The 71,101-nt window shown below is 35.0% G+C and overlaps 5 protein-coding genes, 2 non-coding genes and 1 pseudogene across 9 annotated transcripts; 3 read left to right on the top strand and 5 right to left on the bottom strand.

Annotated features, from left to right (window-relative positions):
- The first annotated feature begins 7,683 nt into the window (after positions 1 to 7,683).
- On the top strand, positions 7,684 to 7,767 carry LOC122723595. Its single transcript, XR_006350582.1, has one exon. It is a non-coding gene; the product is annotated as a small nucleolar RNA R16 (small nucleolar RNA).
- Positions 7,768 to 7,926: 159 nt separating this feature from the next.
- LOC122723596 lies at positions 7,927 to 8,009 on the top strand. Its single transcript, XR_006350583.1, has one exon. It is a non-coding gene; the product is annotated as a small nucleolar RNA R16 (small nucleolar RNA).
- A 12,730-nt stretch (positions 8,010 to 20,739) lies between these two features.
- LOC110613365 (condensin complex subunit 2) lies at positions 20,740 to 26,450 on the top strand. Of its 2 annotated transcripts, none has more exons than XM_021754446.2 (13): positions 20,740 to 21,092; positions 21,262 to 21,363; positions 22,481 to 22,598; positions 22,972 to 23,042; positions 23,112 to 23,172; positions 23,252 to 23,452; positions 23,563 to 23,858; positions 23,950 to 24,094; positions 24,186 to 24,433; positions 24,524 to 24,554; positions 24,777 to 24,916; positions 25,497 to 25,607; positions 26,093 to 26,450. In XM_021754446.2, exons 1-13 carry the CDS (start codon positions 20,832 to 20,834, stop codon positions 26,309 to 26,311), a joined length of 2,004 nt encoding a protein of 667 aa, XP_021610138.1. In that variant the 5' UTR covers positions 20,740 to 20,831; the 3' UTR covers positions 26,312 to 26,450. The 2 variants fall into 2 exon arrangements, with proteins under 2 accessions (XP_021610138.1, XP_021610137.1); XM_021754445.2 differs by having other exon boundaries at positions 20,741 to 21,092; positions 24,180 to 24,433.
- Positions 26,451 to 27,133: 683 nt separating this feature from the next.
- Positions 27,134 to 29,918, bottom strand: LOC110613367. Of its 2 annotated transcripts, XM_021754448.2 has the most exons (3): positions 29,539 to 29,916; positions 28,336 to 28,359; positions 27,134 to 27,759 (listed from the first exon to the last, which is right to left on the bottom strand). In XM_021754448.2, the coding sequence occupies exons 1-3, from the start codon at positions 29,729 to 29,731 to the stop codon at positions 27,413 to 27,415; spliced, it is 564 nt and encodes a 187-aa protein (XP_021610140.1). In that variant the 5' UTR covers positions 29,732 to 29,916; the 3' UTR covers positions 27,134 to 27,412. The 2 variants fall into 2 exon arrangements, with proteins under 2 accessions (XP_021610140.1, XP_021610141.1); XM_021754449.2 differs by lacking the exon at positions 28,336 to 28,359 and having other exon boundaries at positions 29,539 to 29,918.
- Positions 29,919 to 31,195: 1,277 nt separating this feature from the next.
- On the bottom strand, positions 31,196 to 35,156 carry LOC110613363 (putative wall-associated receptor kinase-like 11). The gene is made up of 3 exons (XM_021754442.2): positions 34,264 to 35,156; positions 32,902 to 33,012; positions 31,196 to 32,386 (listed from the first exon to the last, which is right to left on the bottom strand). The coding sequence occupies exons 1-3, from the start codon at positions 35,087 to 35,089 to the stop codon at positions 31,218 to 31,220; spliced, it is 2,106 nt and encodes a 701-aa protein (XP_021610134.1). The 5' UTR covers positions 35,090 to 35,156; the 3' UTR covers positions 31,196 to 31,217.
- A 2,102-nt stretch (positions 35,157 to 37,258) lies between these two features.
- Positions 37,259 to 42,467, bottom strand: LOC110613359 (receptor-like protein kinase). Its single transcript, XM_021754438.2, has 2 exons — positions 39,016 to 42,467; positions 37,259 to 37,796 (listed from the first exon to the last, which is right to left on the bottom strand). The coding sequence occupies exons 1-2, from the start codon at positions 41,978 to 41,980 to the stop codon at positions 37,441 to 37,443; spliced, it is 3,321 nt and encodes a 1,106-aa protein (XP_021610130.1). The 5' UTR covers positions 41,981 to 42,467; the 3' UTR covers positions 37,259 to 37,440.
- An 820-nt stretch (positions 42,468 to 43,287) lies between these two features.
- On the bottom strand, positions 43,288 to 47,962 carry LOC110612635 (annotated as a pseudogene).
- A 10,204-nt stretch (positions 47,963 to 58,166) lies between these two features.
- On the bottom strand, positions 58,167 to 65,675 carry LOC110612634 (receptor-like protein kinase). The gene is made up of 3 exons (XM_043955553.1): positions 62,426 to 65,675; positions 61,254 to 61,603; positions 58,167 to 58,469 (listed from the first exon to the last, which is right to left on the bottom strand). The coding sequence occupies exons 1-3, from the start codon at positions 65,388 to 65,390 to the stop codon at positions 58,401 to 58,403; spliced, it is 3,384 nt and encodes a 1,127-aa protein (XP_043811488.1). The 5' UTR covers positions 65,391 to 65,675; the 3' UTR covers positions 58,167 to 58,400.
- Positions 65,676 to 71,101: the final 5,426 nt, after the last annotated feature.

Below are 71,101 nucleotides of genomic sequence, written 5' to 3'. Positions count from 1 at the left end.
TCCTTTGCGCCATCCAGCCGTTTCTTTAATCCTTGAAGGATAGCTCTGTTAGTGACTTCTGTTTGGCCATTAGTCTGAGGATGAGCCACGGAGGAGAATTTATGCCATATGCCCATGTTCGTCGTGAAGGCTCTGAAAGTGCTGCAGTCAAATTGTCTGCCGTTGTCTGAGATAAGTACTCTTGGTATGCCAAATCTGCAGATGATATGTCCCCATACGAAATCTATCATCTTGCGAGCTGTGATTGTGGCTATTGCTTCTGCCTCTGGCCATTTCGAGAAATATTCCACAGCCACCACTACGAATTTCCTTTGCCCCGTAGTCTTGGGGAAAGGTCCCAGGATGTCAATTCCCCATTGTGAGAAAGGCCATGGACTGGATATGCTTGCTTGAGGAGTGGCAGGGGTCCTGATGGCATTAGCAAATCTCTGACATACGTCACACCTCCGGACAAACTCTTCTGCTTCTTTTTTCACAGTGGGCCAGTAGTATCCTTGCCTGAATATTTTGTTAGCTAATGTCCCTGCTCCCTCATGAGCCCCACATAGGCCTCTATGTATTTCCTCCATTACCTTTGCAGCTTCTTCCGGACTCACACACCGGAGCCATGGGCTGGACTTCCCTTTTCTGTATAAAGTTTCCCTTATTACTTGGTAATTGGCAGCTCGAGCTGCTATCTTTTTGGCTTCAACTTTATCTTCGGGGAGTTCGCCCTTTTCCAAGTATCTCAGGTATGGAGTCATCCAAGTTGGGCTCTGTTCCACCTGCAGTACTGTGCTTGTCTTCTTGAAAGCAAGTGTGCTGACATGCTGTATGTATACTTCATCAGGGAGCTGCTCTAACTCTTCTTTGGTCAGTCGACTAAGCAGGTCTGCCTCCTCGTTTTCATCTCGAGGTATCCTCTAAAATCTGGTAATAACTCCTCGGCTCGTGAGGTCGGCTTCCACAGTTTTTACTTTATCGAGATAACTCTGCATGATGGGATCTCTGGCCTGATATACTCCCGTCACCTAGTTGATCACCAGCTGAGAGTCACTATTCACCTCGAGGTTGGTTACCCCTATTTCCAAAGCTACCAACATTCCGTTCACCAAGGCTTCATATTCGGCCACATTATTAGAAGCTTTGAATTCGAGCCGTAAGGCATAACATACTTTAAAGCCCTCCGGCCCCTTAAGTATTATCCCAGCGCCACTGCCCTCAGAGCCTGATGCTCCGTCTACATATAGTTTCCAGCTGGACTCTTGGGAAAGCTCTCCCTCTCCTTCTTTTCTTGGTATCTCCGAGGATGATCCTTCCTTCTCCTCGTTGAATGAGCATTCTGCTATGAAGTCAGCCAGCGCTTGAGATTTTATAGCTGTCCGAGGTCGGTACTCCAGACAGTAAGGGCTGATTTCCACGGACCATGCTAACATCCGTCCTGAAGTTTCCGGCCTACGTAGGATCTTCTTTAAAGGTTGGTCCGTCATCACAACTCCTTGGTGGCCTTCCAGATAAACTTTGAATTTCCGGACTGCTAACAACAAGGCATACGCCAATTTTTCTATGTTTGAATACCTGACTTCGGTATCTCTGAGCACCTTGCTGACGTAGAAGACAGGCTTCTGCTCTCCTTCTTCCACCCTTACTAGTACTGCGCTGACTGCTTGCTCTGAGGCTGCCAAGTATATCAGGAGTTCTTCCCCTTTTATGGGGCTGCTGAGCACGGGAGGCGAGCTGAGGTATTCCTTAAGCTCTGTGAAGGCTTTTTGGCAGTCTTCTGTCCATTCAAAATTCGGGACCTTCCTCAATTGTTTGAAGAATGGCAAACACTTTTCTGCCGACCTTGACATAAATCGGTGAAGCGCCACTACTCTCCCGGTTAATCTCTGGACGTCCCTTACACAGGTCGGCTCTGGCATATTCAATATGGCTTCCACCTTCTCCGGATTGGGCTCAATGCCTTTTCCACTCACCATGTATCCCAAGAACTTTCCTCCCCTGATGAAGAAAGCACACTTTGTTGGATTCAATTTCATCTTGTATTGATCTAACACCCCAAATATCTCCCTTAAATCCGTTATGTGTTGTTGAAAAGTTGAACTTTTAACCACCATGTCATCCACATACACTTCTACATTCCTGCCGATCTGGTTCTTAAAGATTTTATTCATTAATCGTTGGTAAGTTGCCCCGGCGTTTCTTAATCCGAAGGGCATAGCTCTGTAGCAGTAAGTCCCGTCTTCGGTTATAAATGAGGTCTTCTCCTCATCCGTCTTTTCCATTGGGATTTGGTGGTAACCAGACATAGCATCCAAAGAAGACATATAGTCAAAACCGGCCGTTGAGTCGACCATCTTATTAATATCGGGGAGGGGGTAACAATCTTTAGGGCAGGCCTTATTCAGGTCGGTAAAATCTATACACATCCTGTATTTGCCATTGGCTTTTTTGACTAACACAGGATTTGCCAACCACTGTGGGTACATAACCTCCCTAATAAAGCCTGCCTCTTCTAGCTTCTGCACTTCTTCCTGGGTAGCCTGCTGCTTCTCTCTTCCCACTACTCTCTTCTTTTGCTTTACTGGTCTGGCCTCGGGGAGGACATTCAATCGGTGTGTCATCACTTTGGGGTCAATTCCCGGCATGTCTGAGGGCTTCCATGCGAAGGTCGGCGCGTGACTTCGGATCAGGGCCATGGCTTCACCTTTTTGTTCTTTGGTGAGGCCGGCATTGAGACTGAAGACCTTACTCGCTTCTTCTTCTGATAGGGAGAAGGTCTCCAGCTCTCCAACGGGCTCTGTCCGGGCTTCCTTTGTCTCATCCCTGACCTCCAAAACTTCCGAATCAAGCGCTTCTCCGGTTGAGTTCGGTTCCGTCACTGTGGCCAAGTATACTGCCCTTGCTTCTTCCTGGCTGCCCCGGACCATTCCCACTCCTTCTTCCGTTGGGAACTTGAGTGCCAGATACCTGATGCTAGTGACAGCTTCAAAGTTGAACAACGCCGGCCTCCCCAAAATCGCATTGTAGCTCAGTGGGAGTTTGACCACCAAAAACACCTCATGATGGGTGCGAGCTCTGGGTGCTTCTCCCAAGGTAAGGGCCAGCTTCACCTTCCCTTCTACAAGTACCGGTGCTCCTCCGATCCCTTTGATGGGTGACTGGTCCCGAACCAGCTGTTCCTCTGGGATTCCCATCTGCTGGAAAACCCGATATGGCAATAAATTGACCTTACTCCCATCATCCACCAGAACCTTCTTCACCCGAAAATTATGAATGACTGCTTCAATGACAAGCGCGTCATCATGGGGCATCTGAATGCCCTGTGCATCCTCCGAAGAGAAAGCGATGGTCATGGGAGAGTGTTCAACGATCTGCATAACCTCGCCATTGCTGGTCTCCCCTTCCCGGTTTCTCTTCTTTCCTCGACGGTTCATCCGTCCTCCAGTTCCTCCAACAATCATATTAATAGTCCCACTGGACCCATCATTCACTGGTCCAGCTCCAGTTCTCCTGGGCATCTGGGCTGCCGGACCGGGTTGAGGCCTCTGCCCCTCCGGTTTCTTCACAAAATTTTTGAGATGCCCCCTTTTTATCAATCTTTCAATTTCCGCGATTAACTGAAAACAGTTATTTGTATCGTGGCCATGCGTCCGGTGGTACTGACAATACTTGTCAGGATTCCTCTGATCTGCTTCCGACTTCAAAGGTTTGGGCCACTGGAGGAACTCCTTATCCTGGACTGCCATGAGCACTTCGGCTCTGGAAGCGTTGAGGGGAGTAGGCTTCTCGGGAACCCAATGAGGGAGCACTCGTGGTTCATGAGCCCTGGGAGGAGGGGGAGGCCTTTGATCTCTTCTTTCCCAGGCCTGCTTGTATGGCTCAGGCCTCTTTCCACGCTTCTTCTCGTGTTTCTCCGGCCTCCCCTCCTCCAGGGCTTTCTCTTTTCCTGCCCCCCCTTTGGCAAATCTACTCGTTACTAAGGCGTCATCCTGCCTTATATACTTTTCCGCCCTCTTCATCAACTCGGCCAGTGAGGTCGGAGGTTTCCTGCTCAGAGAACCAAAGAACTCGGCAGAGGTTGTTCCCTTTTGCATGGCCTCTACCGCCCTTCCTTCGTCAAGCTCGGGAATCTGCAGAGCCTCCGTATTGAAACGGGCGACATACTCTCTGAGGGATTCACCAGCTTTTTGTCTCACTGTTTCCAGATAGCTCGTCTTCCTATCTGCCCGGCTACGAACCGGCTAATGAAGCGGGTGGCAAGATCTCCGAAACTTTTAATGCTTCCGGCCTCCAGGCTGTTGAACCATGCCCTCGCTGGTCCCGAGAGCGTTGTTGGGAACACCTTGCACATCAGAGCATCCGACAGAGTTTGCAACTCCATGAAGGTCTTATAGTTCATGACATGCTCTCTCGGGTTACCAGCCCCATTATAGGCCGCCATCGGCGGCATCATAAACTTTTTGGGAACTGTCTCCTGCTGCATTAACTTTGAGAAGGGAGAGGAAGTAGGCAAGGAGGTTTGACTCTGATCTTTCTTACCTAGCTCGGCTAGGAGCTGCTCCTTCAACCTTTTCAGCTTTTGGTTCATTTTCTCGTCTTCCGGGCTGGATCTTTTGCCCAAACTACATTCTTCCTCCTCTGTTTCAGTTCCCGTTTCCCTGGTTGTTTCAGCAGAATAGTCGTCCACCTCTTCATTTTCTATCAACTCTCTTACCCTTCTCCCATGGATTCGGGCCTCCGGTTCTTCCTCTTCTCCGGCATCGTGGTTGTTAGTTTGGAGGCGGGCAGAGGTAGGTTGGGGTTCATCGGTTCTGGGTTCCTCCACTACTGGGAGTGCGTTTACTGGGGTGCTAAGTCCCCTTTGTTGCATTATCTGCCCCAACCAGTGAGCAGTGGTTTGTAGCTGGAGAGCCATGGTTTGAATGTCTTGGTTAGACAGGGTCATGGTGGGAGTATTCCCTGCCAAGCTTGGCGAGAGATTAAGAGAAATAGGTGTTTGGTTATTCAACGTTGTAGGGCTAGAAAAGGAGAACTGCTGCCCCTCTTGGGCAGAGCTCAGGTCATTTGGAATATTAGGGTTACTTTCTTGGTGGTTTGCCATCGTGGATCTCAGTGGGTTTTGAAAGTGAAAACTCCGGTGATGAAAAGATCTCCTTCGTTTCCCACAGACGGCGTCAATTGATGATCTGAGATCAAATGGACTAGGGTTTTACAAGGGTTTTGTATTACTGAATAGGGGACTCCTCTTTTATACATTGTCTTGCTTGCTGGTGACGTGTAAAGGTCTCTCTAGGATTGGGCCACGCGTCTCTGCCATGCGGATTCGGAGATACTAGGGTATCAGCCGCCTGCTCCATGCGTAACGGCCTCTGATTCCCCTCGTGCGTACGTTCGAGCGGATCTGTCAGGCTGTCTGGTGAATATTTTTCTGGATCCTGGGCTGGGCCGAGAGTTGGGCCGGACGCTAAGCCTGAGTGGAGAGGATGGGTCGAGTCCGGCCTTAAGGGTTGGATGAGCCAGGCTTGTTATGTGTATCAGGTGTGTGGGCCTCTACGTCATGGGCCTTGGGCTGTGGTCAAGCCCCTGGCCCGGGGTGAAGGAATCCAGCGGTCATCAATAATCATACATCTAATTAAAACTATAAGTGTTAATATGATTCAGGTTATGGTCGGACCTTCTCAACTAAATTAACGAGCAGTCCTTTAATCCCTGATTAATCTCAATTGATTTTATGATTTATATATTATCAATATATTATAAAGAAATATATGTCCACATATAAATATTAATTTATTCAATTATAACATATTTATATTTTTATTAGAATATGTATGTAGAAAATTGATTTTTAATTTGAGTACTAATCATAATTTGATTAATATTAAAAAATATATAATTATATAAATAGTAAAATAATTTTTTTTTAAATAAAAATTAGAGATCAAAAAATAACATATGAGATTTTTTAAATTTATTTGGCTAAACTAAATCTATAAGAGTAATAGTAAAATAAAATTATATTAATGAGTTAACTTAAATATCGTTTATTCGTGTTCTTTTAGTGTATCCGTTTATAGGATGTGGTTTTTAAATAAAAAAATTTAATTACTTTTTATCATTTCTTTTGAAATTTTTTTATTGTCATTTAATTTATTATTAAAAAGTTATTATTTAATTTTTATAATATAATTAGGGATGAACATTCGGTCGGTTCGGTTCAAAAACGAACCGAACTGAATAAATCGAAAACCGAAATTTTTGTGTTTATGAAAACCGAACCGAACCAATTTTGGTCAGAAACCGAATCGAACCGAACCGGTCTGATTCGGTTCGGTTCGGTTCGATTTGATCGGTTTCGATTTTTAATAATTTTTTTATTTTTTACACTTTATTTTTAATATTTTAAAATTTAATTAAAATATTTTAATTTTAGTATGATTTAATATCTCTATGTTATTGAAAAAACATATTATTATCACTAATCGGTTCGGTTCGGTTTTTTCGGTTTTTTTCTGATCAAAACCGAACCGAACCGAAATAACTGAAATTTCTGAAATTAAAAACCGAACCGAACCGAAATGTATAAAAAACTGAATCAAAATTTTAAATCGATTCAGTTCGGTCGATTTTTTCGATTTGAACCGAATACTGCTCATCCCTAAATATAATATAATATAATTATTTTTTATTTTAAAAAAATATATTAAAATATTTTTAATATTTTAAACATTTATTAATTAACTTATCAAATAATTTTAACAGTTAAAAATTTTACTATTTAATATTTATAATTTAAAAAAATTAATTAATTAATCTCTTAAATTTTTTTTTAATATTTATAATTTAAAAAAATTAATTAATTAATCTCTTAAATTTTTTTAAAATATATTAATTAATTATATTAAGAGTATTTTAATTTTTTTATAATATTTAACGATTAAAATTAATAAAAAAATTAATTAATAAATTTTTAAAATATAAAAAATATTTTAATATATTTTTTAAAATATATAAATTAATTAATGAATTTTATTATATTATAAAAATTAAATAATTAATTTTTTTATTTTTAATTATTTAAAATTTAAATTTATTACTGTTTTACCAAATATTAGACGAACTGAATTAAAAATGAAAATGATGTACTAAATATTTTAAAAATGTTAAAAGTGGGTCAAATTATGCAAGGATACGAACCTTAGGGACCATAATGAACTTTATACAGAAATTCTGCCCGAGTTCTCGTAAACTCTACTACCCTAGTTTCTTTAAAACCCTATTTAACGCTATCCCCATGGCTCTCTTTACCATCTCGCCGTCGTTGCTCCATAGATTCTTAGCAGCTGTGGGCAATCTCTCTCTTTGAATAGAGATCCGCATGTTTGATTTCTTATTTCCATGGCAATTGCAATAGTTTTCTAATTTGTTCTATTCATTTCATAGAATTCGGGATTCATCGCATGAAAATTACTTGCATTTTTTATAGGAGAAATCTGTGAATTGAAACTTGCATCTGTTTACCCACTCCTCGTTCGGCAAATTTCAATGCTAGAGGAGTTATAACGGATGCAGAGAGCGAAAAGGTTAGCTTACCAGCCCATTGCTGCATCTTTGATATAGCCTTGGTGTCAAATGGACTTACCAAAATTATCTTCATTTTATTGTATTTTTTCTCCTATGACACCTATACTTGGATTTTGAAATGGCAAAGTGATGAATAAGTTCTTATCCTACACACTGAATCGTTGTGTTGATAAAAAACTCCGCTTATTGTCTGATGCCATTTAGTCTTGTGCGTTTGTTTTGATTGGCTGTTAGTTAATCATCCTTCATGTTTTTGTCTATTGATAGAAGAAATGCGGGATTTTGATACCATTTAGAATTTCTTGATTTTTATGGTTTGATTATGCATTTGTGAGAAAATGGTTGGGGAATCCCAAAGATGAAGGTAGATGATGAATAAGTTATTCTCTCACATGCTGAATTAACTGTGGACTTCAAATCTCCGCTTATTGTCTGATGCCTTCTCCATCTCTAACTAAATCTTTTTATAGTTTTTTTGTTGATTAAGAATTTTTAACTTGATATGTTTACAATGATGAGAAAAAGCAGACGGGCGGTCAGAAACTGATGCCGTGTTGATTGTCTGCAATATCCGCTCATGGATTGTCTCTGAGATTTATGTGCATTTTGATTTTTTTTTTCTTAATACCTATTATTTTACATCAACTTTTTAATTGATTTCCTGGACATCCCATTGGGTTTTCTCATACAATTGCAATGATGAAGTTGCTGAATTATGTCTGGACATATGAAACTTTTCAATGATTTTATGCAATCTTCTGAGCAGAAAAAATTGTGCACGGTTATCTTGTTTGTTTATTTTGGCCTAGAGGACAATATAGCTTGTAGATTTTATGGATTAGCAGTTGCATATGACCATTTTTAGGCATTCTCTTTCCCTGATTAATTTGCAGATCTATACTCGTTTATTTGTTCCATTTTACCTACAAATACAGGAAAGATTAGTATGGTGTTACTAAGCACAAGACATAAGAACCATGTAAATCAGGGAAATAAAATTGCTGCTGACAGCACTGTTAAAGTACAAAATTTGTCTGTGTATGAAAATTGTTGGTTTATAAAGTTTAGAGGCATATTTATATCATGCACGTGTGACTTACTTGATGGGAGTTTCTTAAGAGTTCTGCTTCAGATTAGAGGCTGAGGTACTTCTGCTAGAGAATCTTTGGTCATTTGATTGATCCCAATAGGGAGATGGACAAATTCATCAATTGACAAGTTCATTGACAAATTCCCAAGCAAGTCAATACACTCGATTGCCTTTCAAAATAAACAGATGGTTGTGTACATGAATTCTAACGATGTGTATGTTACAGACTTACCTTGATATCGCAGTGGGAATACATGGGTCCTCATCCTCATGGAATGGTGGAAAGGGAAAAAGATGAAGGTAGCTCTTCTGTTTTGGAGTTACTCTGGAAGATTAGGAGAGTATCCTACAGGCAATTTACATACAATTTGGTTCAATTTTTTCTGCTTCTTGTCTTAGAATTTTACTTCCCTTGGAGAACTTTTTACACTTTTAGGACAATACTGTTTCCTCAACTTATTTATCCCCAATCAAACAAGGCCTAAAATGATTGATTGCTATGTAAGAACTCTTAAAACAGGTTAATATAGAATATGTCTAACCATCATCCATGCCATAACCAAATTAAAATATTAGAAGATGGTTTGATCTAATAGAACCACCAGTAAGATAAAAGTAAATATATTGAAAACCATTCTCAAACATAATGTGAACAAATTTGAAAGAATAAGACAAATACAATCGTATAATATTTTAGATATTGTAATTTATATTGCAAGTGAACTCCTATCCAAGATCTTCTATTGTGAGAAAAAAAAAAAGGGAGTTTATGCCCAGAATGGCTTTAACTATCTTCTCAACAAAATCCCTCAGCTTCAAAGATGAGTGTTAATCTCCAATGGTAGTGGTGATTGTCACAACCATGATAATATAAGCACTAGGAAACCAATTAGGAGCTTTAGAATGGAGAAGGGGGTTTTGGATTTAGAATGGATTAAAACTGTAACAAGCAAAGAGGCTTGGATTTAGGAAGGATTAAGGCTGGAATGGAGCTTCGTTTTTGCTCCACCATCACCGTGAAGGACAAATTATTTAGCGAAATGAAAATATAGAGACTGATGATCGCTGGATTCCTTCACCCCGGGTCAGGGGTTTGACCACAGCCCAAGGCCCATGACGTAGAGGCCCACACACCTGATACACATAACAAGCCTGGCTCATCCAACCCTCAAGGCCGGACTCGACCCATCCTCTCCACTCAGGCTTAGTGTCCGGCCCAACTCTCGGCCCAGCCCAGGATCCAGAAAAATATTCACCAGACAGCCTGGCAGATCCGCTCGAACGTACGCACGAGGGGAATCAGAGGCCGTTACGCATGGAGCAGGCGGCTGATACCCTAGTACCTCCGAATCCGCATGGCAGAGACGCGTGGCCCAATCTTAGAGAGACCTTTACACGTCACCAGCAAGCAAGACAATATATAAAAGAGGAGTCCCCTCCTCAGAAAGCTAAGGCCTTATTCAGTAATATAAAACCCTTGTAAAACCCTAGTCCATTTGATCTCAGATCATCAGAGACTATAACATTTAATTTTAAAAATAAAAAATAAATGTATTAAAATTTTAATATAACTAACGAACTAAAAAAAATTATTCAAAAAAATTTACGCAGCCTGAAGTTTAAAATGCATTATTTTTTAACAATTTCGAGTTTTAACTTTAAATTTAAGATGTACTAAAATAAAACTTAAGATGTACTAAAATAAAACTTTAGATTAGGATAAATGGAATAAATAAATAAATAAAATTATAAAGATAAGAATTAAACTGGACGGAATTTTTTGAAAAATAAATTTTCATCTTAATAAAAAATAATTTACATTTGAGTTTTTGGTTATAGTATATGTAACAGATAAATTTTATATTTTAAAACTGAACACTTAAATCTCTTTACTTTTATTTTATCCAAATATATGATTTTTTATTCTTTCCACGATACCTTTATTGTATCATACATCATATAATTGAGCCGTAAGGCCTAAGGCGCTTACCACCAAACCAAAAGCTTAAGCTGTTAGTCGAGGCGCTACTTTAATCTTAGGACACTCCATTCATTCCCAAGGCAGGGAGAGACCAAGCGACGGCCATTCGCCTGGGGGCATTTGAAGTATATTAAATCCCTTCACCCCCATGGATCGAACCCGCGACCTGGCTCTGATACCAACAAAATGTAAGGACCGTTTACCAAATGATGTTTCAGATTTTAAGCTTTCGACAGTACGTGGCGTTGTAACCCAGGTTTCTTCTACGGCACAACAATTGCCGATTGAAGAGGTCTGGTTTTCCAGCCTATATACCACGAAAGTAACTAAATTTACCAAACAAATTTCTGATGTGGAAGATCAGCCTGAGCCGCAACCACAGAGCATACTTAAATAACAAAATTTAAAAATTTTTTTAAAGGTTTAGGCTCCTGCAACCTTAACCTGGGATCCCCAGAGTTAAGTCAGATTGTGGAGGGAGAAAAGAATGGTGCCGTCAACACGGACTTATAAAAGTAATATATAAAATAAAATAAGAGACTTACTATATTTAAAAATGAGAACTGATACAGAATTTTGAAACAGAAAATTTTACAGAGAAATGAGAAGATAGAGAAAATAGAAAGAGAGGGAGAGATTACAATTGTGCCTTCACAAGGGGAGAGGCTCTCTTTTTATAGAAGAATTCTTGGTTTTACTGTAGAGTCACAAGAAGCTTTACTGTTTATTCACGCGGCTAGCACTGTTCATGAACAGTGTTTTGTTTGCTCCTTTTTACTGTAGATGAATAGTTTGTCTGCCACCAGTCTTGTTTTACTCCGAATCTGATGATGAAGAGGATGAAGTGTCCTGCTTCTTTTTCTTTTTCTGTCCTTTCTTATCCTTCTTTGTTTTATCTTTCTTTTTCTTTATCTTGGTAGTTTTACTTTTGATTTTAATTGCTGGTAGGATGCCGTAACAGTCATCTTCATTGCTGTTGCCTGAAGAAACCAGATTTTTATCAGAGGATGACATTTCTGACGTTGTCGACTCTGAATCTGAGCTTGACTGCTTCTTTTTCCCTTTAGCTTTCTTCTTGGAGGTTTTAGCAGATGGTTTTCTTGAAGATTTTATGCTTGAGCTGGAACTGTCTGTTTTTGCCAATTCCTGTTTTACAGATTTTATTGATCCTTCAGAATCAAGCTGTTTACATATGCTTTCGCAAATGAGCTTGTACTCTTCTGGGGTTTTAGGTGCTGCAAGCAGGGCTTGGTATTGGGCTTTTTGGGCTCCAAAATTGGGCTGCTCTTGTAAAGTCAATTTACTACTATAAGAAATAGCAGGAAACTGGGCTTGTTTTAGAATAAGAGCTTTAACATGGGCTTCTGTGGTGGAATTTTTGAATGATCCCCACCACTTTATTTTATGTTTTTTAGCTATAATAGGTATATTTAGTTCAGTGATATAGGAAAAATCAAAGAACCACTGATATACCCAAGGAATAAAGAAACTCATACAAAAATATATTAGAGGAGGTATATATTTCTCACTCTGATGTGGTTTAAAATTTTGTTTAAAATACTGATATAATTGAGATACCTCTGAGGACAGAATATCATCAGATATACCTCTGAAAGTCCACCATTTAAAAAACCAATTTAGAATTCTTGTGGTGGTTTTAATGGTTTTATTATAAAAATAAATTAGCCATGAATGAGTACATGTTGGGTTTTGAATATTTAAAATGTTCTTCCATGCATCAATATAATCAAAATAATTATATGATGGGTAAAACCGATTTAAATTTTTTAATGCAATTGGTGTACTCAAACCTTTTACCGGCCAATCTGCAGGATGAAGAACTCTTTTTATTTTTAAGGAAGAATATAAAATTACATTTTTATTATTTCTATCAAAAGTATGTTTTACTTGAACTGAATCAGATTGTTCTAAAACATTCTGATAGTATTCTTGGGTTTTTAAAATATCCACTGGCCGGAAATACCAGTTTTCAGGATAATTTTTATGAATTACTTCCCATGGATTTACGTTTTCAAAACCTGTTCTAGTTCTATTTCAAACTCTGAATTTGTTTTTAAAAACCATTTATGAGTACCTCCATGGAAAGATGATTGGATTTTTGGCAAACCCACAGCCTTTAATGGATTTGATTTGTCTTTACTGTCTACCGTTTGAGACAGACTAGTTGTACCATGAACGGGTACAATCGCTTTAGAGTTTAGATTCATACCTGAGGCTTCTGAAGAGGAGGCCATTCTCTGCAGGGCTTTAATGACTTCTGGGGATTGGCTTAATTGCTCAATCCAATTTGTTAAATCTGTCTGGCTATGATCTTGGGGTTTTAATTGGGTTTTACTGATTTCATCTGAATGTTCAGACAAGGCTTTAGGAGTTGGGCTTGGGCTTCTCTCCTTATCTTTATTTTTGCTCTTCTTTCGAACCATTTTGCTTTAAAAATTCCCGTGTTAGAAAATCTAGAATATTGTTTTTAATGCCTTTAATAAATTCAATATCAAAATAAAAAATACTTAAAATTGCTTGCCATCTAGCAAAAATCTGTTTTGATGCAAGGTTTTTAACATCTTTCTTTAAAACATCTTTGGCAGCTTTACAATCAATTCTAACTAAAAATTTTTGGTTTAAAATATCAGATTGAAATTTATTTATGCAAATCACAATACTTAAAATTTCTTTTTTAATGGTAGAATAATTTGTTTGGGTAGAGTTCCAGTGCCCCGAAATAAACTGGATTATTCTTTCTTTACCATCTATTCTTTGTTTTAAAATTCCTCCATATCCTATATCCGAAGCATATGTTTCTACAATCTTAAAAGCTTCAGGGTTAGGAAGATATAGACATGGGATCTCTTTTATTAGTGTTTTTATGTGTCTTATAATATCTGTATGTTCTTGAGTCCATGATTTTGCATTTTTCTTTAATCTATCATGGAGGGGTTTTATTATTCTATTTAAATTTGGGTAAAAATCTATGACATAGTTTAAACATCCTAAAAACCTTTGTAATTGGACTTTATTAGTTATTTCATCTGGAAATTTGTTTCCAAAAACCATTGTTCTTTCAATAGGTTGGATTTTACCTTGTTCTATGTAATGGCCTAAAAACCTAATTTTAGTTTGAAACAGGTTCATTTTAGTTTTACTCAATGCTAATCAATTTCTTTTTATTATTCCACAAAACGTTTTTAAGTGTTTAAAATGTTCTTTAATATTTTGGCTAAAGATTAATACATCATCTATATAAACAATACAGAATCTTGAATAAGGATTAAAAATATCATTCATTATTCTCTGAAATTCTGAAGGTGCATTTTTTAATCCAAAAGGCATTACATTCCACTCATATTGTCCAAAAGGGACTGTGAATGCGGTTTTATATCTATCTTTAGGATGGATTTGAATCTGCCAATATCCTGATTTCATATCAAATTTACTGAAAATGTTTGCATTACATAGCCTATTTAAAAGATCTTTTTTATTTAGTATAGGATACCTAATCCATCTTAATGCTGTATTTAAAGGTTTATAATTTATAATTAATCTTGGTGTGCCCCTTTCTATTTCTGCACTTTTATTAACATAAAAAGCTGCACATGACCAAGGACTTCTTGATTTACTTATTAATTTTTTATCTTCTAATTCTTTTATTTCTTTTTTACAATGCTCTAATAATTCTGGTGCCATTTGAATTGGTCTGGCCTTAGTTGAGATTGATTTCTCATCAAATCCTTCTTCATATGGCAGATCTATAATGTTCTGTTTCCTATTCCAAAAAGTGTTAGGGTGATCTGCACATAACTCTTTTTCCATGTCATTTTTTAGATTTTCTATTTTCTTTTTTATGATTTCACTTTCTAATTGTTTTTTAATTCTAACTACGTGTACATTGCTTTTTAAATCTTTTAAATCTTCTTCTTTAGATTTTATTATTGAATTTATTTCCATTGTCCTAATGGAATGTGCTTTTATTAGATTTAAATTTTTTCTTTTTGGCTTTTCGGTAAAATCTATTTTAACCTTTTTATTTCTTATTTTAATTTCTATGCAATTTTCTTTAACTGTATAAGGTGTTATTAGGTTTATAAATGGGGTTCCTAATATCACCATATGACTTATTTGTTGTGATAATAAAAATATAGTTTTTATTTCTAAATTCTGATTTATTATTAATGCTTCTGTCTTTCCTAGTATATTTAGATTAGTTTTATTTGCAATTTTTAATCTTTCTTTTGTTTCTTGACAAAATTTTTTAGGTACTAAACTTGACTTTATAAAATTTAAATCTGCTCTTGTATCAAATAATGCTATAGTATTTATTTTAAAATCTTCTGATAGTTTAATTGTTAGTTTTACTAAATATTTTCTGGAAGTTATTTCTTGCAATAATAATATAAAATTATTATCTACTTCTTCATCTTTTAATTGGTTTATTTTACTAGGTTCTTCTTCTTCTTCTGCTTCCTCGGAAGAGGAAGATGGTTCAGAAACTAATTGATTTTCTAAAATTTTTATTTTTCTTGAATCTATCTGAAGTTGCTGCTTTAATTCTTTTAACTCAGCTTTTATTACATTGATTTCTCTTTGCAGTTCTTCTATAGTTATTTTTTCTTTAGGTTTTTTATTTTTACTTAATATCTTAGTTAAGTCATAAATTTGCTTTTCTATTTTAGGCATGATATTTTTAACCTCTTCTGATATATCAAAGCTTCTATTTAACCTTTTAAGAAATTTTTCTTTAGTATTACTATCCTCTATGCTATTTATTAATTCTAATAATGAATCTTGTTCTTTATTTAGAACATTTATGGATTGTTCTGATGAACTATTTCCTAATTCATCTATTTGATTTTCACTTTCAGTTATATCTGACTCCGAGGTTTCTGAACTTATGTATAATTCCTAGATTTTATTCGCTATTTTTTCGTCTAATTTTAACTCATTTAATTTTTTATTAAATTTACAAAATTTAGACGTATGACCTTTCTGTCCACAATTATAACATGTTAAATCTTTAAATGATTTTTTATTCTGTTTCCTATTTTCTGGGCTTTTCCTTCTATATTTTTTATGGGTTTTATAATTTTCTTTTTTATAATATTCTTCTTTACTTGGCTTTGTTATATATTTCTTTTTATAATACCTATCTTTCTTATAATATTTTCGTGGCTTAGATTTAGAGCACTGCCCATTACAACTTTTGTCTTGTATTATTCCGTAGTCAAATTGTTTATAAAAAAAATCCTAATTCTTGTTTAGTTTTATGCATTTCATATTTTAGAGTTCTTTGTAGTTTTAAATCCTGACATATCTGTAATCATTCTTTCTGAATTATACTTACTAATTGGCCATATGTTAATCTTTTATACGGTATTGGATTACCAAAATGTTGTTTTATATTATTCCTGACCTTTTCTCCTAAAAAATGAGAGAGTCCTGCTAAGAATTTTTCTTTCCAAAAATATTGGTTCGAATCTTCTCTTAGCATTAACCTTGTTAAAAATGTAGTTTTATAGTTTTGAAAATCACTTAACTTTTTACATTTTAGATTGCTTAGAAGTTCTGCATTTTTATCTTTTAAAAGGGAAGGGTCTCCTATAAAATGTAAAGAAATTGTTAGGATTAAAGTTGATATTGCATCTTGAATAGTGTCTCCAGACTCATTATATATGGGTTCTCCATCACTATCTACCTGGACAGAATTTAATATTTCTAATTGCTGCATATCTGTCAGATGATAATCCCACTATCCTTTTAGTTGTCCTGTAAAACCTGCTATAATTATTTCAGTTATTGCTCTATCTGAGGCAAAAGACTGGGTTTTATATGCATTAGCCGCCATAGTCATTTGTTGTAATAGACTTAAAATGTTATACTCAGACAATCCATCTATATTCCACTCATAAACTGTCGAAGCGTTATACTTAAACTGAGAAGTAGTATTGGGTTTCTCTATTAGTCTTAGGTCTGGTAACCTACTCACTATTTCTTTATGTGATATAGGATTTATTTCAAATCGTTTTATATCTTCTGAATCTGGCTGACTTTGCTCGATTTCTGATTCTTTATTTAATGCATTTATATTCCTAGATTGAGGGGTCTCTGGGATTACATTTTTACTAGACTCTGAGGCTTCTATTTTACTTAACTGGTCTTTTAGACTTTGCAAAAATTCATCCTTATTTGCTTTTAATTCTTTCTGGCTTGAATTAGATATTTGATATGGCTTAAAAATATGTGATTTTATTTCTTTTTTCTCTTCTATTTCTACCTCTTTTTCTTTTAAAATTTTTTCTATCTTTTTTAATTGGGTACCTATACATATTAGGCTTGCATTACTGAAGTTATTTTGTTCTATGACCTTTTTATCTGTATCATTTTCTTTAGCTATCTTGTAAGGTGCACAAATTATTTCATTTTCTCCATGTTTTATTTTACTAATTGTTTTAGGTGGAAAATCACTCTGTATTACCTTATCATTTACTATCCATTCTGGCCTTTTATCTCTTACAGTTATCAGATTTATACTTTTCTTTTTACTTAGCTTAAACCATTCAAAAAATCCTATTTCTTCTTTATTCTGACTAGTATAATTAAGGTATTCTTCTTTTAAGTTTTCAAACTTATGTTCTTTAACAATTTTATTTAACTTACTTAAATTATTTGTCTTTGTTATTTCTTTTAGAAATTTCTTTTCAATTATCTTTTTACTAAGAACATTTAATTCTCTGTTTATATTATTTATATTTTCTGTTATGGCAGATGCTGATGGTGACTCAGGCGATGAAGGTGCCATTTCAGCTTGTTGATTTAAATAGTTTTCTACTGGATTATAAACTGCTTGAGGAACTGAAGAGCTATAATCTACTCCTTTCATTCTAAGGTGCCTATCAGGAATATCTGATGTAGAAAATCTGGGTTTTACTATAGTCTGGATTACCGATTTAGGTTCATCTCTTTGTATGTAGCATGTATTACAGAAGGTAGGTTTGAAACTCTGCCTATATCTTCTGTTACTACTGAAGATGAAGATCCTGTATATCTACTACTTGCACTTCTATTAAATTTTAATGATATTTTACCGTCTTCAAACTGTTCAATTTTACTTAAACTTGTATTTGGCTTTACTTTTTCTGGTTTTGGTGGAGGAACTACTCCTTCTAATATCCATTCGTCTGGCAAGGTTATATCTTTCCATTGAATTGTTTTAGGAATTACCGTATTTGTTTTAGTCAAATCTGTCTGTAAAAATCTTGTTTCCCCTATCTTAGGCTGTAATTTATATTTAGTCCCAAAAGCCGAATTCATAGCTTTATAATGAATTTTATATATTAATGCTATAGGAATGGAACCTTGTTCCATTCTATAATTATGGGTTTTTATTTCTAACACTATGCTTTCTAAAATATTTAAATCATTTAATGAAATGGTCATATCAGGATATACTTCAAAGGATATGGGTCCTTCACTTAGACTTGTTTCTACGGATCCTAACAAAGAATCCTGAAAATTTAAAAATCTTGCGTCTCTGACTACCGCTAAAATACTAGTATTTAGTCCTTCTCTGGTTAAAGGTTTTATGCCTACTTGAATTAATCCTATATGTATATATTTATATTTTTTACTTCTATGATGGTTTAATGTTCTTGCTGATAAAAGGGTTATTTTTTCAAAAGGTTTACTTAACTGAAAATCCCTTTCTTCTGTTTTTATTACATAATCTGTTTTAAAGACATTGAACTTTGGAATTTTATAAATTTGTTCTTTATCTACTTTAGAAATTTCCCACTCATCTATTGCTTTTACAAAATCTTCTAATATTACTTCATTTTTATTTATTACTCTTTTAATTTCTGAGGATTTTGAATCATCTGATTTTACTGTACTAGCCGATTTACACATAAAATGATCCATTTTCAAATATCTTGAATTATGTTGCGGCCACTGCCTGTTATACCCTAATGACGCCTAACACTCTGGCTAAAACGGGTTCAGTTGGCATACCCAAAACATACTATTTCAAAATCTTATATATGTATTCCTTCCCAGTGTACTCAAACCTTTTACCGGCCAATCTGCAGGATGAAGAACTCTCTCTCTCTCTCTCTATATATATATATATATAATGAAATGTGTTAAGAAAGATTTTTATAAAATAAAAAATAGATAAAGAAAGTGAAGGAAAATTAAAAATTTATGTTAGGAAAGTTTGAGAGGATTGAATGTATATTAAGAAATTTTAAAATTTTACTTTTAATTTATATACTTTTACTGCTTGTTGTAGTAAAAATAGTATAATTATATGAAGTGTTTTTTTTTTCTTATTTAAATGTATGAAAGTGTTTATTTTTTAATTGGTGTTTTGGCTTAAAAAATAAGAGGAATAGAAAATGAAAATATGAGAAATCAATAGAATTTAATATTAGAGAATTATATATTTTAATAAATTAAATGTGAAGTATTTAAATATTTATAATTGGTTGAATTTTATATTTAAAAAATTAAAAAAAAAACAACAAATAAAAAATTATCAAATTATTTTATTTTTGTGTATAAAAAATGAAGGAGTTAAATATTACTCCATCCACCCTATAATTTTTATCGATTTTATTTTTTAACATATGATAAGAAATATAATTTTTTTTATTAATTTTGTAATTATATATAGGAAGATTTATAATTTAGTCCTTAATTATTATCATTATTAATAAGTCAGTTTCTGCATTTTCAGAAATCTATTAAAATATTTTTATTTTTTATCTATGTCAACAAAATAATCCTTCCGTCTATTTTTACCGTTAAAAATATAGCAAAAAATCAAATTACCTCTTCTTCTTCTTTTTATTTTTCTTTTTCTTCTTCTTTTTTTATTTTCTTTTTATTCTTCTTATTTGAGAAAGAAGATTCTTCTTCTTTTTTTTCTTCATCATCATCTTCTTTTTCTCATTTTTCTTCTTTTTTTTTTTTCTTTTTTTTTCTTCTCCTTCATCATCTTCTTGTTTTTGTTTTTTTTGTTTTTTAAGGAGGAGAAGTGACTATTTCATTAATGAAAAGAAATAATAAGGATAATGACGCTTTAATAAATATGAAAAAATATAAGAATATTTTAATAAATTTTTAAAAATGTAGGGACTGACTTATTAATAATAGTAATATCTAAAAAAAAATTTTATTTGAGAGAAAAAATAGATTTTAAAATTTTTTTTTCTCATTTTTTATTTATTTTCAATGAAAAATAAGATAGAAGGACTATTTTGTTAATAAAGAAAAAAATAAAAACGTTTTAATAGATTTCTAAAAATATAGAAATTAATTTATTAATAATAACAATACCCAAATGCTAAATTATAAATCTCTCAATATATATATATATTATAAACATATTAGATTTTAATGAATATTAAAAAATATTTTAAAATATTTTTTAAAAATAATAAAAAATTAAATAAAAATAACAATCAATTTATATATAATTATAGTCTAAAAAATAAAAGCGTACAATAATTTTAAAATAATAAAAAAATAAAAAATAAAAGCGTACAATAATTTTAAAATAATAAAAAAAATAAAAATAAAATTATGAAACCATTATATATTTAATTGTATTTTATACTAATAAAATATAAAAGGATAAAAAACTTGAGAAAAATTGTAAAATTTAATTTTAAATAAATGATATATAAAAATGAAAAAATTTAAATGTTAATAATTATTTAAATATTTAATTTTAAAATTTAAATTTTAAAATTTATAATTTAAAGAAGAGCAATATAAATATTTTCTCACTAATAATGAATTTTAAAATTTATAATTTAAAGAAGAGCAATATAAATATTTTCTCACTAATAATGGGACGAATGGATGGAAAAAATGTAGAAATCATCCGTTAATTATATCGTAGCTAAAAAACTCACGGAGGAATGGACTGAAAAATTTAGAAACTGATCTCTTAATTATATTATAACTAAAAAACTAAAGGATAATTTTCCAAATAACCGAAAATCATCGAACTCTAGTCAGCCGAAAAAGGTAACCATGTCTCAATGTGACACGTCAACCAAAATTCAAAACACTGGTTGGAGGGAACAAAAACCAAAAGAGAACTGGGTGGACGCCTAGTCTTACCTCCCCGCAGGAGAACCATCCCTCCCTCTCGATCTGTCTCTATTCCACGGGAAAATGGAGCAAATCCTAAGCCCTAACCCTTCTCTCAAGCAGAGGCTCCCCAGGATTCAATCCCCTACTACTCCTTTCTTCTTGGGCTCCAACGACGATAAGCTCGAGCGGGCTCAGGCCAGGGCCGCCCGCGCTGCCGCTATCCGCCGCAAGCCCATTTCCGCTCTTGCTTCTCCGCATCCTGGCCAAAATTCCGATCCCTGCCTCGACAAGCAGCAGATTCTCGACCTCTTCCAAAATTGTATAAAGCTTGCCAGCGAAAATGTCCGTTTAGCTCCTGTTCCCGGCTCCCTTCTACTCTTTTATGTTTCTGATAATCTCTTTGTACAAGCCTTCTTAGTGGTTTAGCAAGTTGGTTTGAGTCTCTTTAAATTCGTAGGTTATGTGATATGGGATTTGGTTTTGAATTTTTGTTATTTTGTTAATTGTGCAGAAAATAAATCAGAAGAACACATGGGAACTGAATTTGATAGACCATCTTTGCGAGATTATCAAGGTTGAAGAAGAGGAGGATGTGGAGACCAATTTTCAAAAGGTATTCATTTTTTTTCTATTATTCAATTTTTTTTTTTGCTACGGCTAATTTATTAGGGCTGACACTTACAGATTTGGAACTTGAACTTCCATTGTTATAAATTTTGAATGGAATCATTTTTGCATTTTGCGACTATTAATGTATATTAAAGACAGTCGAATGACATTTAGGTCTTGTTTTGATTGGGGGTAACTTAACGGGAAGTACCAAAATTTTGTTTGATTGGTTGTCAATATTTCCTTGACTTCGTGACCCAGTTAAGTTACTTACCGGAAGCCAGGAAGTAACCCTTTCGAACGAAGCCTTAGATTAGGAGTTTGGAGAATGGACCTACTAATAATTGTACTGTTTTTTTTTTATCGGAAAAAAATTGTACTGCTAAATTAACCTTATATGCGCTTTTGGCGTTCTGTCAAATTTCAAGTGATTGAATATATAGATAGTAAAATTATCTATGTCCTGAAGTGCTGACAACACTGCTTACTTCTAAAGAAGCTTGAAACTCCACACGATAACAGAGAACCCGTCAGTCTAAAAGTTTCACCTAATGTTGTGTGGCTTCAGCAGTTCTTGTCACAAGTTGGCTGAGACCAACTGTTGATGCTGATGTACTCATCCATGATTAATTGATTTTTTTTTTCATTTATCTAAAATGAAAAACAAAAATGCTGATGCACGTAATTAATTGAAATTGCGTGCTAGTTGTGTTTCAAGTCAGCTGTTTGGTGATGGCTATAAATGGCTTTTAACCTGACAAACTCCATTGTGGTAGCCAACCTCAAAAATAGTGTTATCCCCCTTTCTCTCCCCGAGTGAATAGTCCATTTTTTCCCTGCCATGCACAAATCTTCAATGAAGCATAACTTTTCATGGATACCTTCTAAATGGATTATTCTAATTATTTGCATGTCTGGAAGTCAATGATGGAGCATGCTTTATATTCATTGCAAGTAAAAGTTGCATGTTAATATATAATGTCAATTGCTAAACACTGAAGATATGATGAATACGTTTGCAAACATGTAATTTGAATTTCAATCTGTTCCTGTTATACCATGTGCATCCTTTCAGCTTTCACTAAATATGCATGAATATTACTTGCTTTGAATTTCTACAGGCCAGTTGCACCCTAGAAGCTGGAGTTAAAATTTACTCATTAAGGGTGGATTCAGTGCATTCAGAAGCTTACAAGGTCCTTGGTGGGATTAATAGAGCAGGTCAAGAAAATGAACAAGGTTAGGTTTATTAGCCTGTAAAACTTGGCTTTTATTTCTCTTTTCCTTTTTTTCCCTTTTGGATGGAGGTAGGGTTTTCTCAGCATCTTACAGGAAGTTAACTTTTGAGGAGAAACCGTTAGCTTGGCAGAATTGATGAATTTAGGAAAAAGGCATTTAATTTAGTTTCATATTAGTGGGCTGCATGAAATGTCACGATTTGTTGAAATTATTTATGCATTCATAAGTTTTCTTGTTTGAGTATTGTGGGTTTGTAAGTGTACTTTTCTGAAGTTTGTAAGCTATCTTTTAAGCTGCAAAAGCATAGCATCAAATTGCATTTGTTTTGTTCCCTTTCTATATTATATTTCTCAACGTCGTGTTGTCATATCAGATGCTACCACGGACACTAGCAACATTGATGATGCACAAGAAGGCCATTTCAAAAAAGAGATAGAAAGAAAGGTAAACTGTTTTGTGATTTATCAACTGCAGTCTGATAAAAATAAAAACTAACTGAAGTCATGCATGCAGATTTCACCTTTGTCAACACTGGAATCATCTTTTGAGGCTCTTAATGTGAAGAAGTTTGATGGTGATTGCATCATATGCCATCTCTGATTCTTATATGAAATTTAAATGCATTTAATAATGAAATTTGATTTGCTGTTCAGTGGCATTTGCTGTGGATCCACTGTATCATCAGACATCTGCACAATTTGATGAAGGTGGAGCTAAGGGTCTTCTATTGAATAATCTTGGAGTCTTTGGTGGGTGTCAAGTGCTCTTTGACTCACAGGAGATACCAGGGAAGTTCACACCATGTGAAAATCAACATGAAAGACAAGATACAATTGATATTTCCTTTGCTAGAGGTGTGACATATTTGCTCTTGTAATGCATAGAATTTCTGCTGCTGTTGCATTGTCTTATGTTCAAAATTTTAATTCAGATTCATTAACTGAGCCTCTTATTTTATTTCCAGATTTCATTGAACAGATGGTATTGAATATGCAAAGAAAGGATGAAATTTCTCCAACTCTGCGAAGCATAGTCAACCAATTTGATGAAGATAATAAAAGGCCATTGGACACTTTTCCTTCTCTCCATAAGTCGGGTCAGCAGGTTGAGAAAGATGAGGAAACTCATAATGAAGAAGTTGATTTTGATGATAATGCATTTGGGGGTTGCGATAACTGGGCTTTTGAACACAATGAGCAAAACAGTGTTGTTGATGATGACCATGTTGGTGCAGATGCATCTTTGCCAAGTTTTCATGAGGTTTATGCCATAGAATATACTTCTATAGTTTTCATGAATCATGAATAACTTGGTGAAGTTGCTGTTGACAATTTATGATCAAATCTTGCAGGAAAATGGACTTTTTTCCTTCCACAGCTCTGATACAGATGACAGATTCGAGGAAGTTGATGGATACTTGTTTCTTAGTTTGGGATTCACCTCAAAAAGAAATGCATGGGCAGGTCCTGATCATTGGAAGTATCAGAAAGCTAAAGGTAGGTTTAGGATAGTGCATCCCAAATGCTTCTGTTTTGAACCAGTAGACCGTTTTCAAGGAATTATTATGAAGCTGTTTTTTAGTTTCAGAGGATCATTCTACTATTGAAAAGGAATCATCAAACACGAAGAAATCCAAGACTAAGAAGCAAGCAGAACCTGATATTGACTTCACAAAAGCCATTGATGAAGAGATGCCTGATTTGTTTGCTCCTCCTAAAAATCCCAAGTCATTACTTTTGCCTGCAAATAGAGCACCTTGCAACACAACATTGCCCGAAGATTGCCACTATCAACCAGAGGACCTTGTTAAATTATTTCTTCTGCCTAATATAATGGTAATTGTAGCTAAACAATTATGGGATTGTTTGCCATTGACTTGGCATTTATTTATTTTATCATTAATAAAGGAATTGTTCTGGTTGTAGTGCCTTGGGAAGAGAGGGAAAAGGTGCCCTGGTAAGTTATTTGTTTATTCATTGTATTTTTTACCTGATAGAAAAGTTTTTCTTTAATATCTCAGTAGTCATGATTCTCATTAACATATAGCTATAATCAGCTATTGGCTGACAGCTATTTTTTGCAGTTTTAGTTTCTCATTAACATATAGCTATATATTCAGATGTCATGATTCATGAATGCCAATATCTATACATTAATTCATAGCGACTTAATTTTCAGATGAATTTAGACAGCAGTCAGATGACTATGGAGAGTTGCCATCCTGGGATGATGGAAATGTTTTTGGTGGCGAATATGATGATGGAAATGCTTATAGTGATGTGGAAGATCCCAACACACTTGTTTCTCAGCCTCGCCAGGTTGGTTTAATATTTAATTCTGTTCTGTCTCCAATTCTGTATTTGCATCCACCGATTTTGAAGTTAGAGGTTAGACGTATATTAATCAATATGACCTTGGATTCTGCCTTCAACTTGAAGAGACAGCTCAGACAGGGATTTGTATGGTTACCCTTTGTTTTGCTAAATATATATGCCTGGCTAACAATTTCTGTATTTTCTAACGTCCGTGTACTACACAGGAATTAATCTATAGGTAACATTTCCCTATTCAAAGAGACAAACCAATTTGCAATTGGTATTCAATGTTATAACCAAACGCCAAATAATGTTTTTTTTTTCTAAAGAAAACGTTCGATCAGAATTTTTTCTTTCTTGTCATTTGATGAGTTATATAATATAGATAGTTTTCCTTTGTTTAAATTTCAAGCCTCTGAAAATGGGTTGAAATTTTAGAGTCACTATTATACAAAAATACATCTTGTTTTTAAGCCACGTTTTACTCAATTAAAAAATTCAGGGGCTTGAAATTTAAGGTTTGTATTTCATAAACACGACATCTTGTATTTATGTTATGTTTTCCTCAATTAAAAAAATTCAGGTAAATAAAGTTGAAGTCCAGTATGACAAGGCTTCTAAGCAAGTCGATGTCCAGATACTGAAGGAAACTCTTTGGCACCATATGCAAGAGTCTCGCGAGAAGTCTACTCAGGTATTCTAATCATGTTTGTTTTTTGCTAACATCTTTTACTATAAACGCTAATCTTTTTGTAGTGATGATATAAGGTCAGCGACATGGGTATAATCTGATTAGATTTGGAAATTCAATAGAATCAAACTAATCCCTGCAAAAATCCAAAAAAGAAAAAAGAAAAAAGAAAAAAAAGAAAATGATTCTATTGCATTAACGCACAGTTTGGGTTAACATCATAATATACTTAACCAAAGAGTTGAAACTTAACACTTTTCTACCTATAGAATAATGATATGAACTCGATAATTAATTATTTTTATCACATTTGGGTTAATATGATAATACTAGGAGCATGATAAATCAAATCTAATATCCTGTAATAATTTTGGGGGCTGTGAAGGAAATTTGGGGGCTGAATTTTACATGTAATGATAATTTAATAATTTTTCATGTTTGCCATTGTGGAAAATAATTTGACTTGATAATTTTGCTTTTGTGAGAAGCATCAAGAAGAGGCAGTATCTTTCAGGAAAATCTTGTCTGTGTTTCCAAGTGACTGCAGAGCAGCAGCAAGTATCAGTGAAATTTCTCCTCATCTGTGCTTCATATGCCTATTACATTTGGCTAATGAGCATGGGTTGACCATCCATGGATGTGGCAGCTTGGATGATCTAAGGATACATTTTCCTACTAATGATTCACATGTTGATCAAGTGGTCTAAAGATTCAAGTGCTTTTACTCCTTTTTCTGCATTTATTTGGAAAAAGGAAAATGGTGATCGTTGCCTTGTTCAAGATTGTAAATCTCAAAAAGCTTGTCATTTTGTCATATCAGAGTTGCTATATTAACTGTGATTTTACTAGGTAAAACTTATTTTGTCAATAATTATCATTACATGAATGGTCAAAATCTAATCTAATGATAAAATAAATAAAAATTAAAAGTTAAAAATTTTGTAGAATTGATATTTTTAATAAATTCTTGTAAAATTAACAGTTTTAAATAAATTTAAATAATGCACTACCCTAACAGATTAAGAGGGTATAGCTTAGTTTATAAATATTAGCTTATAATTATTAAATGCTTATAAATTATTTAAAGGTGATAAGTATCTAAAATTTTAAATAATTATGTGTTTAGTTGCTAATAAGTAGTTGAATGTTTAGTAATAAGTAGCTTATTAATATACTTATTATCAAATTACTAAATATTTTTAAAAGGGTATATGGGGAATTTAAAAATTAAATGAGGGATATGGTAACTTGTTTGATCAAATTATTGAGTTTAGAGCTTATAAGTGCCAAAATAAAATGTTATATTAAGAGATTGAAAAACATGTTCACTTTACATGGATAAGAAAAAGAAAAACCTAGAACTTGATTTTCTAAAAGTTTTTTGAGATAAACATTTCCTTTCTTGTTCTTTTCAATACTGCCATCATCCAAATATTTCTATTTCTTTTTTTTTTTGGCTTCAACAATAATAAAAAGCAAAAGAAGGGTATTCCGTGTACAACTTCAGTACTTGTCTTGCAAGCATATCCTGTTTGTTCTGACTAAAATAAATCACTTTCTATTTCCAGAGTTTACACGAGGAACATCTGTAAAAATTTGTAGCAAATCACAGAAAATTTGGCCTTGTAACACAGTTCTTCAGAAGGCATCTAACAGCAAAGTGTCTTATCTTCAATGCTAAATTGAGAGGTAAATCAGATTTATATGATGCTGACTTCGTTAGGATATCTGTGAGCTTTCATCATAACTACCATTGTGTAGAACCATAGCCGCGTCATTACATTTTTGTATGGCACGTAATTAGTATACTACATGGACTCCACATTTCCCTGAGACTGAGCATGAGACCTGGCAGTCCCTTCTTTCCATCCTCTCTGACGAGCTCTTGACTCCCACATTGATGTCATTTTCTTTTGTGCAGCTAATGCAGTCTCAGCTTTCTCCCTAGCTTCTTCACAGGTTTCCATCCCTGAATTGCATTTGTCTGCTTCCTTTTGATACTGGGATGTCATCTTCTTAGCCTCAAGCAGAGCCATGTCAGCATGCCGCTGATTCTCTAAAGCTTCAGCTTCCCGTAGCTTCAGTTCCTCTGTCAGTAGCTCTGCAAAGTTCTTTTCTATATCCTTACTCACCTCTGGATCATGCTTTGCACAATCTGCACAACAGTGTCAACAGAATTATGAATCCTTGAATCTTGATTCCAGACTGCAACTGTGTTTATCCTTGATATCAAACCTTGAGATAAACACATTATGAAGTTTTGAAAGAGCAATTTGGAAAACATGATGTCAATATGAATTAATATTTGAAAGATTAAATCTACTAAAAATTGAATTGTTTAATCACAAAAAAGGATCATTAGGTGGCCTGGAATCTTAGTTCAACAAACTAAATTGAATATGTAGTGTTCAGATATTCCCATCCCAATTAGGGAGGGGAATATGCAAAATTATGTCCTTTGCGACCACCATGTAGCTATGACAAGGGATTCTAGCTGTAATTACAGAGTATACAAAGTTGCTCCATAAATTTATGCCTCAGTTTGAGAGAGACTAATGTAATTTTCCTCAGATAAAATGACTTGCAATAGTAACTGAGAACATGCTATTTACTGCAAAGAAAGGGTAATCGTGTTTCCTTATTTCTATTTTGATGCATGTGCATATAGGTTCAAAGAAAAGGTAAATACTTTCATTCAGTTTCCAGTCAAGCAAATGAAAAGAAAACTAACCAGCAAAGGAAGCATTTCTCAATCCTGCATTAGAACAAAGGAGAACTTTCAGCATATGCATGATTGACTATCAAACAAATTGAACATGCGTGCAAAGCTTAGAAATCAAGTAAACTGGTCAAGAAAGTAACATGCACAGTAAACATTCAAGTGTCAAGGACATTCAGTGAACAGGTTACACAGATGTAGCTCCCACAATACGAATTTACATTCAGAGCCTATTCAAAACAAGCATACATGCACCTTTATATACTCAAATAAGAATCCGTATTTCCAGCACCACAAGATCAGCATCAATAAGAAGACATTTTGTCTTCTTATATACAAAAACCAATTGGCTCAAAATGGGTGATTTCAAAGGTTCAATGCTTCACATATTATTACCAAAGAAGGAAGCACCATGGCATTCATGTACTCTACCAGGATATTACAGCTTAATGCAGACAAAACATTCAAAAAGACAGTAAAGCACATGAAGATGTGAATTATCATATCAATGTCTGAGGCATGCAGTTGATGAATACATCAATTGTTCAAAAATTTACTACATTCGCAACCCTCTCTATACTTAGAGCAAAATTTAAAGGGCATACACCATACTGAGATTCTTAGGAACTGTCAATGAAGGAATCAGAAAAGGCATCTACCAATTACCATGGACAAATAAACTATTTTAGCCATTTTCCAGGGCGCTTAAACCATTCATAGGAACTTCAGGAAACCACACAAGGAAACTTGCACCAAAACAGAAGATGGCAATGTCCTGCAGAAGTCTAACTATCGTTTCTACTGATAACAATTGCCAAACCACCCACTATATTCCAGAGCTTCAAATAGTTTGATCCCCCAAATCAAGCCATCATACACTACCAACTGCGCATGTATTTAACATATCTAGCAAGGATCTTGAATTCAACCAAGACACGGTGCCCATGTATCAACAATTCTCCTCAGCACCATATATATTCTAGACTTGTCTAAAAATCCTGATTTTCCATTTGCCATTTGGAATGGAAAATAATGAACGAATCCAACACTTGTAATTGCGAAGGGAAATCGGGACAACAATACAAGTAATTGCGAAATTTTATATGGTAATCAGATTAAATGAAAGAAGCAAAAAAGAAAACAGACAGGATCTAGGCAGATCTATAATGGAAAGAAACAAAACGATTAAGAATCAGTGTTTTATAAAGGAACGACCTTGAGGAATGGAGAGAAGAGGCTGAAAAGAGCAATCACAATCACAAGGAGAGCAAGTGAAGGAAGAGTGGCTGACGGCAGCTAAAGCCTCCTTGAAGTGCCAATAGAGAGGCGGACCCAGTATGTAGCCCGCCAAGCAAAGACCCACGATCCCCAGAGCCACCTTGACCACCGCCGCTTGGTTCATGGCCATAAACGAAGACGCTTGGTTTTTCACAGGAAACTTATATTTTCCTTTAAAAATCTTAAAGGAGTAGTGTGATACTGTAATGGAGCTTTAGCCTACACAGGAGAAGAAGGTAGAAGATGAAGATTTGGGTGTGCTGACAACCGGAGACGCGGATCACGGCCGTGGAATTTTTTAGCTTGAAAAGCATTTTAAAAATAAATAAAAATAAACTAACAAAAAGTGCCCAATCACGGTCCCACACACTCCTAGTAGTCGGTTCGGTTTTCATTTTAAAAAATTTCAGCTTTCAGTTAAAATTCGTTTTGTTCACTAATAAAATAAAATTGAATTAATTAATTAATAATATTATATTATTTTTATAATATAAAAATTAAATTAAAATATTTTAATTAAATTTTATAGTATATTATTTTCGAAAATACTTTTACAAATTTACTGAATTAAAATTTAAATTAAACAAATTAATAAATTTTGAATAATAGATAATATATATATAACAAATAGTACTTTCGATCCAAGTTTTATTATGTGATTCTTTTATAATTCGATATTTTATTATTTTTAAATCTAACACAATTTGCGTCAAGTCACTATCGATGAAAAAAAACATGTTGTACGTCCCTATTAAGAGCTCCAAGATATTCCAATCGTCACTTATGATTTTTGTATGGTAAAAATATTTTTCGCATACAATCCAATTAATTTTCAAAATATGCTGACCTATTTGGCAGATTTATGGCGGTAATTCTCGGACAGTTAATGTATTGAAAGATTTTGTTCCTAATTACAAGTTGAACATTTTATTTTTGATTGAAACAAAAATTTTTAGTTCTCGTATAAAATTTTTTTATAATTTTTTACATTTTGATGGTTGTTTATCCGTCAATAGATTGGAAGGAGGCTTTTCATTAACGTGAAAGAGTCGTGAGTCTGTTTCTGTGGTTGACGTTTCTTCAAATTTTATTGATTCGATTGTTTCGGAAAATAATATTCAATGGAGGTTTACTAGGTATTATGAGTTTTCAGAATCACAACGACGACGTTAATTTTGAAACCTTATTCGAGTTTTATCTCGTAGAAACTCTCTTTCGTGGTTTTATTCGGAAAACTTTAATAATTTATGCTCCAGATATGAGAAAGGAGGAGCAGGGGTTTAGACAGGCATCCTGAGGAGTATTTTTATCAAATTATTTTATACACGGATTTAAACAAGCACTTGAGGAGCATATTTGCCAAATTATCTTATAAATGGATTTGATTTTGAATGATTGTAAATCTTTGTTAGACTCTAATATTTCTGTTAGATGGATTCGTCATAATATTACTGCTTATATTTTGATTAGAGAATCTATTTAACATAATTGTCTCTCTATTTAGAATGATATCGTTTTTATTTAATAAAGCTTTATTAATACAATACATAGTTTCAATAAATAGTTTTGCATTAAGAGGTAAGAGTTGCAACAAGAAATGCAATCCATTCTTAATCTCACCAAGTTTGGTTACAAACCAACTCCTCCGTTTCCATGTCTATGGAAAAAACACCAAAACTACTACTGGAGCTACTGGATTGAATTGAAATTCTTTCTGTACTATTTTGTTGAACATTAAAACTCTTCTGAAAAATTCGAATCCCCTCTAACTCTAACGTCACTTCTTTCATTGTTGGCCGTTTCTTCCCATTCAAGTTCAAGCATCTTTTTGCAAGATTAGCAACTATCATAATCTCTTCTTTAACATTATCATCGGCTATCGTAATCCGAGGATCAATTATGTTAAACAATTGATCTTTCTCCATCGAAAAAATGAAATGTGCAGCTAACCCAATTCCTCCTCCTGACTTTGTCTCAGAAATTGGTTTTTTTCCCGTCAAAAGCTCGACAAGAACTACGCCAAAACTATAAACATCACTCTTTTCTGTAAACTGACTTGACTGAAAATATTCTGGATCTAAGTATCCAAAGGTTCCATGAACATTCGTAGTTACATGAGTTTGGTCAAAAGCTATGGATCTTGAAGTTCCGAAATCTGATACTTTAGCTCTGTACTTTTCATCCAAGAGAATGTTTGTGGACTTGATATCTCGATGATAAATTGGTATAGAAGCTGCTGAGTGCAAGTAAGAAAGAGCCCCTGAAACTTCTACTGCGATTCGTAGACGCATCTTCCATGACAGCTGAAACTCCACGTTTTGTTCATGGAGGTAGTGATGTAGAGTTCCATTGGGGATGAATTCATAGACAAGAAGAGGAACCTCAGTTTCCAAGCAACACCCAAGAAGCTTTACTACGTTTCTGTGATTAATCTGAGAAAGAATTACAACTTCATTGATGAATTCATCAAGTTGTGCTTCGTCTATTATCTTGGATTTTTTAACTGCTACGATTCTTCCATCCACAAGCATTCCTTTATAAACAGTACCTTGACCACCCTGACCTAATATTCTGTTGATGTTAAACTGATCTGTTGCCTTCTCCAACTCCTTTAAACTGAAGATTTCTCCCTTCTCGACATTGCCTTGACTTGAACAAAGTTCTTGATGTAATAGTAATCCTCCATTCCTTTTGAAGAATTTCTTTTTGTTTCTTCTTTTCATGCATTTTTTCAGCCACCATATCCAAATAACCAGAAGCAGTACTCCAAAGACGACACTGATCACTGCACACGTCGATCGAACATATACATATTATATATAAATATAGAGAGAGTTGATACAATTAAATCATACATATTACAGTATTTTCTAAAAAAAATAAAATTATTTTTAGATAATATTTGAGTATTTATTTAAAAAATAATATTATTTATTATTTAGAGATAAAATATGCATATTAGACCGTTGTCAAAACCATACAATTTTGATAAAATCTTTAATTTTATATAAATCTTATTTAATGTGAGATCTCGAATTATCAACTCATAAAATACGCTCTAATATAATAATATAATAATAGATGTGATATAATTATTATATTATTATTATTATTTATGTTATGTTAATTAAGTATACTACTCCTATGTGATAATATTATATTCTATAAAAGATTTTAAATCGAGTAATAACCTTCTATCATTCTTTTATTTTCTTTTTCATCTTTTTAAGTAAAAAAAATATGGCATGCAATGTTCAGGTTTGAAATATTATCTAAAAGTGTAATAGTTCTTGTGCTTACCTAAAATGATAATCCAATGTTTACGGTCTTGACATTTGTGTGAGCCCGGCGTATTCAAGCATGTCCCACGGCAACCTTTCCTTACTTTTGGGTCTTGGCATTCATCAATGTCTGGAAAAGGAAAATCAAAATGAATACATCAACCCTTCATTAATTAATCAAAATGGATAATATATAAAGTTGGCAAATATCTCTAGCCATTTCCTGTATAGCCTCTCAGAAAATCCGACTTTTGTAATTTTAATTGCTTTCCTCTCCCCCTCAAAGCAGGAAAATGATTTGCATGGCCTAGTAATTGTCTCCTTTTAGCTTCCTCTCTGCGACCGCTGTGGATGTTTTGCGAGTCGTTTGTGTTTTTCCTTTTTTTTTTTTACTTTCTTTGGTATGGTTTTCACAAATTTGAGCTAAAAAGGCAAGGGATCTCTATCGATTTGATAGATGTACCTAATTCAGTCTATAAAGGAACCATTATTTTCTCTATCAAGAGGAGTATTACATGTGTTCAATGAGTATATATGTCCCAAAGTGAAATTCTCTATGCCGGAATTCGCAACACCTCAAAACTATAGAAATCAAGTTGATACGCCGAGCTCTCCTCATCACGTCCTGGAGAAGAATGTTTCTGGAATACAAGTAAGAGATTTGCTCTAGATGATATTTCTTTCGTATTGCTTGAGTTTGGCCCGACTACTTCTGAAGAAAATTATCTGGGGTGGGTGTGGCTATGTCCCAACAGCGGTGGCAGTTTGAAAGGGAGTCAGAAGCGGCAGATACTGCAACACATGGTTTTACTTATAGATTTCCTAAGATGAGAGTGATTTGGTTGTTGTTGGGAGATTTTAGTTTGATAAGGTTGAGCTAGACCATTTTTCAAGCTTGTATTTATTACTTTCTAATATACTCTTTACCTAATTGAACCATGTTAATGTAATTCATGTGAATATTGAAAAGAAAAACATATATTATAAGAAAAATAAAAAATAATAATAAAATTTATCAATAAAATTATAAAAAAATAATTGATAAAATAAATTATTGATTGACCATTTAAAATATTTATAATTAGATTATAATCGATTACTGAGGAAATATTATAACTATATTTATATTTTTAAGCATTAAGTTTATTTATAAACATGTTTAATATTATTTATATTTAAATAACTGCAAATCATATATATCATAATTCATATATAAAGTTAACTGACAACTCACATGGATGAGTGAAAAAGAACAAAAGAATATCCATCTTTGCCTGGCTAGTATTAGAGGAGACTCATCAAAATTTGGGGTGGGACATGGATTTCCAGTCATGGCATGTTAAAGTTGGGTTCTAAAACAAAAGGTGACTTTGATAATTACCTTGGCATCCATCCCGAAGATAAGGATTCCCTGCGTAGCCATGCTTGCAGACCAGGCGAAACGAAGTCCCACCACCATCAATTATGGCCTTGGTCCTTTCTCCATCTTTGTTTAACAAGCTCATTTTTCTCATCTCAATATTCCACTTGAGAATAACTGGAACATAGTCCCTGTCTCGTACCATTTCATAAGGATCTTCTTCTTCCCTGGACCAAATCCATTCATTTTCAACCATAAACCCTCGCTTGCATCTCTCTTTGCCCTTTTCACCCGCGTGATTATCATCTACAAAACTCACATTAAATTCCTGAAGTGGCCCTCGTGTCATAACCTGGTAGCAGTCCTTTCCACGGCAAGGATTCTTGTATCGTCCTACAAGGTCTGGCTCAGTAGATGTGAGTAAAAAACGGCTGTTGCAACCTAATGCGAAGTATGAATTCTTCTCATCGGAGAAGCTGAAAGGACTTCGGGTCAAAATCACCGCTCGGCCGGTTTTCCGTCCAGGACAATTGGAGGAAATTATTGGACTGCTAACACGTAAGGTGGCGTTCTTATAGTAAAGATTCAGCACCTCCATGTTGATTTTGACGAGGAAAGCTCTAGTAGAGTTGCTGGTTGCGTTTGTGCAGCAATCAATCTTGAACCAGTCGTCTAAATAACAAGATCTGGCTCCCATGCCAAAAGGGTATGGAATTTCCACATTCCCGCATCGGGATTGACAACCAGGCTTCGATATTGTTGGCTTTGCCGCTGCTGCTGCTGCTATTTCTGTGATTAGCAACCCTAGGAAAATGAGTTGAGACGAGTAGTGCAGTGAGAAAATCATTAGCTCAAAAATCGCAGAAACGATAGAAGAATCCTGAGCCTGTGTAGAGAGATTGGAATCTGTTATAATTCAGTGTTGTTCTTTTTATAACGAAGAAAGGAGCGTAATTTTTTTAAGTCAACTACGGAGAAGCTTCTAACTAGAGATCTTGAATTAAAACTCTAGTTAAAAACTAAAAATCTTATGAAATTCTAAAAAAAATATATTTCATGTAAAGAAAGTGAGGTAGGTTCAATTTTAAAAACTAAAAAATATATATTTTTAATTTTGCAATGAGTCATAAATCTAATAATTGAATCCAACGTTGGTAAAGTGGTTGCGTGTGTGAAAAAGGTGACTATATGGAATCATGCAAATCACCAGAGGTTGGTCGGCTTTTCGCCAGCCGCCAATACCCCGCCGCGTAAGCAGCAAACACGGTACTCTTATAAACTTAAAATTAAAAATATATATAACAAAAATTAAAAGATATTTTATTTAAAAAAAAACATTTATGTCTTAGAGCTGATTCATCTTTCCAGGTAAATTTTCCTGAAAACGAAGCCGCCGATGGTTCCTCTTTCCTTAAACTTTTGATGTAATACGATGTATGTTTATTTTTACGAGTTTTAATGCAATGACATTAAAGTTAAAAAAAAAAACTCTAACACGTGATTTAATTATATAATTAAATATAATTTTAATATGTCTATCACTAAAATTACTTAAAAATACCAAAAAAAAAATTTAAATTATATACACTTATAATATTCTATAATTAAAACGTGAAAATATATTAAATATGTGATTTACACATATAAAGATATTATTCTTTACTTTATTATGATTTCATTTTTATTAATCTTTAATGAAATTTCAAATCTATCCAGAAATATTAAATATAATTTCAGGTAAAATAAACTTCAATTTTTACCATAATGATTTTATTATTATGATAAACATTAATTTGACGGAAAACTTTCTTTTTCGGAGTTTAAATTAACCAATTTATTTTGAGAAAGATTTGAATTGACTTGATTAAATAGATTTTGATATAAAAGTTAAATTGCATAAAGCTATTTGTTAAAAGATAAATATTTTAGTTTAAAATTATTCGCAACCTTCAAAATAATCGAAAATCCTTTTTGTATAATGAATGGTTGATGAATAAATATTTAAATTAACCTGCAAATTCAAAATAATTAAATTTGAACCCACATAAAAAAATCAAACATTGATATTTTTTAATATTATGATATAAATTTAAATATATGTAAATAATAGTTATTTTATTACTAGAAATGGCTATTTCATTAAATATATGTAAATAATAGTTATTTTATTACTAGAAATGGCTATTTCATTTTCTGTGCCAAACAAGTTCTTTATATTTAAGCTTGCAAACTCATCGATTACGAGAAGGGTTCATGAGTTAATTTGATTTATCATCATAAATTTTATAATAAAATCGTGAGAAATTATTTAATATATTTTAATAATGTTGAGATTCGAAAGTGATGAGATTGCGACACTTGATTTAAGTGATACGATTTTAAGAGAGTAAATAAATTAGATCCGGTGATGAGGATAGTAAACGAGGGTAAATAAGAGTAATGAGATTAGGTGATATCTTTAAGAACATTAAGGTTGTATATCAGTTAGAGATATTTCAAAAGATAAAGGAAATGATAAATACTTTCTTTTAATATTTTCAATTAGAGGTATTTTAAAAGAAAAAAAAATGATCTATATTTTCATTCAATATTTTTAGTAGGATATATATACCTCTGGTCATACATATTTTATCTGTCGCATGTTCCTTTCTCAAAGGATAATTGCACTTTTAGTATGCTTTTTAGGTGGTTTATTAATGATGGACAATTGGCTTCCCTGACACATACACAATCATAGTAGATGCATTTAAAATCTCGTATGAACACTAGGGATCGAAGGTCAAACACTCCTTCAATAGGAACCCTTAAATCTGAAGTGTTGATATCAAATTAAGACCATAGAAGATCGTGCATAAATGGAGTCTGATCGCCCGATCAAAACTAATCAGATCTCCTGAGTCGTGCCCTAGAGACTTAGTGCACGTGTTCTTATCTCAGAAGGAATTATATTTTATATGTTATCACATTTGTTACAAGTATACCAAACTCATATGACCATTAATTACAATGAGGTTCATATAAAATGCAATAATCAACCATTACAATTAATCATTATAAATACGACAGATGCACTTTCTAATTATTACAAATTTAGATGAATACTTATATATACAACGAAACATTAGAGGATATCATATAAAAAATGGTGAGAAAAAAAAAAAAAGAGATTGACAATTTGATCCAGCAGTGCAATTAAAGCTAAACCTTGTTGCATTTGCTCCTCTGAGGAGGATTCACATCTAGCAGTTGCTTGACAACATCTCTCATTGTGGGTCTGCTGCTTGGTTCCTTCTCAGTACATCTCAATGCAATTAAAAGCACACCACTTATCTGCTCTGCAATATTTGAATCCAAAGTATCCTCCATCAGGCTTGAATCAACAACTGCATTGATATCTTGTGTCTTACTCCAAGTGGACCTAACCCATCCAACAAAGTCTATCTCCTCCATGAATGATGAATCTGATGGCTTCCTTCTGGTTATTAATTCAAGCAAAACCACCCCATAACTATACACATCAGATTCCATGCCCCTTGCTGTCATATATGCATTTTCTGCAAAGGAAAAACAAACCATCTCAGAATGTTATGACAAACTCACAATGGCTTTGTTCGGCAATAATTTTGAAAGTAGTATTTAGCATTTTGATCTAGTCAAAATGCTAATATTTAATGATTGAGTGAGTATATTAGTAAAAGTTACTTCTTTTGATGTTTGATTTATCACTATTTAAACAACTAATCACTACCAAAATAGCTAACCGTTATTATAGTAGTTAGTACTGCCAAACAGAGCCAATACTAGAAACACATGCACAATCACAACAATACAGAGAAAGAGATATAAGAAATTTAACGTAGATCGACTGTGTCATATAAATAAGATTAATATAATCTCTCAAAATTCTTAAAATCCTAATTCTAGTGTAAACTATCAAAATCCTAACTCTACTGTATTTTCCGAATTCTCACATAATATAGGTATTTATAACCCTCCATACTGCTCTCCCTATGCTCCCAACACATATTCCCATTTTGACAGAAAAAGCTTGACGCCAAGAAAATTGGTCCATTCCGGATCATTCAGAAAATCAATGATAATACCTATGTTCTTGACCTCCCACATGAAATGAAAATTTCCAACACATTTAACGTGTTTAATGTTGCGGATCTATTTCAGTACTACCCAGTTGATCACAACTCGAGGTCGGGTTCTTTACAAGTGAAAGGGAATGACATAGGGCAACTAGCATTGGACTTTACGGCAGACTTGGACCGGACCTAATTTTTGCTGCCAACGTACGATAGAGACCCACAGTAGCTTTTCAGAAAGAGAATTTCGAGACGCACGACTTTCAAAAGTGTGACGAGAGCCGTAGACCTGTTACAAAGTTCGATATGGAAATTTCATCATTTAGGGGGTCAATTTTGTATTTTAATTATTTTTTTGGATATTTTGAATAATTTCGTAATTTTGCATATTAGGGTTTTGTTTCTATTATAAATAAAAACCCTTAACTATTACAAACTCACTTTTCAATCTTTGAAAAATTTCAATAAGATTGTTCGTCTTTTCAGCCAATCTTTTCTCTTATATCGTCTTAGTCAAACGATATTCGTTAAAACTCTTGACGGAGTCTAATTAGTCCTTTATCACATTTTTTATCCAATTCAAAATGCAATGCAGATTTTTTTCATTTCGAATCACAATTCAGTCCATTAAAAAGCATACCCAAAATTCAAGCAACATAAATAACAAAGAAAGATTCATCACCTGGTGCAATGTATCCAAGTGTGCCAGATATTGACATGGATGTTCCTGAAGCAGATGAGCGATCAAGAAGCTTGGCAATGCCAAAGTCAGAGATGCGAGGCTCCATCTCGCAGTCCAAGAGTATGTTCTGTGGTTTGATGTCTCTGTGCAGCACGGGGGGATCACAATCATAGTGCAGATATGCCAATCCATGAGCTGTTCCAACTGCTATCTTATAGCGAACACTCCATTCAAGATTTCGTGGTGGATCAGTTGCATAGAGAACATCATGAAGATTCCCATTTTCCATGTATCTGTATAAGATCAATCCATAATCTTTTTTAAACCAAAAGTCTTCAACTTTTACCAGATTCCGATGTCTTATGTTCTCAATTATTTGAATTTCTCTGACCATGCTGTGACTTCCATCTCTGTGGTCTGAAAATTTAAGCTTCTTAACTGCATAAACATTTGTTGGACCTAAAGCAGCCTTAAAAACTTCTCCATGAGCTCCCTTCCCAACAATATACTTGTCATTTAGATTCTCAGTAGCCTCCATTATTTGCATGAATAGGGGGTCTTCATCTTCCATGGACTTCCTTCCTACTTCATGCTGCTTTCTCATTCTGCAAAGTAGATACACACAAGCTAATCCCAGAAGCAGAAGGACACCTAATGATGATCCAAGGGCAATCATTATGATTTCAGTTTTGCTGAGGCTTTTATGACTGTTGAAACTACGGGCACAAGCTCTGAAACCGCTGTTTCTAACACAATTCAAGCCATCAGACGGAGGACAATTGATGCAAAGGCCAGGATTGCTCAGGAATGATGATGAAGAATCATTCAAAAGTTTCATCAGTTTTTCTGGTATTGGACCTGTGAAGCCGTTGTATGAAATATTAATCTCTGTTAATGCCTCCATTCTATTAAGAACTTCCAAATTTCCTGTAAGATTGTTGCTGGAGATATCGAGAGTTACCAGCATTCTCAAATCCCCTAGACTCCCAGGAATTTGACCAATTAATCCATTACTTCTGAGATCTAAACCATATTGGAGATTCTTCAGAGTTCCAATCCAAGAGGGAATCTCTCCTCCTAGCAAGTTTCCACCCATTCTCAAAAGACTAAGCCTTTTAAGTTCTGACAAAAATGGTGGAATGCCCCCAGTAAACTGATTTTCTTCTAAAATTAATGTGGATAAACTGGTCATGTTCCCCAAGCTTGATGGAAGTGCACAGTTCAATGAATTGAACCCAACATTAAATTTGTCTAATTTCTTCCAGGTTGATAGCCGAGGAGGCAAACAACCTTGCAAATGATTGTGTGCTAGGAACAGTTCTCTAAGATTTACAAGGTTACCAAGCTCTGGAGGTATAAAACCTCCAACCTTATTCATGGACAAGTCAATGAAATTGAGATTGGTGCAGTTCCCCAGGCTTGAAGGAATTTTCCCACTAATGTTGTTCCAGGCGATGTTTAAATGTTCAAGGTCAGGATTGTGCAGAAATTCTGGCAGAACCCCTGAAAGATTATTGTGTTCAAGTTTCATTCTCTGGAGAGTTCGACATTTTCCCACATCAGACGGTATGCTACCCTGAAGTTGGTTATTACCTAAATTCAGGACTGTCAAACGCCGTCCAAAGCAGAGATTTGGTGGAATTGGACCAGTGAACTGATTATACATCAAATCCAGCTTCTCTAAGCTGCTGTTAACTCCTAAACTTTGAGGTATGACTCCAGAGAAATTGTTCTTAAACAGGAACAGAAATTCCAGATGCTTGAGATGCGTCAACTCAAGAGGTAATTCACCTGAAAGATTGTTGTCATACAAAGTAACATTTCGAAGACTTTGAATTTTCCAGATGCTAATTGGAACCTCACCAGTCAAGTGATTCTCAAACAATTCAAGGCTCTCCAGTTCACTCAGCATTCCCAATTCACTTGGAATTTCCCCCTCAAGTTGGTTTTTGTATAACATTAATTCTTTCAACGACTTGCAGTTCCCAAGTTCAGGTGGAATTCTCCCAGACAAACGATTTTCAGAAAGGTAAAGATATAAAAGCTTATCTAACAAGCCATAGGAAGAAGGGATATGGCCTGTTAAGTTGCTATCCACAATGGCCAAAGTTTCTAAGCGACTACAGTTGCTCAGATCCGGTGGAAGACCCCCACTAAAGCTATTGTATGACAAAACAAGCGATTCTAAATTCTTCCAATTGCCCAAACCCAGAAGAATATTACCTTCAAGACTGTTACTGTTAACATCCAAGCTGACGAGGTTCTCAAGAAAATTTAGAGACTGAGGCAAAAAACCCACCAATTTGTTCTCACTCAAATCAAGTTGTTCCAATTTACTACAGTTTCCTATAGAATCAGGTATTGTACCTGATAACAGATTTTTATTTAGCCACAGCTTAGAAACATTAGTACCGTTCCCAATGTTGCTAGGAATTGAACCAGTGAACCTGTTAAGGTCCAAGTATATTGTCTCTAAATGTGGAAATTGAAACAACCAGTCAGGGATTTCTCCGCTCAGCCAATTGCTGTAAAGACTCAACACCTTCAAATTCTGAAGATTTTTTAAGCTATGTGGAATTTCTCTAGTAAAATGATTTTCAGAAAGATCTAATTTTTCCAGTAAAGTACAGTTGCTCAGTTCTGATGGAATCACACCTGAGAAGTTGTTATTGCCCAAATTAAGGGTCTGCAAATGGGCCAAACGAGCAATCTCTGACCCCAATTGACCAGAAACAGCATAACCAGAAAGATTTAAAGATATGACATTGTTGGTTTTGTTAGTACATCCTATGCCTGCCCATGAACAAGGGTTAGAATCAGAAGCATTCCATCCCAAGTTTATGGAAGGAGGCACAGATGTCCAGTGCCTCATGAGTGACAACAAAGTTAACCCATCTGAGTTCAAAGCAGAAACGACAAGTATCCACACATGTTGCAGCAAAAAGAGAATCAAAACAAGCTCCATGCTGTGTAGTATAAAGGGATCAAGAGGAAGAGGATCATTGACACTCACCTGCTGCAACCATGCAAGAGTAAACTGTAGCAGTTTTAGAGACTGATCACGTTTTGATTTTTGAAGTATCTGTCAACTGTGTCATTGAGAATGGAAGGAAACCAGGATTGGATACCCAGCGAATTAGAGATAGATAGAGAGAGAGAGAGAGAGAGATATGGCTTTGGAAGATCGGAGGAGGGATAGAGAGAGAGAGGAATCTCACAGGGTTTGTCTTTTTGATGTTGGAGTTGGTGGTGGAGCTGCGGGGCGTTAGCAGCTGTAGTTGGACCTGTACTTAGGCTTTTTATGAGTTATGATTAATTATGCAATTGTGAATTAGCCCATGTTCATTGACAAGGATAAAAAAATTCCTTCAATTGGAAGGAAGTAGGAAGAAGATGAATAAAAAAATAATTTTTTTAGTCAATGAATTTCGACAACGTGAACAAATGAGTTTTTAAATTCTGAATGGACGTCTTCGAGTAATATATTATTTAATTAGTTACAGAAATAATTATTTTTACTTTTATTTTTCATATAATATTAAAAATTATTTTTTACTAAAAAATTAGAAAATATGTTTAAATTATCATTATTTTTTACATAAAAATATGTTTATTTTTTATATAATACTATTTAATTTTATTTTTTATATTGATTTAAAATACGTATATCCTCACTTACAAAGAATAAATTTTAAGAAAATTAATATTTTAAGAAAATTAATATTTTATTCATCGTAAAATATCGCAAATTATTAGGTAAATTCAATATACGTATATCCTCACTTACAAAGAATAAATTTCATCATTCATAATTTAAAAAAATAAATAAATTTTTACAAGTAAATATATATAAATAATACACTAAATAGGAACCAATATTTGTTTGAAATTAAAATAACTAATTAAATTAAATTAATTTGAAGGTTCAGATTAATTTTACTTTTAAAAAATTTAATTATTATAGTTTGATTTAGTTGTAATCCGAAAAAATTCAATAAAAATTAAATTGAATTAAATTGATCCAATTAATTAGTTATTATAATAGCTATTTAAATAACTAATCACTACTAAAATAGCTCTCTGTCATTATAATAATTAGTATTATCGGACAGAGCCAATACTAAAAACACATGCACAATCATAATAGTACAGAAAAAGGGACATAAAAAGTTTAACGTGGATCGATTGTGACATATAAATAAGATTAATACAATCTCTCAAAATTCTCAAAATCCTAACTCTAATATATTTTCCGAATTCTCACATAATATAGGTATTTATAACCCTCTCTCCCAATGCTCCCCACACATATTCCCATTTTTTATCCAATTCAAATTGCAATGCATATTTTTTTCGTTTTGGATCACAATTCAGTCCATTAAAAAGCATACCCAAAATTCAAGCAACATAAATAACAAAGAAAGATTCATCACCTGGTGCAGTGCATCCAAGTGTGCCAGATATTGACATGGATGTTCCTGAGGCAGATGAGGGATCAAGAAGCTTGGCAATGCCAAAGTCAGAGATGCGAGGCTCCATCTCGCAGTCCAAGAGTATGTTCTGTGGTTTGATGTCTCTGTGCAGCACGGGGGGATCACAATCATAGTGCAGATATGCCAATCCATGAGCTGTTCCAACTGCTATCTTATAGCGAACACTCCATTCAAGATTTCGTGGTGGATGAGTTGCATATAGAACATCATGAAGACTCCCATTTTCCATGTATCTGTATAAGATCAATCCATAATCTTCTTTAAACCAAAAGTCTTCAACTTTTACCAGATTCCGATGTCTTATGTTCTCAATTATTTGAATTTCTCTGACCATGCTGTGACTTCCATCTCTGTGGTCTGAAAATTAAAGCTTCTTAACTGCATAAACATTTGTTGGACCTAAAGCAGCCTTAATAACTTCTCCATGAGCTCCCTTCGCAACAATATACTTGTCATTTAGATTCTCAGTAGCCTCCATTATTTGCATGAATAGGAGGTCTTCATCTTCCATGGACTTCCTTCCTACTTCATGCTGCTTTCTCCTTCTGTGAAGTAGAAACACACAAGCTAATCATAGAAGCAGAAGGACACCTAATGATGATCCAAGGGCAATCATTATGATTTCAGTTTTGCTGAGGCTTTTATGACTGCTGAAACTACGGGCACAAGCTGTGAAACCGCTGGTTCTCTCACAATTCAAGCCATCTGACGGAGGACAATTGATGCAAAGGCAAGGATTGCCCACGAATGATGATGAAGAATCACTCAAAAGTTTCATCAGTTTTTCTGGTATTGGACCTGTGAAGCCGTTGTATGAAATATTAACTTCTGTTAATGCCTCCATTCTATTAAGTACTTCCAAATTTCCTGTAAGATTGTTGCTAGAGATATCCAGACTTACCAGCATTCTCAAATCCCCTAGACTCCCAGGAATTTGACCAATTAATCCATCACTTCTGAGATCTAAACCATATTGGAGATTCTTCAGAGTTCCAATCCAAGAGGGAATCTCTCCTCCTAGCAAGTTTCCACCCATTCTCAAAAGAATAAGCCTTTTAAGTTCTGACAAATGGTGGAATGTCCCCAGCAAACTGATTTTCTTCTAAAATTAATGTGGATAAACTGGTCATGTTCCCCAAGCTTGATGGAAGAGTACAGTTCAATGAATTGAACCCAACATTAAATTTGTCTAATTTCTTCCAGGTTGATAGCTGAGGAGGCAAACAACCTTGCAAATGATTATGTGCTAGGAACAGTTCTCTAAGATTTACAAGGTTACCAAGCTCTGGAGGTATAAAACCTCCAAGCTTACTCATGGACAAGTCAATGAAAGTGAGATTGGTGCAGTTCCCCAGGCTTGGAGGAATTTTCCCACTAATGTTGTTCCAGGCGATGTTTACATGTTCAAGGTCAGGATTGTGCAGAAATTCTGGCAGAACCCCTGAGAGATTATTGTGTTCAAGTTTCATTCTCCGGAGAGTTGGACATTTTCCTACATCAGATGGTATGCTACCTTGAAGTTGGTTATTACCAAAATTCAGAACTGGCAAACGCTGTCCAAAGCAGAGATTTGGTGGAATTGGATCAGTGAACTGATTATACATAAAATCCAGCTTCTCTAAGCTGCTGTTAACTCCTAAACTTTGAGGTATGACTCCGGAGAAGTTGTTCTTAAACAAGAACAGAAGTTCCAGATGCTTGAGATGCGTCAACTCAAGAGGTAATTCACCTGAAAGATTGTTATCATACAAAGTAACATATCGAAGACTTTGAATTTTGCAGATGCTAATTGGAACCTCACCAGTCAAGTGATTCTCAAACAATTCAAGGTTCTGCAGTTCACTCAGCATTCCCAATTCACTTGGAATTTCCCCCTCAAGTTGGTTTGCGTGTAATATTAATTCTTTCAACGACTTGCAGTTCCCAAGTTCAGGTGGAATTCTCCCAGACAAACGATTTTCAGAAAGGTAAAGATATAAAAGCTTATCTAACAAGCCATAGGAAGAAGGGATATGGCCTGTTAAGTTGCTATCCACAATGGCCAAAGTTTCTAAGCTACTACAGTTGCTCAGATCCGGTGGAAGACCCCCACTAAAGCTATTGTTTGACAAAACAAGCCATTTTAAATTCTTGCAATTGCCCAAACCCAGAAGAATATTACCTTCAAGACTGTTACTGTTGACATCCAATCTGACGAGGTTCTCAAGAAAATTTAGAGACTGGGGCAAAAAACCCACCAATTTGTTCTCACTCAAATCAAGTTGTTCCAATTTACTACAGTTTCCTATAGAATCAGGAATTGTACCTGATAACAGATTTTTATTTAGCCACAACTTAGAAATATTAGTACAGTTCCCAATGTTGCTAGGAATTGAACCAGTGAACCTGTTATGGTTCAGGCGTATTGTCTCTAAATATGGAAATTGAAACAACCAGTCAGGGATTTCTCCGCTCAGCCAATTGCTGTAAAGACTCAACACCTTCAAATTCTGAAGATTTTTTAAGCTATGTGGAATTTCTCTAGTAAAATGATTTTCAGAAAGATCTAATTTTTCCAGTAAAGTACAGTTGCTCAGTTCTGATGGAATCACACCTGAGAAGTTGTTATTGCACACATTAAGGGTCTGCAAGTGGACCAAACGACCAATCTCTGATCCCAATTGACCAGAAATAGCATAACCTGAAAGATTTAAAGATATGACATTGTGGGTTTTCTTATTACATCCTATGCCTTCCCATGAACAAGGGATAGAATCAGAAGCATTCCATCCCAAGTTTATGGAAGGAGGCACAGATGTCCAGTGCCTCATGAGTGACAACAAAGTTAACCCATCTGAGTTCAAAGCAGAAACGACAAGGAACCACACATGTTGCAGCAAAAAGAGAATCAAAACAAGCTCCATGCTGTGTACTATAAAGGATCAAAAGGAAGAGACTCGTTCACAGTCACCTGCTGCAAGCATGCAAGAGGAAACTTCAGCAGTTTTAGAGACTGATCACGTTTTGATTTTTGAAGTATCTGTCAACTGTGTCATTGAGAATGGAAGGAAACCAGGATTGGATACCCAGCGAATTAGAGATAGAGAGAGAGAGAGAGAGATGGCTTTGGAAGATCGTAGGAGGGATAGAGAGAGAGGAATCTCACAGGGTTTTTGCCTTTTTGATGTTGGAGTTGGTGCTTGGTGGTGGAGTTGTAGGTCGTTAGCAGCTGTAGTTGGACCTCTACTTATGCTTCTTATGAGTTATGATTAATTATGCAATTGTTTCTGGAAGAATGTTTCTGGAGAAGAATGTTTCAGTAATACAAGTCTAGAGATTTGCTCTAGATGATATTTCTTTCGTAGTGCTTGAGTTTGGCCCGACTACTTCTGAAAAAAATTACCTGGGGTGGGTGTGGCTATGTCCCAACAGGGGCGGCAGTTTGAAAGGGAGTCTCAGAAGCGGCAAATACTGCAATACATGGTTTTACTTATAGATTCTGGGAGTGGATTGGTTGATGTTGGAGATTTTAGTTTGACAAGGTTGAGGTAGACCATTTTTCAAGCTTGTATTTATTACTCTCTATTGTACTCTTTACCTAATTCAACCATGTCAATGTAATTCATGTCTAATGTTATTTATATTCAAATAACTACAAATCATATATATTTATACATCATAATTCATATATAAAGTTAACTGACAATCCACGTGAATAATTTAAAAACAAAAGAAAAAGAACAAAAAAATATCCATCTTTGCCCGGCTAGTATTAGAGGAGACTCATCAAAATTTGGGGTGGGACATGGATTTCCAATCATGGCATGTTAAAGTTGCGTTGTAAAACAAAAGGTGACTTTGATAATTACCTTGGCATCCATCCCGGAGATAAGGATTCCCTGCGTAGCCATGCTTGCAGACCAGGCGAAACGAAGTCCCACCACCATCAACTATGGCCTTGGTCCTTTCTCCATCTTTGTTTAACAAGCTCATTTTTCTCATCTCAATATTCCACTTGAGAATAACTGGAACATAGTCCCTGTCTCGTACCATTTCATAAGGATCTTCTTCTTCCCTGGACCAAATCCATTCATTTTCAACCATAAACCTTCGCTTGCATCTCTCTTTGCCCTTTTCACCTGCGTGATTATCATCTACAAAACTCACATTAAATTCCTGAAGTGGCCCTCGTATCATAACCTGGCAGCAGTCCTTTCCAAGGCAAGGATTCTTGTACCGTCTTACAAGGTCTGGCTCAGTAGATGTGAGTAAAAAGCGGCTGTTGCTACCTAATGCGAAGTATGAATTCTTCTCATTGGAGAAGCTGAAAGGACTTAGGAGCAAAATCACCGCTCGGCCGGTTTTCCGACCAGGACAATTGGAGGAAATTATTGGACTGCTAACACGTACGGTGGCGTTCTTATAGTAAAGATTCAGCACCTCCATGTTGATTTTGGTTAGGAAAGCTACAGTAGAGTTGCTATTATATTCGGCCCATTTAAAAATAAAGAAGGCCCATAACCATATATATATATATAATTATTATTAAAATAAAATAAAATAAATAAATAAATAAATAACCGAAAAAAGAATCATTAAAAGCTCTGGTTTCGGAAAGGTCCCAAAACCAGAGCATTCGATCTCCTTCCCTATGAAGAAATAGAGTAATGCTATGTTATTTTTAAAAAAAAAAATTTAATCTTTTAATTTAAATCTTCTCCGCTCAACAAAATTAATCTATAAATTTTTAAAATTTTCAGTTAGATTTTAATTTAAATTAATATTCTGATAAAAAATTTAATAATTTCTTTTAAAGACTCCAATAGTTGAATATGTGAGTTTTATTCGTTTTATTTAAATTATTATAATATAATTTATTTTCTCTATCGTTAAATAGTGATTTTTGTGATTTAAGAATTAAAAGAAATAAATTTTAATTCGATCCAATTAATGAAATTATATATTTCTTTTTGGATTGATGGTTTTCATAGGTTGATATTTATAATTTATTATGTATTTTATTGAGTCTGTGTAATTTTAGAAGATCTAACTATATCAAAATATTTCTAAACTTTTCTTAAAAATATATATATATAAATATATTTCAAATTTTAAATTTTACATTTTCATTCTAAAATATTTATTTATCACTCGATATACTTTAGGGGACGATCGAGCTTCCGGTATAGATAATAGGAGTGCTCTTGCAATCTAAAGTTATTTTATCTCCAGTACTGGTGAGTGGATAAATATATAATATTGATATTTTTCTTAAATATATTTATATATGTATACGCTATTTTATTTATTTAAAATGAGAAAAAATAAAATGAATTTGTATTTTGAATGAATGAAAATTGAATTTAAAGAGACACTCTATATATGCACCGAACAGATAACACCTTGATGCCTGGTGATTTATTTTCTGCTTAGTATATATTTATACTGTTTTTGGGACAGCACTGGATATACAGATAGTCTTTGGAGCGTATGTCAGGTTGTCACCATTTGGAGTGGCTCTACACATGTGTATGATCAGTATTTTATTAGCTTTTGGGCCAAAATTGTTATTATAGAGTTTAAGATGTCAGCATTGTTACGGATAATATTAAGTTATTCTACTAATATTATCTCTTCTCAATTAGCTGTATTTAGTTATATTCTAATACTAATCTTGTACTCTCATAGTTATCCTCTGTAACTACTATATACGTAGAATTGTATAAGTAGAGTTGATTATTGAATACAAAATACATTGAAAACTTAATTCTCTCTAAGCTTTACATGGTATCAGAGCCACCATAATGGCCCTTGTTCCACTATCCTCATCTTCCTCCACCTCTTCTTCCTTTCCATCAATTACCTCTACATCTTCGTTTTCTATCAAATTAAAAGACAATAATTACCTAGCTTGGAAAACCCAATTCGGTCCAATCCTTAATTTTCAAGATCTCAATGGTTTTATTGATGGTTCTCAACCAGCTCCTCCTAAAACTATACCCACATCTGCTACAGATGCCACACCTATACCAAATCCAGTATATAAGGATTGGTTCAACAAAGATCAGATACTTCACTCATGGTTGCTAGCCTCTCTTACAGAAGCAGTTTATTCTCTTGTATATGGTCTTAATTCTTCATATGAAGTTTGGCAAGCTCTAGCCAATGCATTCGGTGCTGTCTCTCAAGATCGGCAGCTGCAATTACATATTGAACTTCAAGAACTCAAGAAAAATGATCTCTCAGTCTCTGCTTATCTAAAAAAAGCAAAATCCCTAGCTGATGAGTTAGGTGCGGCTGGACGACCTCTTTCTCCAGCTGAGTTCAATGCGATAATCTATCGTAATCTTGGTTTTGAGTTTCATTCGATTATCACCAATCTTAATCTTCGTCCTACACCAGTTTCATTCTTTGAGTTGCATAGTCACTTGGTAGCGCATGAAATGCTTCTTAATAATCTTCATCAACCTATGGCTCATCTTAGTCTTCGAGGGAATTCCTCTACTACTCCTCTTCTGCCTACACCAAAATCAACTGCTACTGCTAATGGTAATTTTTCTTCAGATTCTTCAAAGGCTCGTGTGGTTTGTCAAATCTGTAACAAACCCAATCACTCTGCTTTGAATTGTCGTCGGAGGTTTTATCGTGGTACTATTGGAAACAATCCTGGTGGTAATCAATCTGGTTATAATAATGGCAATTATTCAGGATATCGTCCTCCTCGACCTTATAGACCTCCTGTTGCAAATATGGTGCATACCATGGCTTACCCGACTGCTCCTTCCATGGCGGATTCTGCTTCTGTGTCCTGGTTTCCAGATACTGCTGCAAATTATCATGTTACCTCGGATCCGCAACAATTAAATACTATTAATGAGTATTCAGGTAATGATCAATTACTGGTTGGTAATGGACAAGGGCTGCACATTTCGCATACTGGTAATGGCCTTGTTTCTAATTCGAATTGCAAGCTTAAGCTGAATAGTGTTTTATGTGTTCCTGCAATTACAAAAAATTTGCTCTCTGTCCAAAAATTTACCACTGACAATTCTGTTTTCTTTGAATTTTGGCCTCATTATTTTGCAATAAAGGACCAGTGCACTAAGAAAACACTGATGCAAGGCCCCAGTGAAGATGGCATGTACAAGTTAACTCAACTCAAGCCACATCCTATGGCGAATCAAGTTTCAGCAGCTTCTTCCATGGATGATTGGCATCGGCGGTTGGGGCATCCAAACTTTCACAAGTTATCTGATTTAGTTAGGCAGAATAAGATAATTGTTTCTGATACAGAAATGAGTCCCTATTCTAGTTGTCACTTAGGCAAATTATCTCGAATGTCTTTAGTTTCTAAGGAACATACAAGTCAAAAACCATTTGATATTGTTTTTTCAGATGTATGGGGTCCTGCCCCTGTGCAATCTAGTTTGGGTCATCGTTATTTTGTTCTATTTATTGATGATTTCACTCGTTTTACATGGGTTTAATTCTTGAAAAATAAAAGTGAGGTGTACGATGTTTTTATTCAGTTTGAAAAGCTCATCAAACGTCAATTTGGCAAACCTATATTAGCCTTTCATTCAGATTGGGGGGTGAATATCAACGTTTGAATCATTATTTTAAAGCTTGTAACGACCTGGAAACCGGACCGCTACCGGCGCTATGTAAGAGAAAGACCAGCGAGGCCCATTCTACGCCCCTGGCACTTTAGAATGTTATGTTATGTTATGTTATGTAAGAGAAAGACCAGTGAGGCCCATTCTACGCCCCTGGCATTTGGAGATGTTGAGGACTAATGGTGACAATACCATCCTTTATGTGATTAGCTGTGATGTGTTGCATTTCATGAAAGCATGAATAAGAAAAAGAAAAAGTTAAATAATTTGATGATAAGAAATAAAATAAAATAAATAATAATAAACATAAAAATGGTGAAACTAAATCACATGTTTTTATCTTTCTGCTCACTGGGCTTTATAGCTCACCCCTCTCCCCTAATCCCAGTCTTGCAGGTGCAGTGTAGATAGAGAAGTCAGCAAGAGTAAGAGAAGTCCATGTAATAGTATAGTAGTAGACATGGTTTATTTGTAATGTAAACGTATGTTATGTAATGTAATGAAAGTTTAGAATGTGCTTGACTGGAGTTTGTTTTAATCCCTTGTGTATATGATCCTAAAATGTTTTTTTGATGTTTATGTTATCTAAGCCTATCGTATGTTATGTTACCCATTGGAGTATTTGATGAGGACTCCAATGAGGGGGTTTATGATATGTTATGTATGCACAGGTTAGGCTTGGAAAGAAAAGTTTTTAATTATTATGTACGTTGTTGATCATATTTGGGATTAAATAGGTTCACAAGATGTATGTTTGGCTTGCTACGGGTTCTGGCGGCCTTAAGCCGACCTGAATCCTAGCGCCGGTAGCGGTCCGGTTTCCGGGTCGTTACAAAGCTACCGGTATTGTTCATAGGATTGCTTGCCCATATACTCATGAGCAAAATGGTACATTAGAGAGAAAAATTTATCATCTTGTAGATACTAGTCTTACCCTCTTAGCTCATGCTTCTTTACCATTAAAGTACTGGAATTATGCTATAGAACAGAGTGACATGTTGATTAATACTTTACCATTTGATGTCTTGCAGAAAGTTTCACCCTTTTTTAAGCTATTCTCCAAAGACCCAAACTATTTATCATTTCAGCCATTTGGATGTAGTATTTTTCCTTTGTTGCACCCTTACAATAAACATAAATTTAGTTACCGGTCCATTGAATGTGTGTATCTTGGGCAAAGTCCTTTTCATTCTGCCTATAGATGTTTAGATTTTAAGACAGGGCGAGTGTATTTGGCAAAGCATGTTCGATTTGTGCCTAGAGAATTTCCCTATGCCAAGTTCACAGTACCAGCTGATATGCAAGAACCACAAGCTGATCCAACATGGCTACAGGTTACTTGTACAACGCCATCTTCATCGTCGCCTTCATCAGGTACATCTCCTTTTTCTACTCCATCTTCACCACGCACTCCAATTCAGTCTTTATCACCATTAATCTCTCAATATTCTGCAGAACCATTGTTACAATCTGTCTCATCTACAGGTTTACTAATTATTTCTGATCTTGCTTCACATATTCCTCCCATTCGAACACATTCCATGGTTTTGAGGACTAATCCAAAACCAAATCCAAAATATGCATATGTTACTCAATTTGTGCCATTTCAGGAACCAAAAACTTTCTTGCAAGCTCATAAACAACAGGAGTGGCGTGATGCTATGCAAGAAGAAATTTCAGCTTTACTGAAGAATCAAACTTGGATATTGGTACCACGACCAGCAAAGGAAAATATTATTCAGAATAAATGGGTCTATCGGATTAAACAACACTCTAATGGGCATATTGAGCGCTACAAAGCTCGTTTAGTCGCGAAAGGCTTTACACAGCAGCAGGGTCTTGATTACACAGAGACCTTTTCCCCAGTTGTCAAGTTCACCACTGTTCGCATTCTTTTGTGTTTGGCTGTAACGAAAGAATGGGAAATGCGTCAGTTAGATATTTCAAATGCTTTTCTTCATGGTTTTTTAGATGAAGATTTGTATATGGAACAGCCAAAAGGCTTTGTTGATAACACAAAATCTGATTATGTTTGCAAACTTTAGAAATCTCTTTATGGATTGAAGCAGGCGCCACGGGTCTGGTTTGAAAGGCTCAAGAAATTTCTATGCTCTCTTCAATTCCAACATACACAAGCAGATCACTCTTTATTTATCTATACTAATGGTATTGATAAAATATTTGTGCTTGTCTATGTTGATGACATTCTTGTCACAGGAACAAAGTCATCACTCATTGATTGGTTTATTCGAAAATTGGCTGTTACATTTCCTATTCGAGATCTTGGTGAGATTAATTATTTTCTTAGAGTAGAGGCTACAAGAACATCAGATGGCTTATTACTTTCTCAAAGTAAGTATCTCTCTGAAATCTTACAAGCAACAAACATGGAAGACTCCAAATCATGTGCCACACCTATGGCAGCAACACCAAATCTCAGTAAAGAAATGGGCACTTTATTGGATTCTATGAAAGAATATCGCCAGGTAGTGGGGGCCTTGCAGTATTTGACTATTACTAGACCGGATATTGCCTTTGCTGTCAACAAATTAGCTCAATTTTTACATTGTGCCACAGATATTTATTGGCAAGCATGCAAGAGATTGTTGCGTTATCTTAAGGGTTCCGCCACTCAAGGTCTTCTGCTTCGTCCATCATCAACTTTCTCACTTCAATGTTATTCGGACAGTGATTGGGCTGGTTGCCCCGATGATAGACGTTCCACAGGTGGTTACCTAGTTTATTTTGGTGAAAATTTAATCTCCTAGTCCAGTAAGAAGCAACCAACCGTAGCACGATCAAGTACAGAGAGTGAATATAAGGCTATCGCGAATGCTACTGCTGAATTAATGTGGGTTACTTCTCTTTTGCGAGAAATTGGATATGCTCCTAACCATTCTGCGACAATATGGTGTGATAATGTCAGTGCCATTTATCTTACTTCAAATCCTGTTTTCCATGCTCGCACAAAACATGTTGAAATAGATTATCACTTTATTCGAGATCAGATAAGGCTAGGCATTGTTTCTATTCGTTTTCTCAAAAGTGCGGATCAAATCGCAGATATCTTGACCAAGCCATTGGGACAACAATTATTTGCATCTCATTTATGCAAGCTTAGACTACAGTCACCTGCAGTTCAGCTTGAAGGGGGCTGTTACGGATAATATTAAGTTATTCTACTAATATTATCTCTTCTCAATTAGCTGTATTTAGTTATATTCTAATACTAATCTTGCACTCTCATAGTTATCATCTGTAACTACTATATACATAGAACTGTATAAGTAGAGTTGATTATTGAATACAAAATACATTGAAAACCTAATTCTCTCTAAGCTTTACAAGCATTGCTCTCATGCTGTCATTATTTTATTTTATCACGACATGCCAGCATTATCCACAAGAAGCATGTTATGAGATTTTATTTTTCGCATTTATGATTTTTGAATTCATTATCCAGCAGTGAAATCTTAGTACTATTAAATACTTAAATTTTATTTTTTTCTTTTGTTATTTATTTATTTATCCGCTGATAGAATAGTTTGTACTCACCGATCCTTTTTGGTGATTTACTCCTAGCCGTCTACATCTTCTAGTTTTATTCTTTCTTCCACTTCGTCTCTTCCGTAGAGTCTAGTGGAAATCGGGTCAATCATAAGCGTTTTGTAATTTTTTTGTAATTTTAGAAAATAATAAATATCATATATTCAAGTGTTGAATATAATTTGTTTGGTGTAAATATATTATGAATTGATTAAATTATCCATCAATCCTCTCTTCTATTCTATGTTTAATATTTTAAAATTCCTACTCCACAATTCAACAAAACATCAATATACTTTTGAATTTAGTTTAAAAAAATTCAAAAAATAAATTTAAGAAAAAGAAAATTTATTTTTTTTAAAAAAAAAAAAAATTTTACTCAGTTTGACTACTTTACTTGATTATATATATATATATATATATATATATAATTTTATTAATTTTTCGAGTCATACCCATTTATACACGTTAGAGAATGAATTTGACGGTTGCTGGTTGCATTTGTGTAGCATTCAATCTTCAACCACTCGTCTAAATAACAACATCTGGCTCCCATGCCAAAAGGGTACGGAATTTCCACATTCCCGCATCGGGATTGACAACCAGGCTTCGATATTGTTGGCTTTGCCGCTGCCGCTGCTATTTCTGGGATTAGCAACGCTAGGAAAATGAGTTGAGACGAGTAGTGCAGTGAGAAAATCATTAGCTCAAAATTCGCAGAAATGATAGAAGGATCCTGAGCGTGTAGAGAGATCGGAATCTGTTATAATTCAGTGTTGTTCTTTTTATAATGAAGAAAGGAGCCTGTGTAGATATTTGTTGTATCCTAATTAAGTCGATAAGTTTTGTTTTTAATCTTTTTAAGAGATTTTCAATTCTGTGTTATTATTTTTTTTAAATAAATATTAATAATTGAGAGAATAAAATTTAAAATTTTTTATATTTATTAAAATGTATTTATTATTAAAATTAAATATTTGAATATAATAATTATAATTATTTTAACATATTTCTTTTTCTTTTATTGAATATTAAATTGAAGTTTTTTTATTTATTTTTTATTAATTATATAAAAAATAACAAAAATTAAAAATAAATGGTTCTTTTATTCTTGAATAATTTTAAAAGTAACATATAATTATAATATTAAAAGATCAATTTTAATCTTATGAAATTCTAAAAAAAATATATTTCATATAAAGAAAATAAGGTAGGTTCAATTTTAAAAACTGAAAAATATATACTTTTAATTTTGCAATGAATCATAAATCTAATGCAATGCAATTGAATCCAACGTTGGTAAAGTGGTTGCGTGTGTGAAAAATGTGACTATATGGAATCATGCAAATCACCAGAGGTTGGTCGGCTTTTCGGCAGCCGCAAATGCCCCGCGGCGTAAGCAGCAAACACGGTGACCTTATAAACTTAAAATTAAAAATATATATATAACCAAAATTAAGAGATATGTTATTAAAAAAAAAATCATTTATGTCTCAGAGCTAATTCCTCTTTCCAATGAAAGGTAAATTTTCCGGGAAAGGTAAAATTTTTAGGTCACTTTTTAATTGAATGGCAACAATAACTCCCTCTTTCCTTAAACTTTTGGTGTAATATGTTTTTTTTTTTTTTAACATATTTGGTGTAATATGTTGTATGTTTGTTTTTACCAGTCTTAATACAATGACATTAAAGTTAAAAAAAAAAAAAGCCTCAACACATAATTTCATTATATAATTAAATATAATTTTAATATGTTTATCACTAAAATTACTTTAAAATACAAAAAAAAAAAGATAATTTTAAATTATATACACTTATAATATTCTATAATTACAACGTGAAAATATATCAAATATGTGATTTATACACATATATAGATATCATTCTTTACTTTATTATGATTTCATTTTGATTAATCTTTAATGAAATTCAAAATCTATTAAGAACTATTAAATATAATTTCAGATAAAATAAACTTCAATTTTTACAATAATGATTTTATTATTATGATAAACAGTAATTTGACGGAAAACTTTCTTTTTTGGGTTTAAATTAACCAAATTTTGATTTGAATTGATTTTTTTTTTTATTTTGAGAAAGATTTGAGTTGACTTAATTAAATAGATTTTGATATAAAAGTTAAATTGCATAAAACTATTTGTTAAAACATAAATATTTTAGTTGAAAATTATTCACAACCTATAAAATAACTGAAAATTCTTTTCGTATGGTGAATGGTTGATAAATAAATATTTAAATTAATATGTAAATTCAAAATGACTAAATTTGAATTTACGTGAAACAAAAATTCAAACAATAAAAATATCAAATAATATAAATTTAAATATATGTAAAGAATAGTTATTTTATTACGTAAATAACTATTTCATTTCCTGAGCCTAACAAGTCCTTTATATATTTAAGTTTGCAAACTCATCGATTACAGGAAGGGCTCAGGAGTTAATTTGATTTACCATCACAAATTTCATAACAAAATCGTGAGAAATTATTTAATACATTTTGATAATGTTGTGATTCGGAGGTGATGAGATTGCAACACTTACTTAAGCGACATGATTTTAGGAGAGTCAATAAACTAGGTTCGGTGATGAAGATAGTAAATGAGAGTAAATGAGATTAGGTGATACTTTTAGAGACATTAAGGTTGTATATCAGTTAGAGATACTTCAAAAGATAAAGAAAATGATCCATATTTTTGTTTAATATTTTCAGTTAGAGGTATTTTAGAACACAAAGAAAATAATTTATATTTTCATTTATTATTTTTAGTAGACATATATATACCTCTGGTAGTACATATTTCATTTGTCGCATGTTCCTATCTAAAAGGACAGCTACACTTTTAGTATGTTTTTTAGGTGGTTTATTAATGATGGACAGTTGGCTCCTCTAACACACACAATGGGTTAGGGTTGTTGTCGTTGTCATAGTAGGCGCATTTAAAACATCGTATAAACGCTAGAGATCAGAAATCTAACACTCATTCAACAAGGACCCTTGAGTCTGAAGTGTTGGTGTCAAATTAGGACCACAGAAATCGTGCATAAATGGAGCATGATCGAGATTGATCAGACAGGTCCAGTCAAAACTAATCATGTCCCATGAGTCGTACTTATGATCTCAGAAGATTTATATTTTATATGTTATCATATTTGTTATATGAATACCAAACACATATGACCATTAATTATAGTGAGGTTCATATAAAATATAATAATCCACCATTATAATTAATCATTATAAATACGACAGATACGATGTAACACCCCTTACCCTATCAAAGTGTAGACAGAATAAGGAATGTCTCAAACTATACCTTTTGAGATATATTAAGACTAAACAATTTCCTTTATCTATAATTACCAAGTTATTAGATAGTTCAAGTAAATTTCATAAAGTGATTAAAGTAAATGTGAGATTTCAAACCAAAATTTTAATAGAATTTCCTCTGTTTCATCAACATTTTAACATGTTTCACACATGAAAAACACATGTATAATTATCAACTATCATTTGACATCTTACTATTCTTTAATTTCGCACACATTTCATAGCAGCATCACACCTTTTTTTTTTCCATGGATCTCATCACATGCAAACGTTTAACTCTTTCTCTTTATCCATATATGATTATAATATTTTGACTTACATAACTTTTATAACCTACTCTATTTAATATGTATATGCCAAAATATAACTATACTTTGACTTAGAGACTCAAAACAACCAGCTATGATAGTGGCTTTGATATCTGGTGTAGACCTCTGATGATCTCCGCTGCGCCTACTTTATCTGCAACCTACGTGAAGTAAAAACCAACACGCTAAGCTAATACTCAGTGGGTGATTGCAAACAAATAACAAAATAGAGCAAACATATTCATGTATATAAACAATTAAGTAAACAATTACAAGCTTTTCAAATGTAGCTAACATGATGCAAAGCATACTTATCAATTTTCTTGGTATAAAATATTAGTGCCATATGTATCCTTGTGCATGACAAGAATTACCTTTATATTCAATAGAAACATCTTCTTTTGCCTTTATTACATATTTTCTATTTGAAATAAATCACTATAGCTTAGTGCATGCAATAGATACAAACATGTTAACATTCAATGATAATTTCATAAAATCGAGTATCAGTCTTAATTAGGTACTCAACCCTTGTAAACACATAGTAAGGTCGACTAGGTAGATAAGGAGTTATAACGGTAGGCACAGAGTATCAAACGGTAGGTTCAGAGGCCAAAACTATGATAGTAGGGTTCTGAGGCCGTGCTTATGAGGTACCTGATATGTAACCTCAAATATAGATCATGTATCTATAGCAATACTGCGAACTCTGTATGTTCATATGACATGCCATACCCTTAAACTAACATTGACTCCTATTAAGTTTATCAGGGCCAAGTATCATTAATTCAATATATCAATGTAAATGCATGTCATTGGAAGCTATTTGAATTCATTTCCAAAGTACATATATCATATGCCAAGGTTAACAAGATGAGAAACTCATGGCAACTAGTGCTAAACTTTATTAACGTATCATTCTAATATTGCGTCAAGTCAAGTAAAGAATGACAAGCTTTACTCAAATTATCATGCACAAATAGGTGTTATTATTAAGCAAGCATGTGCAAAAAGACCAAGTACAATAAGCAAGCACATGCGTAATTCTCACCGATTAAGCAAGCATATCAATTTTTATACATTCCAATTTGAGAAAAACTGTATTCTGCTATATATTGCATAAAACTTTTCAAGTAGTTTAGAGTTACAATTTAACTTCAGTTTCTTCATAACAAATATACATTTATGTCTTATCTTTCCAACAAGGTATAATTCATATAAATCTGATCACTCTAGTTTAAGTTATGAATTTTTCTTTACAAGCTGCTCAATAAGGTCTTAATCAATCTTGTATTAGTACTAGTTTATAGTATCACAAAACATATCAGATTCATGCATTTTCATATAAATTCAAGCTTAAGTGTCTTCTACAAAATTTTAGGTATACTTCTTAAGATTCATTTGGCGCTAGTCTTAACAAAATTCACTGAATACATAATTAGTTATGGTATAATCAATACACTCTGTTCCGGATGCACCATCACTGTGTCCAGTTTTGGTTTACTAGTAATTTACATCATCTTACCTATAGATTTAGAATTTGGTCAATTCATAAAAGTTTCAGCTCTTTGTCTCAGATTTCATTTGGCATATTTTAGGTCTAATTTCAATAACTACACAATAATTTATGAAGTTACTAACACATATTGCCCTATTAAAACCTATCCTGCTAGATTTGCACTTTTAGCTCTCATGTTAGGTTTCTTTACTTTAAACCTTTCAAACACCATTTTTAACTTTCATATAATATATTTATACAATCAAAGCAACATTTCCAGTAAGCAAAATCAATCCCTAACTTCACATATCCATGAGAAAATCAAAAGAAAATAGAAAATCATACAAACACTAAACATTTCTTGAATTTCTCTTTCTTTTCCTCTTCTATTCTCTAACTATCTCATTTCCCCCTGATGTTCTTTCATCTAGGTCAATTTATATCTTAGAAAATGATTGAATAAATTGTAAATTAAAACTTTATAATTCAAATTCATGCATGAAGAAATGAGAAGATATTATTTCCTACACATTTTTAAGCTCACTTTTGATTTTTCAAGCTTGGTGTATATGGAACCCTAATATTTTTTTCTTCAATTCTTTCAATATTTGGCTCTTCCTTTAGCTATTCATCTTAGGGTGAAATTTGGTAAAAGAAAAAGTTGACTGGATGAGAGTTTGGCTTGGATTTGGTGGAAGGAAGACAAAACAAAATCTTGGTTTTTCAATGGTGTGAGCTACGGCAACAAGGTGGGTGGAGAAGACAACCAACTTTTTCACTTTGCTTTGTCATCTCTTTCATGCATAGTTAGGTGACACATGGAGTGTTTAGATGAAGAGTTGGAAAACATGAAAGACTAAACTGAATTTTATCTTTAAACTTTCCATATTCACACTTTAACCTACTAAACTCTTTATCATATTTCAATTTAGTTTTCAAACTTTCAATAATCATAGATTGACCTACTAAATTATGTTTTTAGTCTTTAGAAGTCCTTTTTACTTAAGGAAGCATGACAGATTTAAACAAGTACTTCAAGCAAGCACGTCGGAAAACCCGAAGCACCTACCGAAAATGATTCGCTCCCGACTCCCTTATCACATTGTCTACTTTATTTTTGGATATGACCGTTTTTTTTATTTGATTTTTCTATGATTCAGTTATTAGCAGCTTAGAGTTATGCTAGCACCTCCCCTAAGTAGCTCGGAGCAAGTTAACACCTCTCCTAATGCCACTTGCTCTAGTAGTGAAATAGTCTAACCCATACCTAATGATGGCACTACTCTAGCTATGAGTTTGAGAATGTTACATGCGCTTTCTAATTATTACAATATTAGATGGCTACTTATACAAAGAAACATTAGAGGATATCATATAAAAAATGGTGAGAAAAAAAAAAAGAAAAAGAGATTGACAATTTGATCCAGCAGTGCAATTAAAGCTAAACCTTGTTGCATTTGCTCCTCTGAGGAGGATTCACATCTAGCAGTTGCTTGACAACATCTCTCATTGTGGGTCTGCTGCTTGGTTCCTTCTCAGTACATCTCAATGCAATTAAAAGGACACCACTTATCTGCTCTACAATATTTGAATCAAAAGTATCCTCCACCAGGCTTGAATCAACAACTGCATTGATATCTTGCGTCTTACTCCAAGTGGACCTAACCCATCCAACAATGTCTATCTCCTCCATGAATGATGAATCTGATGGCTTCCTTCTGGTTATTAATTCAAGCAAAACCACCCCATAACTATACACATCAGATTCCATGCCCCTTGCTGTCATATACGCATTTTCTGCAAAGGAAAAACAAACCATCTCAGACTGTTATGACAAACTCACAATGGCTCTGATCGGCAATAATTTTGAAAGTAGTATTTAGCATTTTGATCGAGTCAAAATGCTAGTATTTAGTGATTCAGTGAATGTATTAGTAAAAGTTACTTCTTGTGATGTTTGATTAATCACTATTTGAACAACTAATCACTACCAAAATAGCTAACCATTATTAGAGTAGTTAGTATTGTCAAACAAAGCCAATACTAGAAACACATGCACAATCACAACAACATAGAGAAAGAGACAAGAAATTTAACGTGGTTGTTCGGCAATGATATTTTGAAAGTAGTATTTACCATTTTGATCGAGTCAAAATGCTAGTATTTAGTGATTGAGTGTATTAGCAAAAGTTACTTCTTGTGATGTTTGATTAATCACTATTTGAATAACTAATCACTGCTAAAATAGCTAACCGTTATTATAATAGTCAGTATTGCCGAACACAGACAATACTAGAAACACATGCACAATCACAACAATATAGAGAAAGAGACACAAGAAATTTAACGTGGTTCGATTGTGACATATAAATAAGATTAATATGATCTCTCAAAATTCTCAAAATCCTAATTCTAGTGTAAACTCTCAAAATCCTAACTCTAGTGTATTTTCCGAGTTCTCGCCCTCCATACTGCTCTCCCTATGCACCCAACACATATTCCCATTTTTAATCCAATTCAAATTGCAATGCAGATTTTTTCGTTTTGGATCACAATTTAGTCCATTAAAAAGCACACCCAAAATTCAAGCAACATAAATAACAAAGAAAGATTCATCACCTGGTGCAATGTATCCAAGTGTGCCAGATATTGACATGGATGTTCCTGAAGCAGACGAGGGATCAAGAAGCTTGGCAATGCCAAAGTCCGAGATGCGAGGCTCCATCTCGCAGTCCAAGAGTATGTTCTGTGGTTTGATGTCTCTGTGCAGCACGGGGGGATCACAATCATAGTGCAGATATGCCAATCCATGAGCTGTTCCAACTGCTATCTTATAGCGAACACTCCATTCAAGATTTCGTGGTGGATGAGTTGCATATAGAACATCATGAAGATTCCCATTTTCCATGTATCTGTATAAGATCAATCCATAATCTTTTTTAAACCAAAAGTCTTCAACTTTTACCAGATTCCGATGTCTTATGTTCTCAATTATTTGAATTTCTCTGACCATGCTGTGACTTCCATCTCTGTGGTCTGAAAATTTAAGCTTCTTAACTGCATAAACATTTGTTGGACCTAAAGCAGCCTTAAATACTTCTCCATGAGCTCCCTTCCCAACAATATACTTGTCATTTAGATTCTCAGTAGCTTCCATTATTTGCAAGAATAGGAGGTCTTCATCTTCCATGGACTTCCTTCCAACTTCATGCTGCTTTCTCCTTCTGTGAAGTAGAAACACACAAGCTAATCCTAGAAGCAGAAGGACACCTAATGATGATCCAAGGGCAATCATTATGATTTCAGTTTTGCTGAGGCTTTTATGACTGTTGAAACTACGGGCACAAGCTCTGAAACCGCTGGTTCTCTCACAATTCAAGCCATCTGACGGAGGACAATTGATGCAAAGGTCAGGATTGCCCACGAATGATGATGAAGAATGATTCAAAAGTTTCATCAGTTTTTCCGGTATTGGACCTGTGAAGCCGTTGTATGAAATATTAACTTCTGTTAATGCCTCCATTCTATTAAGTACTTCCAAATTTCCTGTAAGATTGTTGCTAGAGATATTCAGACTTACCAGCATTCTCAAATCCCCTAGACTCCCAGGAATTTGACCAATTAATCCATTACTTCTGAGATCTAAACCATATTGGAGATTCTTCAGAGTTCCAATCCAAGAGGGAATCTCTCCTCCTAGCAAGTTTCCACCCATTCTCAAAAGACTAAGCCTTTTAAGTTCTGACAAAAATGGTGGAATGCCCCCAGTAAACTGATTTTCTTCTAAAATTAATTCGGATAAACTGGTCATGTTCCCCAAGCTTGATGGAAGAGTACAGTTCAATGAATTGAACCCAACATCAAATTTGTCTAATTTCTTCAAGGTTGATAGCTGAGGAGGCAAACAACCTTGCAAATGATTACGTGCTAGGAACAGTTCTGTAAGATTTACAAGGTTACCAAGCTCTGGAGGTATAAAACCTCCAAGCTTACTCATGGACAAGTCAATGAAAGTGAGATTGGTGCAGTTCCCCAGGCTTGAAGGAATTTTCCCACTAATGTTGTTCCAGGCGATGTTTACATGTTCAAGGTCAGAATTGTGCAGAAATTCTGGCAGAACCCCTGAGAGATTATTGTGTTCAAGTTTCATTCTCCGGAGAGTTGGACATTTTCCTACATCAGATGGTATGCTACCTTGAAGTTGGTTATTACCTAAATTCAGAACTGTCAAACGCTGTCCAAAGCAGAGATTTGGTGGAATTGGACCAGTGAACTGATTATACATCAAATCCAGCTCCTCTAAGCTGCTGTTAACTCCTAAACTTTGAGGTATGACTCCAGAGAAATTGTTCTTAAACAGGAGCAGAAATTCCAGATGCTTGAGATGCGTCAACTCAAGAGGTAATTCACCTGAAAGATTGTTATCATACAAAGTAAAATTTCGAAGACTTTGAATTTTCCAGATGCTAATTGGAACCTCACCAGTCAAGTGATTCTCAAACAATTCAAGGCTCACCAGTTCACTCAGCATTCCCAATTCACTTGGAATTTCCCCCTCAAGTTGGTTTGTGTATAACATTAATTCTTTCAACGACTTGCAGTTCCCAAGTTCAGGTGGAATTCTCCCAGACAAACGATTTTCAGAAAGGTAAAGAGATAAAAGCTTATCTAACAAGCCATAGGAAGAAGGGATATGGCCTGTTAAGTTGTTATGCACAATGGCCAAAGTTTCTAAGCTACTACAGTTGCTCAGATCCGGAGGAAGACCCCCACTAAAGCTATTGTATGACAAAACAAGCCATTCTAAATTCTTGCAATTGCCCAAACCCAGAAGAATATTACCTTCAAGACTGTTACTCTTGACATCCAACCTGATGAGGTTCTCAAGAAAATTTAGAGACTGAGGCAAAAAACCCACCAATTTGTTGTCACGCAAATAAAGTTGTTCCAATTTACTACAGTTTCGTATAGAATCAGGTATAGTACCTGATAACAGATTTTTATTTAGCCACAACTTAGAAACATTAGTACAGTTCCCAATGTTGCTAGGAATTGAACCAGTGAACCTGTTAAGGTCCAGGTATATTGTCTCTAAATGTGGAAATTGAAACAACCAGTCAGGGATTTCTCCGCTCAGCCAATTGCTGTAAAGACTCAACACCTTCAAATTCTGAAGATTTTTTAAGCTATGTGGAATTTCTCTAGTAAAATGATTTTCAGAAAGATCTAATTCTTCCAGTAAAGTACAGTTGCTCAGTTCTGATGGAATCACACCTGAGAAGTTGTTATTGCCCAAATTAAGGGTCTGCAAATGGGCCAAACGAGCAATCTCTGACCCCAATTGACCAGAAATAGCATAACCAGAAAGATTTAAAGATATGACATTCTGGGTTTTGTTATTACATCCTATGCCTGCCCATGAACAAGGGATAGAATCAGAAGCATTCCATCCCAAGTTTATGGAAGGAGGCACAGATGTCCAGTGCCTCATGAGTGACAACAAAGTTAACCCATCTGAGTTCAAAGCAGAAACGACAAGTATCCACACATGTTGCAGCAAAAAGAGAATCAAAACAAGCTCCATGCTGTGTACTATAAAGGATCAAAAGGAAGAGAATCGTTCACAGTCACCTGCTGCAAGCATGCAAGAGGAAACTTCAGCAGTTTTAGAGACTGATCACGTTTTGATTTTTGAAGTATGTGTCAACTGTGTCATTGAGAATGGAAGGAAACCAGGATTGGATACCCAGCGAATATGAGAGAGAGAGAGAGAGAGAGAGAGAGAGAGAGAGATGGCTTTGGAAGATCGGAGGAGGGATAGAGAGAGAGGAATCTCACAGTGTTTTTGTCTTTTTGATGTTGGAGTTGGTGCTTGATGTTGGAGTTGGTGCTTGGTGGTGGAGTTGTGGGGCGTGAGCAGCTGCAGTTAGACCTCTACTTATGCTTTTTATGAGTTATGATTAATTACGCAATTGTGAATTAGCCCATGTTCATTGACAAGGATAAAATAATTCCTTCAATTGGAAGGAAGTTGGAAGAAGATGAATTAAAAAATAATTTTTTTTTAGTCAATGAATTTTGACAACGTGAGCAAATGAGTTTTTAAATTCTGAATGGACGTCGTCAAGTACACTGTTTTGTTTCGTGGGCTAGCAAATGGCCGAGGATTTCAAATTTTAAATGCTAAGAGTAATATATTATTTAATTAGTTACAGAAAATAATTTTTTTATTTTCATATAATATTAAAAATTATTTTTTACTAAAAAATTAGAAAATATGTTTAAATTATCATTACTTTTTATAAAAAAATATGTTTATTTTTTATATAATACTCTTTAATTTTATTTTTATATTAATTTAAAATAAAAAAAATAAATTTTGCATACTTAAATATATAAATATTGATAAATATTTTTCTCTTCCTGGTCCATGATAGATCTGGTTTTCCTCTGGGTCCTTTCTTGTTGGGCTCCCTGATGGGTCTCTCCATGTTCTACCTGGTGAAAGGACCTGTAAATAAGAAAGAATGGTCAGGGGCCTACCGGGTGTGCCCCGGCAGAGGCCCTCCGACGCTCAAGTCAGATTTTATGGTTCAGAGTAGTATATTTAGGCAAGGGTTACAGTAAGAATAAAAATGGTGTCCAGGAAGGAGAAAGAAGAAGAAGAGAACCCCCCTCTGCGTGGCTTCTACCGTGATATATATCTGTCTCTCTGCCACAATACTAGCTGTCTTCTGTCGCCTAGCTCCGTATGTACGGACGTGTCAGGCGCCTGCTCCATGCGTAACGGCCATTAATTCTCCTCTGATACGCATGCGGAAGGACCTACCAGCGGGGCATCTTGGTCATTTTCCCCTTTCCGGGCTGGGTTGAATGGTAGGGCTGAAGTTGAGCCTGGTGAGGGCCTGATTACTGGGCCGAGAGGTTTGGGCCGGTTTGATTGAGGAGTCTAGGCGGAGTCCGGCCCTGTGACTGAGCGGGCTGGACCTGGCTCTCGAGGGGAATATTGAAGCCTTCGGATCATGGACTATTTTCATGGGCCTGGCCTTTGGACCGGGGTGAAGAAATCCAGCGATCATCAATTGCCCCTTTATCTCCTCAGCAGTTATTCCATGACTGGTGAGGGGATAAATCTTTAAACTCTATTCATGACCGTGTGGTCTGAGAACTGCTCTTGTCGAAAGTATCTCTTTCTTGCCTTTTTATTATTTTTGTCTGAGCGTTGGACTCTCGTGTATGTTTTTTGCCCCTGAGTATTTATGGGCTGTCTTCTCTCGGGCGTTTTGCGGGCTCTTTGTTGCTTGGACCTTTCTCTAGGTCAGCTGAGTTGGTTTAGTGTGAGCGGTCAATTCTCGAGGTCGTTGCCTCTCATGATTGCCCCTGATTCTCTGTTTGGCTTTGTATTTTGGTATGCAGTTTGCTTAGGAATCGCCTTGCCTTAATTCGGTCTGTCTTATCGGGTTTACCAGTATTGCTCTCGTTTTCTTGAGATCGGCATGATGCTTTGGTACTTTTGGCTGTTGTGTGAGATTAAAGTCTCTCTTCCTGATGACTTGAGCTCCTTTGGGAGGTCGGAGTTTAGCTTTTTCATTTATGGTCCCGTGCCCCAATCTTTTATGTGAGATCAGAACTATGTTCTTTATGAGTTGTTTTTGCTTGTGGCACCGGATGATCTTGGGGATTCCGGCTACTTTTGCTCCGGGAGATCTTTGAGATCTTCGCCGGTCTTCTACCTCAGTGAGGTCTTCTGCCTCATTGAGGTCTTCTGCCTCTTTGAGGTCTTCTGCCTCTTTTGAGGTCTTCTGCCTCTTTGAGGTCTTCTGCCTCTTTGAGGTCTTCTGCCTCATTGAGGTCTTCTGCCTCATTGAGGTCTTCTGCCTCTTTTGAGGTCTTCTGCCTCTGTGAGGTCTTCTGCCCCGTTGAGGTCTTCTGCCTCATTTGAGGTCTTCTGCCTCTTTGAGGTCTTCTGCCTCATTGAGGTCTTCTGCCTCATTTGAGGTCTTCTGCCTCATTGAGGTCTTCTGCCTTTTTGAGGTCTTCTGCCTCTTTTGAGGTCTTCTGCCTCATTGAGGTCTTCTGCCTCATTCGAGGTCTTCTGCCTCTGTGAGGTCTTCTGCCTCATTGAGGTCTTCTGCCTCATTGAGGTCTTCTGCCTCATTGAGGTCTTCTGCCTCATTCGAGGTCTTCTGCCTCTGTGAGGTCTTCTGCCCCGTTGAGGTCTTCTGCCTCATTTGAGGTCTTCTGCCTCTTTTGAGGTCTTCTGCCTCATTGAGGTCTTCTGCCTCATTGAGGTCTTCTGCCTTATTGAGGTCGTCTGCCTCTTTGAGGTCTTCTGCCTCGTGGAGGTCTTCTGCCTCGTGGAGGTCTTCTGCCTCATTGAGGTCTTCTGCCTCATTCGAGGTCTTCTGCCTCTTTGAGGTCTTCTTTTGCTAGGACCTCGGTGAGGTCTTCTTTTGTCAAGACCTCATTGAGGTCTTCTCTTGTCAAGACCTTATTGAGGTCTTCTTTTGCTAGGACCTCAGTGAGGTCTTCTTTTGTCAAGACCTTATTGAGGTCTTCCTTTGCTAGGACCTCAGTGAGGTCTTCCTTTGTCAAGACCTTATTGAGGTCTTCCTTTGCTAGGACCTCAGTGAGGTCTTCTTTTGTCAAGACCTTACTGAGGTCTTCCTTTGCTATGACCTCAGTGAGGTCTTCTCTTGCCAGGAGATCTTGGGGACCCTGGTCTTCATGCTCCGGGAGGTCTTTTAAGATCCTCACCGGCTGTTTTTATTTTATTTTCCCAGGAGTTCTAAGGGATCCCGGTCTTCTTCATTTTTTCGGGAGTTCTAGGGGATCCCGGTCTTCATGCTCCGGGAGGTCTTTTAAGATCCTCATCGGCCGTTTTTATTTTGTTTTCCCGGGAGTTCTAGGGGATCCCGGTCTTCATGCTCCGGGAGGTCTTTTAAGATCCTCACCGGCCTTTCCGGGGTGACCTCGGGGCCCCGCCGGTTGCTTTTGTGCCAGGAGGTTCTTACGGGATCCTGGTCTTTTTGTTCCGGGGTGACCTCGGGGCCCCGCCGGTTGCTTTTGTGCCAGGAGGTTCTTACGGGATCCTGGTCTTTTTGTTCCGGGGTGACCTCGGGGCCCCGCCGGTTGCTTTTGTGCCAGCCTTGTACCTCTGAGGTCTCTATGTCTCAGAGTCTTCTGAAAGATTCAGGATTTTTCTGCAAAATAAGAACTTGCACAGGGCACATATAACGAGGGTGCTCGTTGTTAATTCAATGATATTCATCAATCAATAATATGTCGCACATGTCACTTAGTTTCACCTTTCAGATGCATGCAAGTATTAACTCATGCAATTTCAGGGATGCAATGAACAATATTTTTGCATGTGTAAATTTTCTCCAGGATTTTTCGATCTATAAAATGCAAGCTATTATCAGGATATCTAAACTCATAGAGTTTATTTTAATCTTAGTCTTACTATTTACATGCGAAGCATGCCTTTTAATCAATTTATAAAATTATTTATTTTTAATGATGCTTAAAATAACTGCCGATAACTAAAGGCATGCTTGAAATTCTGAAGCAAAATAATAAATATACACAGCAAAGTACGATTCGGATAACTGGAGCATATATATGTCACGAGTATTTAAGATAAGTAACTAAGGGCTTTGTAAATTTCTCCAACAGTAATTATGCTAATGACACGTGTCAAGTAATGTGTACCTTATTTCAATCATCAATCGGCATGATTGTCAAAAATGTGGCGAGCAGCATTTCAGATGAGTGCAGGCTCTCGAGGACTGAGTGAGTGCGGGTTCATAATTGGAAGTGCGGTTCGCACCGATCCACTCACATGATGCCTGATCAGTGGATTTCCAGTTATGCAAAAGATCAAGTTCATCATGGAGGGCCTTCTTAAGATTTGGGAGGTATTGCGCTTCCGGATTCAACCCCTCAGAAGCACAAATCAATAGCAAAGTGTTACGACCTATGCTCGTTTCCCCTCCGTTTCTCTGACTGTGATTCTCTTTTTTCGTCCCCAATATATATGGTAGTCAGGTAATAATATACTGCTGTTTGCTCTTGCTTGCTCTCTCTCCCTGAGTAAAAGTTAGGGTTGTGGGCCCGGCTGGTGGCTGTTTTCTTCCATTTCTTTTTTTTTTTTTTTTTTCAAATGTATATGTATTATTGGCAAACTAAAAGGCAGACAGAGGACACTTGTCGTGCTGCTATAGGCCCTGGCCCATTGTAAGAAACCCATGTATATTTTCAAGAGCTGAGTGCATCTAAGGTAAAAAAGAAGCACCAGAAGGAAAGTAACAACAGTGACAACAGCCACAAACACAAGAGAGTTCAAAAGGGTACCTCCGAGCTTATCCCAGAAGGAGTCCGAGGTTGTCTCAGTGTAAGCCATGGTAGCTATGGTGTTTATTGTTGTTGATGCCGACGAGGAGTCCGTGTTGAGAATTGAGACCAGAATCACCACAATGAACATGCAGATTGATACTTGTAATACCCGGCTAGACTCCGGTATCGGAATCCCTACCGTCCGGTGGGACCTCGGATGTCGGAAACCTCTAGAAGGGTAAAACTATGAATTTATGAAATGTCTTCATGTATTTCATGTTTTTAAGTAAGAAATTAAATGAGTTTTTACATGAAAAGTCTTTGGAGGAAAACCCAGGTTCGGCCGCCGAAAGTCAAGTTCGGCCGCCGAACATGCATGTGTTTTGGAGGCACGTTAGGCCCCCGAAAGCATGAGTGAGGGAAGTCCAGGTTCGGCCGCCGAACCTCATGTTCGGCCGCCGAACCTTGCATGCATGCGGAGGCACTTTCGGCCCCCGAACGTGGTCTGGCCAGCCACTATAAAAGGGTCCCTTAGCCGAAAACGGGCGAGTTTTTCCCCATTTTCGGCCAAGGTGAGCTTTCCGCCGCCCCTCACCCATTTTTGATGTTCTTCCTCTAAATCTTTCAAGATTTTCACTTGTTTTCCCTTGGTTTTGAAGATTTAAGCTTTTGAAACAAGTTTTGGAGCTTGGAAGTCTTGGAGCTAAATCCCTCCATTTTCCGAGCTAGGGTCGTTCTTCCTCTCGATCTTCAAGAGGTAAGCTTCGATCTATGCTTCTTTTATGTTTTATGAAAGTTTTATGCAAGTTGATGGGGTAGAATGCATGTTTAGGCTTGTTGTTAGGTTTATGGGTTTATGTTGTGTTTTGAACAATATATGTTGGAAATGTGTTGTTTGAAGTGTTGTAGTTGGGGTATATTATAGTTTGAGACCCCTAGGTGTGATGTATGATGTGT

This window comes from Manihot esculenta, chromosome 4, assembly GCF_001659605.2.
Source record: "Manihot esculenta cultivar AM560-2 chromosome 4, M.esculenta_v8, whole genome shotgun sequence".
Classification (NCBI taxonomy): Eukaryota; Viridiplantae; Streptophyta; class Magnoliopsida; order Malpighiales; family Euphorbiaceae; genus Manihot; species Manihot esculenta.
Note: the sequence above shows the minus strand (reverse complement) of the source record. Positions and strands in the feature narration are given on the sequence as shown.

Bases quoted from the DNA above. Each gene is read 5' to 3' on its own strand.
- LOC110613365 (XM_021754445.2), top strand. From the start codon at position 20,832: ATGGAGCAAATCCTAAGCCCTAACCCTTCTCTCAAGCAGAGGCTCCCC. The intron at 23,173-23,251 runs GTGATTGCATCA...TTTGCTGTTCAG, and splicing joins TAATGTGAAGAAGTTTGATG to TGGCATTTGCTGTGGATCCA. The intron at 25,608-26,092 runs GTATTCTAATCA...TTTTGTGAGAAG, and splicing joins CTCGCGAGAAGTCTACTCAG to CATCAAGAAGAGGCAGTATC.
- LOC110613367 (XM_021754448.2), bottom strand. From the start codon at position 29,731: ATGGCCATGAACCAAGCGGCGGTGGTCAAGGTGGCTCTGGGGATCGTG. The intron at 28,360-29,538 runs GTCGTTCCTTTA...GTTCTAATGCAG, and splicing joins TCTTCTCTCCATTCCTCAAG to GATTGAGAAATGCTTCCTTT. The intron at 27,760-28,335 runs GTTAGTTTTCTT...ACTGTTGTGCAG, and splicing joins GAGAAATGCTTCCTTTGCTG to ATTGTGCAAAGCATGATCCA.
- LOC110613363 (XM_021754442.2), bottom strand. From the start codon at position 35,089: ATGATTTTCTCACTGCACTACTCGTCTCAACTCATTTTCCTAGGGTTG. The intron at 33,013-34,263 runs GTAATTATCAAA...TTCCTTTTCCAG, and splicing joins TCTTCGGGATGGATGCCAAG to ACATTGATGAATGCCAAGAC. The intron at 32,387-32,901 runs GTAAGCACAAGA...CGACGTGTGCAG, and splicing joins ACATTGGATTATCATTTTAG to TGATCAGTGTCGTCTTTGGA.
- LOC110613359 (XM_021754438.2), bottom strand. From the start codon at position 41,980: ATGGAGCTTGTTTTGATTCTCTTTTTGCTGCAACATGTGTGGATACTT. The intron at 37,797-39,015 runs GTGATGAATCTT...TTTCCTTTGCAG, and splicing joins ACTTGGATACATTGCACCAG to AAAATGCATATATGACAGCA.
- LOC110612634 (XM_043955553.1), bottom strand. From the start codon at position 65,390: ATGGAGCTTGTTTTGATTCTCTTTTTGCTGCAACATGTGTGGATACTT. The intron at 61,604-62,425 runs GTGATGAATCTT...TTTCCTTTGCAG, and splicing joins ACTTGGATACATTGCACCAG to AAAATGCGTATATGACAGCA. The intron at 58,470-61,253 runs GTTTAGCTTTAA...TACTTCACGTAG, and splicing joins AGAGGAGCAAATGCAACAAG to GTTGCAGATAAAGTAGGCGC.